Source organism: Puma concolor, chromosome B1, assembly GCF_028749965.1.
Source record: "Puma concolor isolate L17-30 chromosome B1, mPumCon1.1.hap2, whole genome shotgun sequence".
NCBI classification, from domain to species: domain Eukaryota; kingdom Metazoa; phylum Chordata; class Mammalia; order Carnivora; family Felidae; genus Puma; species Puma concolor.
The window spans coordinates 37,948,240-38,020,328 of record NC_141670.1 but is presented as its reverse complement, the minus strand read 5'-3'; the positions used below and the strand labels follow the sequence as shown (position 1 = coordinate 38,020,328).

Genomic DNA, 72,089 nt, shown 5'->3' with positions numbered 1-72,089 from the left:
CCAATATTGCACTGTATGTTAACTAAAATTTAAATTTAAAAATTCTTCCTACTTTATAAATGTGGTAATTTTGTAATAAGCCCAGTCTTTATTATAAATTCTCCTCCACATGTAAGAGTGTATCATTATCAGTACCCCTGACTCTTCTGCACCCTACCTTACCTCACTCCCACTTTTGTACAGGGATCCAGTGGCCATTCACTCAGTGTACATTTTTAGTTACAGCTTACATATTCTGACAAAGGATTTTCTAATTTTACCTTTGGGCTCTTCAAATTCTGAGACAATATCATCTTGACTAAAGGACAATGTAAGCACATCTGGTTTTAAAAATCAGGTAAGTCTAGTTAATACTAACCCTCTAAAAACATATCCATAAATCAGCTATCCATTGTCCAAGTAATAAGGATTCACAGAGGTTCAGCTTGAACTTGTTCCAGTAATTTGGAGTTTGTACTGAGCCCAACAAACTCCTGCAAAGAAATGTAATAATCAAAGCCAGACACCATTAACATTTCAATATGATATCCAAGTACCTCACAGCCTGCACCTGTGGGTCTTTCCTTTTCTACCTCTGCCTCTATCTCTACCATTATTCCCACCCAGACTATGAGCATTTCTGCCTCTTTGTACTTTAACACATTTAACACAGAATGTATACTAACTTGCATTAATGATCATTTTCATACTGTGTATGTCCTATTTGCTAAAATACATGGGAAGCTACTTACAAGTGGGTGCCATGACTCTCATCTCTTTAAAACCCCACATTTAATAAATGTTTGAAAAAGGTAGCAAAATGTCAAAATATTTATAGGACCTATGTATTTGCCCACACATTCTCTTTTGCTATAAAAGAGCATCTAGTTTACTATGTCTGAATTAGCTAATAACTTATTCATTAACAAGTGAGAACAATTCCTCATTATAATATTTGTATTAGGAAATCCGCTGTTTGAAGGGATTTCAGGGGAGTTTCTTTTCACTTCCTCTGATAAAATCTTGGATAAAAAAATGTTTTCTTTTTTCTGCCCTCCTGCTTTTATTTCTAAAAGTGAAAGAAGTTTAGGAAAGGTAGAAACCCAGCCATCCATTCACCGAGGACAAAGTCACTTTAGCAGCTCTAGGTTTAGCCACAGAAAAACTACTCAGCTTCTAAGAACCAGGCAAACAATTTCCCACATTGGCAATTTGGCAGCAGTACAATGTTGAGGAAACTTTCTCAACTCAGCTGAGAAAACTCAGGAAAGACCAAATGGAGGAACAGAGGACAAAGTTTTATGGTCTGTTGGGGATGTGCCAAAGAATATCAGATAATAGATGAAATGCAGTTTGTCATTTACCCCATTGGTTTCAGGGGCACACTGTGCTCAAAGCTGTTTCAATGGAATGAGTCACTCCTTGCAGAATCCACCACAGCTCAAGTTTAATCAGGCTTACAACAGCTTAGGAGAAAGCATAGCTATGTCCTCCCGTAAAAGATGGGCCAGCTGAGGTAGCAAAGCATTAGAGGAAGAGCTATGGGTTACGTTGATAAGGAGAGAACCGGGGAATGGCACTCATGGAAGTCGGGGGTAGGGGGAGGTATACTCAGGGGAGAGGGAAGTAAAGCCTGTTGAGCAGCCCATAGAGATCTCATGATTAGGGAAAGAGGTGGTCACTCTTTGGTCACTGAAGTCCAAGGCTCATGGATCGAACATGTGACAAGGCTCAGAGACCACTTTCTGCTGCTACTGCTTACTGCCAGGCTCCTCGTCACTGTCTTCCCCCAGAGGAAATTCCCTTGTGGGCTTCTGAGTTGCACATATCCGGGTCTCCATGGGGCAGTCCTGGCTCAGAATTGCCTGAAGCAAGAGTCAGGAAGAGAAATTACTGCATATATTTTACCAGTCTCCCAGTTCCCTTCCCTCACTAGCTTACTCAAGTCTAGTATTGTTCAGGAAAGACTCAAGAAATGGGGTAGGATTCTTTTTCTGCTTCGTTTACAGGCACAGGCCTCCCAAGGCACCTAGGTGTAGCAACTCTAGTCAAGAGAAATATCTGGAATGCTTTTAATTGAATCTTAACAGTGGTAATACAAGCTATAGCAGGGAGTCAGCTGAAACTGGAACAATCCCCTATCAGACCCCTCTGTCTTCTTCCATCCCTTTGAGCAGCCCCCATATCCATCACTAAGCACCCTTAGGGTGCTCACGCTGCAATAAAAGGAAAGTATCTTATTAACTAAAATCATATGTTGTGGTTCTCTTCCCTGGGTTTTGTACTTTAAATGATGACCTGGTAAAGATAATGGCAGACAAAAAAAAAATATATATATATATATCTATATATCTATATATCTATCTATATATATATATAGATATATATATATATATAATGGCAGACATGAATGAATGAATTAATGAATGAATTAGCCTGGTGGAATTTTGCCTTCTTTGCGGAAATAATTTGGTAACTCATATTTTGCTAGTAACTAAAGTACAGGATGCTTTTGATGGCCCCCGCACCTAAGCTTCTCATTGTTCTTCTTTACTTAGGACGCTTTTTAACCACCTGATGTAAGAAGCAAAGTGGTTATATAGAAAAGGGAAAATAAGGAAGAAAACAAAGGAAAGATAAAGGTGAAAATTAGATCAGAAAACATGGCAAAGCAGAAAAACATTCAAAGAGGGAGGAAATGGCATAGGATAAAAACAATGTGAGAGAGATATGGAAAAAAAACAACCCAGATTATTATTTTTTTAGCAGCAGTCAGAGCCCCTTACCAGCTTTTCCTCCTTGGCTGGGGGGCTTCTCAGGTAGTAACAGAGAGGAGCATACATGATGTTGATGACCCCAATGATGACCATAAGCCAGGGGAAGCCAATGGCATGCACAATGGCTCCCCCGGTGGATGGGCCTGTGAGGAATAAACCAAATTTACCAGTATTTATTGAGCCTTGATCACATAGAAGACACCATGCAAGGGGCAATAGGTGACCCAGAGGATGTCCTGAAGTCAAATATCTCCAGAACCTTAGGAGAATCAGCCTTCTGACTCTATTTCCAGTTGGTAAACAGTAAACAAGAGAAAATGGGAACCAGGTCCTGGGTGCTCCCTTCTCCCCTGCCAACATACCTATAGCAAAACCCATGCAAAAAGCTACATCAGCTATGGCATAGACACTCCCATACACTGAGGTATGACGCAGGTCCACCAGGTGTCCCATGATGGGCATCACAGAGGAATCCACCATACCTGTAGCCAGAGGAAACAGGACACTGTCAGCTCTACTCACAGTCCCTTCCCTTTTTGTAGCATCTTTCCTTCTTATTCTCCTTTAGTCTTTTTGCCTGCTATCCTCCCACTCAGCACTGACACCTATTTCTGATAGGAGTTAGAAGTCCACATCTTTGCCAGCTGCCCTCCTGATCCTTCTGCCTTTTCATATACCTCCTCTTATCTGACCCAAAGCCAAAATTCAGGAGGTTCTTATCTCCTTTAAAAGTACTCTTACCTATGGAAAAGCCAAGTCCTGCATTGGGGCCAATGAGACCAAAAATATTATAAGCCAGAGGAACCTGCAACAGGGAAGGGAGAAGAGTTCATCAGGAGTCCAGCTGAATCACCACAGAAACAAGGGGTTTTCATATGAAATGCATTTATTAGCCATGTGCTGTGTACCACATGTATTATCTATCTGGATTCTCACATCTCCTTATGAAGAAGAATCTTTACCTCCAATTTAAAGATATGAAAGCTAGATTGGTGCCATTTGGATTAAACATCCTATCCAAAGTTAAGATCTAATAAGAGGCAAGATTAAGTCTAAACCTCAAATTTGACTCCATTATACTATAACAGTGCTTGAGCTTCTGTTGAATGAGCCCTCCCCTACTTTAACCACCGCCCACCCCCCTGCCCCAGACATACATTTCTGTCCTCACTATTCATTGAATAGTGTTTCCTCCCTTTTCTATTAGGAACATTCAAAGGTTTTAGTTAAATTCTAACTTGGTAGCCACTGGAGCAAGACAAAATACACCAACAACGAATTACCCATAATCTAGAGGGGCAGGTGGCATGTTTGGGGTGCTATATCAGCAAGCTTGTGAAACTCATTATTTTGCCTTACCAGTGCTCCACTGAGAGCCTTCCTTTCCTCTTTTGCTGATTCCTTACCTCCCTCTCTCCTTGAGCATCTGTTACCTACACCTGCCCCAAAACATTAACCCCTCAGAGGTTTAAAATACCACTTAGATGTTAGTGGCTAAACACAATTTTAAGGATTATTCCCAAGGGGTATTTATATTTTACCAGCAGTTGTCTTAAGATTTACTGTGGGCTCACTATGTGTCAGACACTGTTGCTATTTATATGGACAGCCCTATGAAATGCTAACAGAATCCTCTCTACACAGATGGGGATACGAGCAAAAAGAGGTGACATAAAAGTCACAAAGAGCAGCAAGTGGAAAATCTGAGAATGAATGTGGAGCTCATGTTCCTGATCAGGACCTCCAGCCTTTCTTGAACACTGTATTCAGTGCTTTACAGCTCTAGTCTCATCTCCCTCAAGCCTAGGAGACAATTGTGCTGATGATTCCCATTATGGAGAGGAGAAAATGAAGGTTTAGAGAGCTTGAAGGGGGCTCTTGAAAATAGGAAAGCTCTTCTTTCTTTCTTTTTATACCAAATATTCTGGCACCAGAGCCTGCAACTCAGATGATGGTTCCCCTAGGGTCCTGTCATGGTGGGATGAATAAATTAAGTCATAAAATTAATCTCTCTGTTGGCCCCAGAAATAGATACCAACTTGGATAGTTTCATGTGCCCATACATAGGACCTCAGACCTCTGGCTACAGCTGCCCCAATTACACTTCCTCCCTCCTTCCCTCCTCCTTTAATGGGATGCCTGATGGCATCTCTCCCAGTTCTCAATTCCTACCTATGCAGAAACAGTCCTGCCAACAGTCATTGCCAAGTTAACCTTCCGTTCATTTTAAAGAAAATGGTCTTTAAATGTCTCTTTCTCTCTCTCTCCTAGGCTTATACTTACACAAAGCAAGCTGGTACCTATAACCATCATCCCAATCATGGAGCAGAGCCACCTGGAAGAAAAAAAGCCATCAGCAAATAGTGCTAAAGGGAAATATTCCTACCACCCCTAATTCCAGGAATCCCTTAGGATGTGAGAAGATGAAGACATCTCTATATGACTTGTTTATAACCAGGTGAGAGATCTTTCCCTGTTTTTTCATTGCCTTCATCTATTCCAGGCTCCATATCTCTTTCCATAGTAGAAGCAGAGGAGGTGCAATGGAACATATTATTTCTTCCTCTAGAAGAGGAATCAACTTACTCAGAATGTACTTGCCCCTTGGTAGTAACCCTCAAACTTAATTCATGCTACTCCCAGTTCACACTATATCTCCCCTATTCATATTTTTTTCTGGTCTTCAAGGTTCATCTCAAAAGCCACAGAAAATACCATACTTCTTTCCTTTTCTGACTTCCTATAGCAGGGGTTTTAAGAACTTATTTTTTAAATCTTTATGCTGAGCTCCAAAGATAAAATTAAAGCTGTTCTCACTGTAGTTGAACAGAATCCATACTCATATTTTTAGCCCTCAACCTTTTCCACTTGATGGCCTCTGAGGTCCCTCTAGAACTCTCTAGGGATCTATGGAACACAATCTGATAACCACTGCCCCCAAAGTACTGAGCTTTCTCATGACTGTTCTCTGTGGGGTTATTTTAGCACTTCAACTAGACAACAAACAACTGGAAATAAAGGTTATCCCTCACAACCAGCTCAGGGCCATCCTTTCTCTATATTGTCCTCACCAACTACCCACCCTCATCCTCCCTGTGGGCAGCTTTTATCTATGTGTACTTGTTCTAAACTTTAAATATCAGAGAAGCTGTTCATTATCCTAAGCTCAGGGACAACCTCAAAAGGCTCTCTCATCCTACATTCTTTTTATTCTCCACAGATTCCCAGGTTACATACCGACCCATCTTGTTTGCCAACACACCAAAGAGGTTGGTGCCAATGAGGTAGGACACACTGGCAGGCAAAAAAGCTAGACCTGTGGAAAGACAAAGGTCCTCATCTTAGGACATTCCCAGTTAACTATTATATAATTTATTTCTTACAAGACAGTTAAGTCCCCCTATTACCTTCAAGGACCCCAAGCCACTTTGTTTTGTGGTTTGGAGATCCTTGTGCAAACCCAGAGAAATTGACATAAGGCTCTCACCTCCATTTTCCTCAGGAGTAGGGCTTTGTTTAGCTTTAATACAATGTGTTCCAAGCTCCCCACTTAAACTTCTTGAAGAATGGCTGTAATGAGCCATTCTCATGTATAAAATCCTTTTGATTATCATCATAAGATCATCAGCATTAGAGAGAGAAATAAATATATCTTGGGACGTGAAATTCCTGCCTTGCTATTCACCTTTCTTTCTATTGCTCTGGTAATGATCTTGGGTATGTTACTAAATCTTTCTGAGCTTTGGTATATACATCTGGCAAAAACAAAGCTATGACTCTATCATACCAATTTACACTGAGAAGTAAATTGTATAATGTATGTAAAAGTATTTTGTAAACTGAAGCACCAGCTACATTGCTTTCTCTCACTGTAGAGCCAGGTGGTTTAGATCATGGGCTTTGGAGCCACACAGTTTGGGGTTCAAACTAGTTTCGCTACTTTTTAGCTCTGTGACTTTGGGCAACTTACCCTCTCTGAGTCTCATTCATTCATTCAGTTTACTTTTAATGAGCTTTTACTATGTCTCGAGTGTTCTAGGATTAGAGGGGGTAAATAAGATAGACAAAATCTTAGCTTTTGGAGAGTTTACATTCCAAGAGAGGGGAGCCAGAAAATAATAAACACACAAACAAATGAATGAAAAAAGATAATTTTGTAAAATGATAAGTTCTGTGAAGAAAATTTAATGTGGTGACATGGAAGTGACCAGGAACAAGGCTAACTTCAGTTTGGGAGTTGAATGCTTTTTTGAGGAGATGACATTTAAACTGAGATTTGCGAATCAAAGCAGAGCATTCAAAGCAGGGGGAAAAAACACATCTAATGCAAATACCTTAAAGAAGAAACTATTCATCTGTTATAGGAAAAAAAAAAAGGAAGTCTGTGTGGCTGAAACACAATGAGCAAAGTGAAGAGTGATAAAAAAAATGTAGGTCTATGGGGGAATGGGTTAAATGGGTAATGGGCATTAAGGAGGGCACTTTTCAGGATGAGCACTGGGTGTCATATGTAAGAGATGAATTACTGGGTTCTACTCCTGAAGCTAAGGCTACACTGTATGTTAACTAACTTGAATTTAAGTAAAAAAAAAGAAAGAAAGAAAGAAAATAGAGGCCTAGAATTTGGGATTTATTCCAAGTGCAATGGGAAACTTTGGAGGGAAACGACATATTTTAATTTACATTTTTAAAAGTCCTCTGGGGGGCGCCTGGGTGGCTCAGTCGGTTGAGCGTCCGACTTCAGCTCAGGTCACGATCTCTCAGTCGGCGTGTTCGAGCCCCGCTTCGGGCTCTGGGCTGATGGCTCGGAGCCTGGAGCCTGCATCCAATTCTGTGTCTCCCTCTCTCTCTGCCCCTCCCCCGTTCATACTGTGTCTCTCTCTGTCTCAAAAATAAATAAACATTAAAAAAAAAAGTCCTCTGGTTGTGGTTAGAAGAATGGGATCACAGGACAAGCATGGAAGTCAGAAGATTATTTGTAGAACCCAAGAGGAAAGTGACAATGCTTCAGCTTAGAGGTCACAATAGAAAGAAGTGAATAAAATCAGAGGTGTTATGGTGGTAGAGTCAGTGGAATTTTCTGTCGGATTAGGCGTGGGCATAGTGGGAGTGAGGGAAAGAAAGAAATCAAGGATCACTCTTTTTTGTCTTAATTTGGTGTACTACTTAATTTTGTCTTACTTAATTTGGTAGAGGAAGAGCTTGGGGGAAAAAACATGAAAGGTTTGAAATGTGTATTAAATATCCAACTGGAGATGTCAGGCTGTGAACATACAAGTTTAGACTTCCAAGGACAGATCCTAAGCACAGATATAAATGTTTGACTCATTGGTTTATACATGGTTCTTAAAGCCATAGGGAGGGCTGGGATCACCTCTGAAATATCAGATAGAGAAGAATAGAAATCCAAGGTCTGAACCTTCAGGGACTCTTAACTTTAAAAGTTAGCAAAAGAAGAGGAGCTAACAAAGGTAATAAAAAGTAGCGAAAGAAGTGGTTGAGAAGGGATGGAATGCAGAAAAAGAAGAAGTAGAAGAAGAAAGAAGAGGAAGAGAAGGAGAAGAAAGAGGAGGAGGAGAAGGAAGAAGATAAAAGAAAAAAAGGAGGTGGAAGAGGGAGTTGAGTGAGGGAGGAGGAGAAGAAAGAGATGGAGATGGGGGGAGGAGGAAGAAGAAGAAAAAGTAGTAATAGTGGTGCTGGGGGCAGGTGGGGGTGAGGGTGGTGATGGTGGTGATAGTGGTGGTGGTAGTAGTAGTAGTATTAGTTGTTGTGGTTGTAGAAATAGCAGCAGTAGAAGTAGCTTGGCCTCTGAAGGAGTTGGGATGCTTCAACCATAAACAGAAGGCAACGAATGTGGGTACAAGTGCAGGGAATAAGTGAGTTCCTATCTCATTGCTTCTATTTTCTCAATGAATAGGAGATGAGAAGGATGAAGGTAAAGGAATCAGGGTACAGAGGAAGTTTGAGTGGATAAGGGTAAAATTATCATTTCAGAAAGTTGGAAGGAGAACAAAACTGGGGACTTAGAAAAATGTTGTTGGGTAATATGAAAACCTACTTCAATTTTTGTAAAGTAGACTCCACAACCAGCAGTGAGCCCAATGCGGGGCTTGAACTCATGACCCTGAGCTGAGATCAAGAGTCAGACACTTAACCAACTGAACAACCCAGGTGCTCCTATGAAAACCTACTTTAGATTTGTAGCCATAAATATAAGGTTAAACTGAGAGCCTAGTTGTGTGTTTTCCTACAGCCCCAATCCACTACTCATGTGCAGACAAGGAGTGGGAAAACAGATTGGCTTAACCAGAATTAATGCTGTGCCAGCTGACAACCCTAGAGGGAGAGAAAGGCAAAGGAATTAGCAATGCTTTCAAAGGTCTAACATCATGATGGAATCCAAGCTGAGTAAATGAATAAGTGAGGATATGAGAAATGATGGAAATAGGAAAAGAATTGAGGCCAATGGATTGGTGAGCTTAGAGTAGCCAAAATTTGTTGATATGGAGATATTAGAATACCTGAGCAGGGAATATGTAAATTGATAACCTGAAAGCTTGGAATTGAAATTTCAAAGGTGATACAATTAAAGGTTTGATTGGTTGAGGTGGAGAGGAGAAAAAAATTGCAAAAGATTATTGTAAGAAAGTAGATTAAGGAATAGGCCAAGATGTTGGTAAAGTTCTCCACCTGGATATTGAAGCCACCAAAAGTGGCTATAGGTGTAAAGGATAAAAGAATATTAACCAGGTATTGACAACTTTAATGAATGAGAATGGGTAAGTAAGGGGTCAATAGGTGATTGCAATGAAGAGAGGTAGAGGAGGGTATAATATGATGACATGATCTTCAAGGGAGTTTGGGTCTTTGAAGGAGAATTAAGAAGAAATGATCCAGCAGCAGCAAAAGTAAGCAAAGTCTAGAGGAATGTGGACTTCCATCAAGAGGGCTGGGAAAGGGTGTTCTCAGGAAACATTAGGGTTTCAGGGCAAGAGAAGATGAAGGAAGTGTTTGGAGAAGAAGATGAAGGCACTGGGACACATGTCAATGACAGGAGGTTCTACAAAGCCAGGGAATTTTTGGAGGGGAAAATAGGAAATTGGGTAAGATTAAGAAATTTCTTTTTTTTTAAATTCAAGTTAGTTAACATACAATGTAGTCTTGGCTTCAGGAGTAGAACCCAGTGATTCATCTCTTATATATGACATCCAGTGCTCATCCCAAAAACTGCCCTCCATACTGCACATATGAAATATGGTGTTAATAATAATTCCTACCAGATGGGCTGGTTGTGAGCTTTGAGATAATGTATGCCAACCATTTTTCACAGTGTCTGGGACACAATAAGTGCCCTCAGAGCACCAGCCTTAACTGTTAACATCATAACCAGTGAGTAGCAGGATCAGGACTTGAACCCAGGCCTTCTCCTTCCGACTTCCTGTGTCTCCACTACCCATACCAGTGGTGTGAGAGCACAGATGGCTCTGGCATAAGGGACTGTAGAGAATGCAGTGTGAGTTTCTTCAAGTCTCACTAGGCTCTCTATGCCTTTCTGTAGCTATATGAAGCAGTGTTGCCTGATGGAAACTGTCATGATGATTACAATGAAACCCAAAGTACTGGTCAATGGCTTGTTTGACTTTAATATTCTCTTCAATGGGGTGAAAGTGAAGCATATCTTAGTGTATTTGTCTATTTGTACAGGGCAGCAAAACTTTACCCAGTTGTTTATTTTTAATTGCTTTTAAAAATTTAAAAGTATACCTACTCCATTTTTTACCTGAGATCTGGAAATGAGCATCTCTAAGAATCCCACTAACCACTTAAATACATCTCCTTAATATTGCTTTGAATGACATGGAATTTTCTAAATGAGATTTTCCTCAACTAACGTGGCTTGTTCTTTAGGATCTGGGTATAGGTTGCATTTCAATAGTATTTTGTGCAAAATAGGTGTTACAAACTATATGTCTACAGACAAACATATATTTTTCACAGCATATCTTCAAAGGAGCAGGAAATTACACATATCTGTGACTGTCTAAATAATTTCTAGAAAAATAATGATGAAAATAATAATTTTTATTTGCTGAGTATAACTATCCTGTATTCTATGTACTATGCTAATCCCTTTAGAATACATAGATCTATTTAATCCTGAAAACAACCCTGAAAACATCTCCCTTTTTACAAATGGAAAAAAAAAAGTGGTGTGAAGTGGTATGAAGAGGTTAAATAACTTATCCAAGGTCACAACCAGTAAGTAATCAGGATTCAAACCCAAGTGGGCCTATCTCCAAAGCCTGCGCTGTTTCCTCCACTTAGAGTGCTGGGTCACTTAAAAAGTGTCCGGTCACAGACTACAAAGCACCCTCAAAACTGCTGTCTCCAACTCCTAACAACCATGAGAGGTTGTCTCCATTTAGTGCAATATTTTTCAGTGTGGTCACTGATACCACATCAACATCACCAGGAAACTTATGAAAATGCAAACTTGATTCTGTCGAATTTCTGGGTGGGGCCCAACACTCAGAATTTTAACAAGCTTTCCAGATGATGTGAGACTTTTTGAAGCTAGACTTACAGACGCAGATAGCATTGAGGAAAGTTGTAAAGGATGGTGGGAGACAAAGCCTTATTGGTGTTTTGACTTACTCTCCAGAGGGCTTTCTGCTGCAGCCTCACCTCCATAAGGGACTATGTGGAATCAGCCCAGTGAATTTCTTTTGGTGTCACTAGCCTCTCTATGCTTTTCTGTACCTAGAGGAAATAGTGGTCCCTAAAAGAAACTGTCATGACAATTACAGTTAAACCCAAAGTCAACAATTCAGCAGTTATTGAAGGCTGGTTCGCTTTTCTCTCCTATAGGGTGAAGAAAGGCTGAAGAGGAGTTGTTCTGAGCTGTATTTGTCCACCTGCACCAAGAGCCTGAGCCAGCAGAGCCTTGGAGCAGAGGATACTTTTCTATTACAAGCACCAATTCAATTAATTGTCATGGTCAGAGGTAGTCGCAGCCCAGAAAAATTCAATTTGAGGCTAGGAGTGCAGCTTGGAGCCTTGCTTAGAATTGTCCCCTAAAAAATTAGATTTAGTGCTTTTTATCGTATACTGAATTTTATCAGATTCATATCAACTTCCCCTCTGGTCCCATAAGCTTCTCCTCTCTACAGTGACTGAATGACATGTAGCCTTCTATGTTCCCTTTTCTTAGGCTTCCTGAACCTAAGCTCATCTAAGCTCAGATGAGTCATGAGTACCTCTCACCATGAATCAGAGGAGGCTAGAGGCCTTTCTCACAGAACAACATACTCCATAAACACCTTGTTAGAGGTAAAAAGATAGCAAAAAGGTAATCTAGAGGAAGGAGAGTTGAAGAGAGAAAAGTGTGGATGTTAATGGTGGTGCATATTAATATTCCACAGGTGCAAAGCATTTCTACAAATTATAACATGTATTCCTCATATTACCCTTTGAACTAGACAGTATTCTGATGCCCTCTTCAGAGATGAAAAAAATTATTCTCAGAAAATTGATGTGGTTTGCATAAGTTTGCATAGCCAATCAATGGAGCTGAAATGAAAACCGAGGTCTTTTGACTAAAAATTATTGATCATTCTATGACTTAGCTGGGCATGTTGACTCCATAGGCCCTCTCAATCCCTCCCACCCCGCCCATCTCAGGATGCTTCTTGGAGGTACTGCCTGGCCACTCAGGCTCAATTTATAAGTATGGAAAGAGAAAATACAAATAAAAAAAAAAAAGAAAAGTGGTGATAAAGGAAGCACATTGTGACCCTGAAGACCTGGACCTGATAATGCTTCTCAATTACCTGAGAAATGGCCATGGCACACACCTCTGGCCAAGCCCAAGTTGGGGAATAAGGTCACTTACCTAACTGCCACTCAGGGGAACACATGGTCTGCATCATCCAGAGGGGCAGTGTGGGCTCCAGCATGGCCACTCCCATGTTAGCAAAGCAGAGGGAGCCTGGAGAGACATTTCTGTGAGCCCCATGGCTACCCTGAAGCCCGGACTCTTCCTATCCCAAAGGGAGGCATTGTCAGCTTACCTGCAGCCACCAGGATATAAGGGTCTTTGAGAAGTGTAAGGAGTGGAGTCCCCTTGGCACTCTGAGAACATGCACAACAAAAAAACATCCATTTGTACAGTGTACATCTCTCCTATTTTCATAGAATCTGAGAATATGCAGACAGGACCTTAGAGACCATCTATGTCAGCTCCTTTACTGAAGAGAGCAGACGCACAAGTTAAAGGAGATAAAGTGACTTGCCCAATGTCACAGAGTCACCTGGCAGTTTACCTCCTGTGTGTAAGACAGACAATGTAGTAGTCATAAAGAGTAGGACAACATATTCCATACATGATTCCTGCCTTCAAATGATCATCAACCATATGAGAGTGGATTGTCAGCAAGACCAGCTTTGGACAATGGATGTCTGGACTTCTGGTCTTGGGCCTTACCACTAGATCTCACTGGCATTAATGTTTGCCCTGGGAGAACCACAGGCAAAGTACTGAATCCCAAAGGTGAACACAGAGGTGATAACTTAGAAAGCTTCTCAAGCATTCTGAATGCTTTATTCTAACCATTTTGAGCCATACTAGACAAGTGTAGCAGAAAGTGTTTGAATATCTAGATTAAAATGTGAGCCTATGGGCACCTGGGTGGCTCAGCCTGTTAAGCGTCCAACTCTTTGCTTTAGCTCAGGTCATGGTTTTGTGGTTCTTGAGTTTGAGCCCTGCGTTAGACTCCACACTGATGTGCAGAGCCTGCTTGGGATTCTCTCTCCCCCTCTCTCTCTGCCCCTCCTCTGCTCATGCTCTCTCTATATACCAAAATAAACTTTAAAAAATAAAAATAAAAATAAAATAGAGTTTTAAATATTCAGTTCTAACTTCTGTCTACCCCCAGCAAATTTTTATTCCAGCTAAACTCAGTCATTCCATCTTCTTCCCATTCATTCAGTGGGTTATTTTTGCCTAACTAACTTCGTGGTTATTTTTGCCTAAACTATCTTCTTTCTCTCTACAGGTCCAAATCATCCAAATTCTACCCTTCTTCATAGTCAATCTTAAATAGCTCCTTCTTTTCCACAGTATTCCATGACTCAGTAGCTGGAGCTTCTCCCACTTTCAAACTTCCTGAATTCTGTGCCTTAATCCATGGTGCTAACTACATCTTATCTTGTAATAGAATGAATAGTTTTGGTATGATAATCATCTGTGCATACACACAGGGGTGGATTGAAATATTCAGAGATATTAAAACTAAATATATAATTCAAATTAAAGAGACAAACCTAAATCATAAAATACACATAAAGAAGTCCAATAAGCCCTTTGGCCCAAAAATTCCACCTCTAGAAATTTATTCTATAGATTACTTCCAATGTAATAAAAATGCATATACATAAAGTTATTAATTGTAGCACTATTTATAATTGAAAAGTACTAGAAACTACCTAAATGTTCAAATCTATGAGATTGAATAAAATATGGTACATGCACAATGGGGTTTCATACAGCCAGAAAAATAATAATTGAATTTTTTTCATATCTGTAACATTACCATCTAAGTCAAAATTATTGAAAAAGATATTAAAGGAAAATAATTTCTCCTCTCACAACACTTTTGACACTGAATGTGGGAACTTTCACCAAGCAACTCTTCAGTTCTTTGTGGGCACCAATTGGTTGTCCTAGAATGTAATTCAGTTCTGACACTAAGTACTTGGAGTTAGCACAGACCCCACAGATTAACAACTTGGTCCCACAAGACTGCCCCCACTTCAGATCCCAATTGCAAGTAGTGTGTTCCCATATTACCCACACTTCTGTCTGATGTGGCTATAAAATCAAGGTTTTTAGATCAAACTTTCCCACATTTTTTGTATTTACTTGTCTTTTATTGTATGTGGTTTGATATGAATTTCTCAGAGCCGTCTTTGGCTTGGGATCAGACAAATACCAACTCTGATATTTAATCATGATAGGATGATAGTGTGCAAAGATGCTCTTGGTGGAGAGATTGAGCAGCATCTAAAGTCTTCTCTAGCTCTGAGGTGTTATAACCATGAATTCACAGGCCCCAATGTCATTGCCTCTTGTTCTGAGTTCATATATATAAATTCTGTAATGTTTCTTTCATTTTTCATAAGGTCCTTCCTCCATCTTTGTCCAACATCAAACCAGACTCCCTCACCATCCCCAACATCACCCTAAATATGGAAATATCTTGGAATCCAGATATAGTTCTCACTTTCCATCACTCCACTCTTCTTCACCTTTCTTCTTATGGTTTGACAGGGATGATCTAGGGGAGACTGGGTCTCAGCACTTAACCACTCTATATATCCCTTGGCAATGGAGCTTGGTGCCCTCTTACCTCAGGAGAGACTTTGGAAGGCTGTAGAATACACAGCTGGAGTGCTAAGAAAGAAAGAGGCAGAGAAAGAGATAGTTTAGTTTGTCCACTGATTATTTGGAAACTCCAGTAACAGCCATACTGCTATTATCACCCTATCATGTAGAGATCTAACTCTCTGAATTTCTTCCTTCTTTCCAAGAATGGGGCAGTCCTTGATTTTTCAAGTATGTCAAGACTGACACCATAGCAGAGTACATTGCCAACCTGATTTAAGCTATCATCTGTCTGGTGATCTCTTATGGTGACTTACCTCCATTTAGTAGTGCCAGAAAGGCCAATATAAGGAAGGGTGAAGACCGCCCAACAAACACATACATCACACTTCCAAAAGGAGCTCCCACTGGAAAGGAAAAACAGATTTCAGAGGTAAGGGTCAATTCCTAGTTGGTGTGATTTGTCCACATATATCCAATGAGATTTACCAAAGCTCTCCTAGGCACTGAGCTCCACATGAGGTTCTGGGGATTCAGAGATGAAGAAGACCTGGTTCCCAGGGGCTTACTTTCAAATAGAGAAAATGCATGTGATTGGGGTGGGGTGGGATGACCCAAATAATTAGAACATGGTGAAAAGTAAAGTTCAACAGGAAAGTTTCAATCTACAAAGTGCTGTGTAAACACAGTGCAGTGAGTTCAGGTGGCCACAAGGGCTTTGTCAAGTGGATAATACAGGTGGGGAAGAAGCATAAGTGAAGAACATTGAGGTGTCATAAAAGAGACTGTAGTTGGAGAAGAAATAGAATGAAGTCAGTTCAGTGTTCAGTCACTAGAATGTGAGTATTTGGGAGAGAAAGAGTAGAGGTGGGGAATGTTGATGCCAAATAGTCAAGTGCCCCATATATCCAGATAAAGCATGTATTTGGCCTTGTGAGCTATGGAGAAACATGTTTTTTAGCAGGGAAGAAATGCCACCAGCTCTGGGCATAGGACATTTTTTCTGGTGGCAACTTGGGGGAAGAAAAGAAGGTGAACGAAATCAGGCAGTAGGCTGGTTCCAACTGAGATGTGATGAGGAACCAACCTTGAGGAAGTGGCTATACAGAATATACTGGGCTTATCCATTTGAGAGTGAGAAGTGATAAAGGAGACCAAGATGAACCAAAATTTTAGCTTGGGTGGGAAAATGGATATTAACAAAGAACAGGGTTTTTGTTCCCTCTTCTCCCATGGTTGTGGTGGGAGGTGGGGTATGGACCAGGGAACAGACCTTTGGTGTTTTTCCCTCGATTAGATTGCAAGGAGGGGAGAAACAATGTGTGAGGCTTCTTACCCATATCCCCTCTGTCCTAACATTGTGCTTGGCATGAAATAAGTGCTCCGTAAAATATTTGACTTGTTGGACTAGTCAAATGAATCATATGAGAGATGAACCTCAAAGGAAGTATGTTACAGCTTGGGTTTTTAGGCCAGAAAATGTGAGTCTATATCCTGGCTCTGGCATTTTCTGTATGTGTAATCTTGGATGGTTGCTTAAACTTTTTAGTTCTCATCTGTATAATGAAGACAATAATTCCTCCTTTATAGTGGTGTGATGACTAAGAGAGATTATGTCTGCAATATATTTAGCACAAAATCTGTCAAGGAGCTCCTTTCATTTTGAGAGCACTAGCCACGTGTGGAAATGGAGGTGAGACAGTGGCTGCTAACATGGGTATACTTGCTCAACTTGAATAGACTAGGTTTCTGGACCATTCCCAGGCCCTCATGGGCTATTAAGCTTCTTAAGGGGAAAGAGACTTTGCCTTTTTTGGGAAACATTTCAGAAGGACTCCACATGTAATTGGACAGAAAAGGGAAAAAAAAATACCGTCTTCCTTGAACTTAGAAACACCTGCCTCCTGGAGCCATCTTCAAAGAGTATGCACTACCCTACCCTCTGAACCTAGATTTGGGTCCAGGTTACGCTTACTCAGCACTCCCAAAGCCAGGCCCCCCAAGGCAATTCCCATGGCATGCCCTCTCTCATAGTCATCAGTGTAGACACTTGCCAGCATCCCAAGACCTGAAAGAAGAGTTACATAATGGAGTTAGCATACAGGAGCCCTCTGTCTGCCTCTTTCACTGAATTCTTGGTCTATTAGTTCTTAGTCTTCTATCCCTATTATATCTTCAGGGATCATCTTACCTAGAGTTCCAGTTTGAGGGTTTTTATAAAACTTAATTCATTGTACTTTATAAATACTGTCCTCACTGGTCCCCCAAACTCTCACATTGCTGTCTCCTTCTGCTCACAATATTGTTGGAAGTGTAAAAGTCTCTGGGAAGGGTAATACAGAATACCACTGTCCATTGATTCTGCATTTCATTGCATTTTATCATTCCCTACCTTATTTTCCTGAAGGAATGTATATGAAGTAGGTCAAAAAAGGAAAAAATCTATAAACACAGAACACTATTCTATTCAATGGAGGTGCTCAAGGAAGACATAAACAGAGTATCTGGAAGACAGCATGGGTTGGGCTTTCAGGTCAGTTATTCATGTGAAAAATGGCATAAAATATCTACTTCATAGGATTACATTAAATGTTGTATTTGATGATACTTTGCAAAGTGTGATAGGGTTACTGGTAGTATTCACATTATTCTTTCTATAAAATGTTAAGAGGGGGACAGAGAAAAGACCATAGAGTAGCATTAAATACAAACCTGGCCTACTGCATGGTCTTACTGAGCTTACTTGGACCTAAGATGGCTATATCCAAATATTATCAGAGGAAGTTATGTCAGGCTTAGGTATTTATAACACTGCCAATAACTACAATTATATTGTTTTTGTTTATTCTTTTAATGTTTATTTATTTTATTTTTGAGAGGAGGGGGAGGTGGGGGGGGTTGGGAATAGAGAATCCCAAGAAGGCTCCACGTTGTCAGCATGGAACCTGATGCAGGGCTTGATACTACAACTGTGAGATCATGACCTGAGCCAGAATCAAGAGTTGGACACTTAACTACTTGAGTCACCCAGGTGACCCAATTGTCTTGTTTTTGAATCATAATTTCTTCCTACTAGGATAGTTTCTTATCTATTCATATAAATCTTATAGGGTCTGAAGATGGTAAGAGATGTATGGGGGTGTGTGTTGTGTGTGTGTGCGTGTGTGTGTGTGTCTGTGTGTGTGTGCATAAGATGTCAGTATTACCTGCAACAGAAGAAAATGAGGATCCAATGCCTTGAAGGGTTCGAGCCACAAAAAGTAGGGTATAGGTACCAGAAAAAGCAAACACTGAGTAAAGAGAACAGCAAGAATGCTCCAGTTAGCAAATTGTCTTTATCCCTGGCCACCAGAAAATATGCCCATGATATTATAGATATAAGCCACTAAATATATGTTTTAATAAAGCATGATCACTGCTCTCTGTTTTTGGAGTTGTCTTTCTAATCTCCTATGCCTTATTTAGGATTTAATTTTCATTGACATGAAAACTGAGAAACCACAGAGACATAAACCAATTCACCACACAGTGGATGGAAGGCTGGATTTCCACATTTCCTGTCCAAAGCTCAACATCCTGTCCATTGGAATCATGGCTGTCCAAAAACTTTAATGCCTTTAGATCCTACTTCTCAATCCTTTATATTCAACACCCACATTTGACCTTTGCCATTGTTGGGCTCCATTGGGTCATCTAAAGTGAGGGGACAAAAGCTATGTGTAATTGAAGGACCATTGGCATTGGGTAGAAAATAATATCTTGTGATCCAATCAGGTATTTCCTCTTATTTTACCTGGAAGATCTTTTAACCAAATCAAACCAGTGAGTATGTGTTAAGTAATACCAAACACACATCTATCATATACATACTCTGTAGCAGATGTGAAATAAAGAAAACATCCAGTTCATGCCCTTTAAGAGGTTCAGCCTACTCAAGACTAGCATACAAAAAACTGAGTACCAAATAGAAATACATTATCAAAAAATAAATTACAGGGTGTTGGTGGTAAGCTTGGTAAATCTAGACATGTCTCACCTCCATTTCAGGACAATGTCCCTGAAAGAAAGAAGACTCTCTCCCAAATTATTTGAATCAGCAGAATTTGAATCCATTTACCCTTTCATTACAGATGTGTTTGGTTGTTTGCTGTCTTATAATTTTCTCCCATTACTTCCTGACGTGATCACAGTCTCTCAAACATGCATGGACTTGGTTTCTCTTTGCTGGCTTTCTAATGCCTTCTCCTAAGCTTTCTGATTTTCAGTCTGTTCAAGGTTGGCTATTCCTATTTTCTTTGAGAATGGAGTTACCAACTTGTTACAGTTTGCCAAAGAGTTTGCATTCTAGAAGGCCCCTGAATCTCAGGCAAAATAGAATGGTTGGTAACCCTATGTAGGAAAACCAAAACAATTTCTTTCTCACTTTGCCCCCAAACATGGTCTGCCATTTCACTCCTAATTACATTAAGCATAGGTCTAAGCTGGAGGACCTTAAGGGTAATAATGGGCATCAGCAACCTCTTTTCAGTATTTAAAAAACCCTAAAGAGATGCCACATAAAATTCTGTAAAGACCAAACATTTGCTAGAATTAGGCCAATTCAGTATAGCAACACTGGTTATAACATGGAAACAATAATTATTATTTAATTGCAGAGAATCAAGCAAGGACCTTATACTAAAGAGTTTGGGATACTATAGCATTATCTTATTTTGCAGGGTGCTTGTTTTATCTCCCCAGACACACATCATAAACCTCTGGACTGGAACCATGTCATTTCATTCTTTAACTCCCCTCAATGGCTTTTGCCATCAAGACATAATATGTATGCTCTACAAATTTTTTTTGGTGAGAATTATGGTCTCATTTGATAAAACAGAATCCTATTCATTTTTAGTCTATTATGTGGCATGGACTGAGATTCTACAAGTTCAATAAACATTTCTAACTTGAATTTCCTCATTTTCTTTTATTTAGCTAGAATTTTCACAAGTAAGCTGCAGTTCTCAGAACTTCACACATCAAGCTTCTGCTCTTTGCAGCTTTCCAACCCTGAATGCAACAAATTCCCATTAAGCATTGGTTGATAAGAGTTAAGCCCTATGCTGAAAGGGAAGAAAACTTGAAGAGGGGCAATAGAAAAAGCAGAAAAGTAACAAAAAGGTGATAAGAAAAACAGGAGAGAGAAGGAAATAATGTTACTGGAAGCAGAGTAAGCAGAGGCAAGCTACCTTCTCCTGTATTAACCTCCCACCCCCCTTCATTCCTTCTTATTTTAATTCTCATGGTCAATTTCCAGACATATTTTGTTCACTTACTGTTTTTATTCCATCTCTATTTTATTAGAACATTTATATTACACTGGATAGACTGTTTTTCTTTTTCTTGTTTTTTTTTTAAACAAAATTATTTCTCTAAGCTATAACCTTTAATGTCTTTACTTGAAGGCAGTAGACTCTTTGGTATTATCCAGTTGCTATTGTCCAATTTAGATTCTTTGCTGGTGGCCCTTTACCTTTGTGTATCAAAATAATACAACCTTTCCCCAAATATGGGAGGTTTGTACTAAACTCATTCAAGGGACTACTGATACACACACACACACACACACACACACACACACACACACACACACTATAGCCCACCTATTTAAAAAGTATTTACAATTTTCCCCAGCTGATGGAAGCAAAGTGTCTTTTCTTCTATAGCAGAATATACAAATTCCAAGTAGAATGATTTGCCACTACTGCTCTAGTCCCCATATCAAAAGCAGCAAAATATTTAAATCAGTGTCAGGCTATTTAGATACTACCTAGCTAGCTTGACCCTACTCTCTTTATTGTAGTGCATGTGATAAAATCAAAGGTAATCAATGAATGAAATAAAAGATGAAGCAAATTACTTACTAACTGTGGAGAGAAACAGGATAACAAAGCCAACAAACATGGGGATGTGATATCCAATCCTAAAAGAGAATTAAAAAGAAAAAGATACAGTCCCAATAGGCATCCATATACTTGGACTATATATTTTTTCTTATAATTGGGAATAGAAATGCAGTTATTGAGTACATGGAAAACATGTCTCTGAATGCAAGTTTAGAGATGAATATGACATATGAATGTGTATAAGCAAATAAACAAATATGCAAATTTACCCAGAGACCAGGGCGAAAATCTTTTTTTCCAGGAAGGATGCCCTAGTCAGAGTATATATCCCTTTGAAACATCAGGGTAATCCCAAACACTTCTAACAAACCAGTGTTCTAGATTGCAGTAGTCCTGCCTTTGAGATATGTTCCAGAGCACTGAAATAACATCAACAGTATACTTCTGACCACTGGTTCTTTTCTTGGTACTCAATAGTCATTACATCATTAAGAAAATTTGAGCTCCATGGCATTTCATCAATACCATGTTGTCCTTTGGGTAAACAGCTGACTCCCCAGAGATAGACAAGTGAGTTCTTTTCTTCCTCTAACTACCTTTATGATACCACAGCCCATCCTCTTACTTCTGAGCCAGTGAGTACCATGTAGAGCACTGAACTTATTGAGATACCTGTTGATGAAAGGTCCCACGAATGGGTTGACCAGAAGTTGCATCAGAGCCTTTGAAGCAAACAGAACCCCAACCCGTATGTTCTCTTCCTCCAAAAACTCTGTGCCTTGCAAGCAGTTGTTTTGTTGTGCTGGGATGGCTTCAGTGACTAGAGGAGGGATGGTACCAGAAGTGCGATCTGTCCATGCTGTGCCACTGGGTGCACTTTCTTTAATAGCCATGGTGTCATTTCCAAAGAAGGAGAAGATTGTGGAAAAGGCACGAGGAGTAAGGACATGCTGGGAAACTGTGGTGGTGCCAAGGTGCAGAGGAGTGTTGATTTCTTTGAACTCTGTGGCATATAGGAAGTTGGGTACAATGGGCACTGAAAGTCAAGAAGGACAAGTGATGAGGGCTAAGGATACTTTTTAATGCTAATTGGTTTAAAGACATTACTATAGGCTCTATATCATGCTCCATGTGACATGATTTGAAGCCTACTAAAAGACTGCCATCCAAATTATCCTTTTAGATTAAGTAAATTCCAACTAACATAAAATTGGTCACATTACTCCTGGATTCTGTATGGGCCAATCACCTACTCACTAACATTTATTTTTAATCACAAAATCATTATTTATGGAGTTTTCACAATTTTTCTCAAACATACATACAGAGAATGGGGAAATTTTCAACTTACCGGATGCTCATTTTCACAGCTGAGGTTGAACAAGGCAAGCTTTGTCTTACTGTTTCAGCTTTCATACAGAGATGGCAAAGAATGGAGATGGTAGGGTCAGGGAGGTATAGTGCAAGAAGGTCTAGCTCTGGGATCAGTTGGACAGAGCTGAGTTGGGGTTCAAACCCCAACTTAGCATCTATTAGTAGGGAAGTCACAGAACACTTCTGAACCTCATTTACCTTTTGTGTTTTTCAAGTCCACTCACTGCTAAATTTTAGCAGGGTGTGTGCTCCCTGCTGGAGCCCAGAGCAAATTAACCCCCAGGGCAGAGACATCCAAACATACCCACTACCGTAAGTAGCATGTTGTCCAGGAGCAGAGCAACAAACACCACCACCAGTACCAGCTTCCGGGACTCTCTCCTCTCCTTTAGCAACTGCTGAGGAGCATCCCAAACTATCCTGAGCATGGTGAGAGCTGGGCTGAAGGTGTCTTCTCCAGTTTCTTATGGAAGGTCCTCTTACAGCTATAGGTCTTCTGCAGCCTTTACAGAAGAGGGGAGAAATCCTGCCCAGACAAGTGGAACTCACGATTAAAATAAAAAAGTGCAAATAGTTGCAGATACTAGAATGGTATTTGAACCATTTCCATGCCTGTGTCTCTGTTCACTTATACATCTCAACAATTCTACTGGGTTCCTGGAATGCCTTATAAGAAAGCACTGCTTACCACCTTTTTATATCTGGAATTCTACCTAGCATATTTTTTTTCTTTTTTTCAAATTTTAATTTAAATTTTTATTTGAATTTTTTATATATATACATATATACATATTTAAATATATAATATATTAAAATATAAATATTATTTTATTTAAATTCTACTTAGTTGCACTAAATACAGTACAATGTTGGTTTCAGGAGTACAATCCAGTGGTTCATCACTTACATACAACACCTAGTGCTCATCATAACAAGTGCCCTTCTTAATACCCATCATCCTTCTAGCTCATCCCCCACCCACCTCCTTCCATCAACTCTCAGTTTGTTCTCTATGAGAAAGAATCTGTTATGGTTCATTCCCCCTCCCTTTTTCTCCTTTCCCATATGTTCATCTTTTTGTTTCTTAAATTCCATGGATGAGTGAAATCACGGTATTTGTCTTTCTCTGACTGACTTATTTCACTTAGCATAATACTTTCTAGCCCCATCCATGCTGTTGCAAATGGCAAGATTTAATTCTTTTAAAAAAATTTTTTAGGTTTATTTATTTATTTTGAGAGAGAGACCACAAGCAGAGGAGAGACAGAGAGAGATGGAGAGAGAGAATCCCCAGCAGTCTCTGCACTACCAGTGCAACACCAGGGCAGAGCCTGATGCAGGGCTCAAACTTACAAACTGTGAGATCATGACCTGAGCCAAAGTCAAACGCTTAACCAAATGTCAAACTGAGCCACCCAGGTGCCCCAAGATTTCATTCTTTTTGAATTCTGTGTAATAATCCAGTGTGTGTGTGTGTGTGTGTGTGTGTGTGTGTGTGAGCGTGTGTGTATCACATCTTCTTTATCCATTTATCAGTTTATGGACATTTGGGCTCTTTCCATAGTTTGGCTACTGTTGATAATGCTGCTATAAACATCAGGGTGCATGTGCCCCCTTTGAATCTGTATTTTTATATCCTTTGGATAAATACCTAGTACTGCAATTGCTGGATCATAGGGTAGTTCTGTTTTTAAATTTTGAGGAACTTCCATACTGTTTTCCAGAATGGCTGCACCAGTTTGCATTCCTGCCAAAAATGCAAGAGGGTTCCTCTTTCCCGATAGCCTCACAAACACCTATTGCTTCTTGTGTTATTAACTTTAGGCATTCTGATAGGTGTGAGGTGGTATCTCATCATGGTTTTGATTTGCATTTCCCTGATGATGAGTGACATTGAACATCTTTTCATGTGTCTGTTAGCTATCTGGATATCTTCTTTGGAAAAATGTCTATTCATGTCTCTGCCCAATTTCAAATTGGATTTTTGTTTTTTGGGTGTTGAGTTTGAGAAGTTCTTTATAGATTTTGGATACTAACCCTTTATCACATATGTCATTTGCAAATATCCTCTCTCATTCCATAGGCTACCTTTTAGTTTTGTTGATTATTTCTTTTTGCTTTGCAGAAGCTTTTTATCTTAAGTTCCAGCAATTCATTTTTGCTTTTGTTTCCCTTGTCTCTGGAGACATGTCTAGTAAGCAGTTGCCATGGCTGAGGTCAGAGAGGTTGCTGCCTCTACTCTTCTCTAGGATTTTGATGGTTTCCTGTCTCACATTTAGGTCGTTCATCCATTTTGAATTTACTTTTGTGTATGCTGTAAGAAAGTGGTCTAGTGTCATTCTTCTTCACTTCACCGTCCAGTTTTTCCAACATCATTTGTCGAAGAGACTGACTTTTTTCCATTGGATATTCTTTCCTACCTGTTGAATATTAGTTGACCATGTGGTTGTGGGTCTATTTCTGGGTTTTCTTATGTTGCATTGATCTATGTGTTTTTGTGTCAGTACTATGTTGTCTTGATGACTACAGCTTTGTAACATAACTAGAAATCCAGAATCATGATGCCTCCAGCTTTGCTTTTTTTTTCAGGATTGCTTTGGCTAGTCAGAGTCTTTTGTGTTTCCACATAAATTTTAGGATAGGGATTGCATTAAATAGATTACTTGGAGTAGTATATACATTTTAACATGTTTGTCCTTCCAATCCATGAGCTCAGAATTTGTTCCATTTCTTTGTATCCTCTTCAACTTCTTTCATAAGTGTTCTATAGTTTTCAGAGTACAAATCTTTTCCTTCTTCAGGTAGGTTTATTCCTAGGTATCTTATGGTTTGGGGTGCAATTGTTAATGGTATCAATTACTTGATTTCTTTTTTTTGTTGTTGCTTCATTTGTTTGGAATTCTACCTAGCACATTAAGCAGACTCTAGCTCTATTCACCTAACTCTCTTTGTCACATGTCAGACATTTGCCTATCACTTCAATGGTTTATGTTAATATCTGAGGACTACTTGTATTATCACTTGTTTAATCTTTTTCTCTAAATCAACTCTTTTTAAAAATCAAAATACTGTTGTTTTAAGAAATAAATATGCCATACAAAAGAAAAGAAAAAAGTATGGTGGGGTTCCTGGGTGGCTCAGTCAGTTAAGCATCAGACTTCGACTCAGGTCATGATCTCACTGTTTGTGGGTTTGAGCTCCACATAGGGCTTTCTGCTGACAGGACAGAGCCCACTTTGGATCCTCTATCCTTCTCTCTCTCTCTCTTTCTCTCTCAAAAATAAACATTTGAAAAAAAATATGGTTTATGCCTATGTACCAACCCAAAATTATAGCCTATGGTCTGTACCACCCCAAAATATCTCATGTGCCTCAACCTGACCTAGACCAACACTGTCATCTCACAGATGAGAAATCTGAGACTCAGGAAGTTAGGACATCTGTCTCAGGTGACACAATTAGTATTAAACTGTAATAATGCTCCAAGCTTTTTAACTTGCAGGATTATATTCCACCATCTTCCCTTGCTCTGTGGTACTTGAAACACTTCTATTTTGTCTGAGCTATAAATCCCTGCTCAGAAAGGTGTGTTACTATGTGTAAATAAAATACTGTCATGGCTAGTTCTTTCCTTAAGATTTCATATCATTAATCAGCATTAAGTCACAGTATTTTTTTTAAACTTCAGGTAATAACAGTTTCTGGGAATACTTTTATTTTTGTGTGTGTGGCTTCTGTTGTGGTATCAACAATGACAATTATATAAATTTTAAAATATATTACTGTCATGAAATATATCAGGCTCTAAAATTATGTAACCTTTGATTTGGTAACCTCACTTCTAAGAGCCTATCGTAAAGAAAAGATCAAAAGTGCACCCAAAGATTTATGTTTAAAATTATTAATTGCCAAATTATTGATATCAGTGAAAAAATAAAACATTTTAATGGTGGAATATAAACAGCTCTTAAAATCATTTTTTTCAAATGATTTTAATGACTTAGAAATACAGTTAAAAAACAAACTGTATTTGCAGCTTGATCTTAAGTACATAAAAAATAAAAAATGTGCATATTTTGAAAGATTAGAAAGATACACACCCAGTGTCAGCTATTATAATCACTGCTTAAATTATTTTCTTTTTGCTTTTCTATAATTTCTAAATATTTTAAACTATTTTCATAATATAAGAAGTAAATAATTTAAATGATTATCACTGGAGTTCAACAGTGGGCCTCAAATGTTGGGAGTATCCTAAGTACTGAGCTACTCTGTTCTGTTCTAAGACCAGAGCTGAGAGAAAAACATCATCCATATGACAGTTCTAATTGACCAAGAGGTTCCCCCACTGAACCAAATTCTCAGATAAGTTTTAACCAGAAAATGCATGCAATCATTTAAGATCCTTCATTTCTCTATATAAATAAGGTATTTCTAAATACAAATTTAACCTGGGATACATAAGGAAAAAAATAAGAGACTAAGAAAAAAAAGCAATAGAAAACTACATGTAAAATGGAATAAGTACTATATGGACAGATCAAAAAATATATAACGAAACCAACAAAACCAAATCAAGAATTTGCCAACCAATCGTAGTAAACTTAGTTTACTAGAGAATTTTAGTCAAAATTCTTTGTTGAGGATGCAAATTATAAGGAAGGATTAAATGTGTTCAGGAAGAGAAACATCTTACCTTAAAGCCCATCTTTTGTGAGGTACTCAAGGAGTTATTGGCAGCTGTTAGCTGTTCAGCAGGGACTCTGTTCTCTGAGTAGATGTGCTGATGTATTTATTGCCACCTGTTATCTGAGGATGTCATGTGAGCCCTTTGTCCACAAAGATTTAATTGGAACCTCCAACAGGTTTCATTCAGACCCTTTGTTCCCTGCAGTCAGAAGCAGGAAGGCAGGACTAGAGAGGATAAAGTGAAGGGGAAATTATCCTATGCGAAAATGGACTGGGCTGTGTTGTTTTTCCTCTGTGCTTATCTATCATTGAACTAATTAACTCTTGCCTGGATCTGAATGTAAATTGGAAGATAGAATGAAGCCACAGTACAGCTCCTGTCCCTTGCTACCTAGTCAAAGAGACTCCATATACCCCAATTGCTTTCTGGAAAGAAACAAATCCTGGAACACCCACAGGATCAAAACAAAACAAAACAAAACAAAACAAACAAACAAAAAAAACTATGCAAGTTGTTCTCAAATCATAAAAATCCAACCTCTATGGCTTCTGTAAAGACATAGTTCATGCTGCCATTTTTTGCATAAAGGTGCTAGCTGATTGCCAGGCACATATTGGCCCTCAGTAAATATTTCTTGGATGGATGACTGAATGAATGGCTACATGAGAGAGTTTGACTCACTGTGGGGTCTTGGAGTGGCACTACAGATTTATATTTTTCTGACACTAAGAGTCATCAGTGGGTCAAAGAACATTAACAGTTTACAAAAGAGCAAGAGTAGCAACAGTAGTTTCCACCTATGGTTTCTCCTAATTGTTTTAACTAACTTGAAGACTTTCAATTTAGGGGCAAAAAATAAGGAAAGAGCTTTAAAGGAAATCTAGAAAGAGAAATAAGGTGAACAGGCAAGGATATTTAAGGGAGCATATGAGTTTCCTGTTGCTGCTATAACAACCACAAATTTAATGACTTAAAACAACACATATTTATTATCTTAGAGATATAAAGGTCAAAACTTCAAAACAGGCTTTATTGGGCTAAAAATCGAGGTGTTGGCAGAAATGCAGTTCTTCTTGAAGCTTTAGGAGAAGCTCTGTTCCTTTGACTTTTTTAGCTTCTAGAGATGGCCTGAGTTTCTTGGCTTGCAGCTCCTTTCCACCTTCAAAGTCAGCAACAAGGCACTAACTCATTTAACTCTCTCTCTCTCTCTCTCTCTCTCTCTCTCTCTCTCTCTCCTCAATTCTTAGCTTCTGTCTATTCCCTTAACTTTTAAGAACTCATGTAATTGCACTAAGCCCATCCAGATAATCCAAAATAATTTCCTCCATCTCAAGATCCTGAATTTAATCACATCCATAAAGGCTCTTTACCATGTAAGGTAACATATTCACAAGTTCCAGGATTAGAATGTGGACATCTCCAGAGGCATTATTCTGCCTACTGCAGGGAGCATGATGTACTTCCCCCCTTACATACCCTGTGGCCTGAGCCTTTGTGAAAAGAGGGGGTTGGGGCCAAAAGATGGAGGAGCCTTATTAATATAGACACTCATAAGGTGATGTCCTATTTGAAGCCCATGTGACACTTCTGTCATCATGCTGTCTACCCTTAGTGTGGTTCTGGAACTCTGGGAGCTTAGGGAAACCACCAGCAAAGCAAAGCTATGACTAGTAGTGAGCACCAACAGCAGAGGGCTCAGATGAAGCATCTTTGCAGGAAGAAAAAGCTGTTCTGAGATACTTTAGAACTGGGAATGCCCCACATAACCAGAAAACTATGGTTTACAGGAGCTGAGGGCCTGAGAGACCAGATACAGACTGAAAATCATCATACTTGGGGCATTAATAGAAACAACAGCGACAATAATTATAGCTACCATTTATTGAGGACCCATTATGTAAGTCATGTTTCTAATACATATATATGTTTATATTTATATGGATTGACTGTGACCATATTAGCATTTATAGGCTAGCCAAATCTGGGGTATTCTCACAAAGACTCATCATTGTCTCATCATTTGTCTAGTAAATAGGAATGAGCTTTTATCTTCCTCCTGTTTAACTTTATTCATTTTAATTCCAATGTAGATAACATACAGTGTTATATTAGTTTCATGTGTACAATATAGTGATTCAAAAATTCCATACATTACTCAAGACAATATACTCTTAATCCCCTTTAACTTATTTCACCCATTCCCCACCCATCTGCCCTTTGGTAACCATCATTTTGTTCTCTATACTTAAGAGTCTATTTTTCTTTTCTTTTTCTTTCTTTTTTTTTTTTGGTTTGTATCATTTTTTTTCTTTGTTCATTTTTTTGTTTCTTAAATTCCCCACTTAACTGAAATCATGTGGTGTTTGTCTGTCTCTGACTTGCAAATATTTTCACCCATCCAGTAGGTTCCCTTTTAATTTTAGTGATTGTTTTCTTCACTGTGCAAAAGTTTTTTATTTTAATGTAGTCCCAATAGTGTGTTTTTGCTTTTGTTTCCCCTGCCTCAAGAGACATATCTAGAAGGATGTTGCTACAACCAATGTCAGAGAATTTACTGCCTATGCTCTCTTCTAGAATTTTTGTGGTTTCAGGTCTCACATTTTAGGTCCTCAACCCATTTTGAGTTCATTTTTGTGTATGGAATAAAAAGTGGTCCAAGTTCACTCTTTTACATGTAGCTGTCCAGTTTTCCACTACCATTTGTTGAAGAGACTGTCTTTTTCTTATTGCATATTCTTGCCTCCTTTGTCAAAGATTAATTGACCTTATAATTGTAGGTTTATTTTTGGGTTTTCTATTTTGTTCTATTTATCTAGGTCTCTGTTTTTGTGATTGTACCATACTGTTTTGATCACTATAGCTTTGTAATGTAACTTGAAGTCTGGAATTGTTTTACCTCTAGGTTTTATTTGTTTTGTTTTGTTTTGTTTTCAAGATGGCTTTGACTATTCAGAGTCTTTTGTGGTTCCATACAAATTTTAGGATTGTTTATTTTAGTACTGCGTAAAAAGCTGTTGGTAATTTGATAAGAATTGCATTAAGTGTGTAGATTGCTTTGGGTAGTATAGACATTTTAACAATACTTGTTTTTCTGATCCATGAGCATGGAATGTCTTTCTTTTTCTTTGTGTCATCTTCAATTTCTTTCACCAGTGTTTCATAGTTTTCAAATACAGGTCTTTCACCTCTTTGGTTAAGTTTATTCTTAGATATATTATTTTTGGTGCAATTGTAAATGGAATTATTCAGTTAATTTCTCTTTCTGCTGCTTCATTATTAGTGTATAGAAATTAAATGGATTTCTGTACATTGATTTTGTATCCTGTGACTTTACTGAATTCATTTATCACTTCTAGTATTTTTTTTCATTCTCCTGTTTAATTTCTTAATGTAAAAAAAATAAAGCTGATGTGTGTATAATGAAATAGAAATTCATATATATTATTAGAAGCTATGCAAACAGATAACAATTCTTTAGAAAGCAATGTGGGTTTCTAACTTTTGTCATTTAAGTCATAAAATATTCATATCTTTTGACCCAAAATTTCACTTCTAAGAAATCTATTCTAAAAAACATAAGCTAAAATATGGAAAGAACATGAAAACTACAAAACTTTTACCATAGCATTTAGGGGAAAATTGGACATGTCAAACATCAAATATTCAACTATAAAAAATGCTTAAGGGCCATCTGGGTAGCTTAGTTGGTTAAACATCCAGCTTTGGCTCAGGTCATGATCTCACAGCTGGTGGGTTTGAGCCCCGTTTTGGGCTCTGGGCTGGCTGGAGCTGGCTTCAGGGTCTGTGTCTCCCTCCCTCTCTCTCTGCCTGTACCCCACTAGCACTCTGTCTCTGTCTCTCAAAAATAAATAAATGTTAAAAAAATTTTTAGATGTTTAAGTACATGGGATTGAAGAACTATCATGTTGCTATTAAAACAGAGAAGAAAAGATTATTATGAAAACTATATATATCAATCTAGAAAAATTTATCTATGTTTATGCCTAGATATAATGGGAAGTGAAAGGTAGGACATAACACTTTATGTAAATTCATGACAGAATTATGCACAATTTCCAAAAGGTAGGCGTAACCCCAATATTCATTGATGTGTGAATGGATAAACATATATGGTATATCCATATAGTGGGCTATTATTCACCCTTTAAAAGGAAGGCAATTCTGACACATGCTAATCTTAAGGGTGAATCTTGAGGACCTTATGCTAACAAGTAAAATAAGCCAGTCACAAAAAGACATATACTGTATGACTCCACTTATAGGAGGTATCTAGAGTGTCAAAATTCATAAAAACAGAAAGTAGAATGGTAGTTTCCAGGGTCTGGGGAAGAGGAGGAAATGAGGAATTGGTGTTTAATTTATATAGAGTTTCAGTTTTACAAGATGAAGAATAAGATTGGTTGCACAATAATGTGAGTATACTTAATACTACTGAACTTCATGTCCAAAAAATGTTAAGATAATGAATTTTATGCATATTTTGCCATGACCAAAAAGTGTTCAAAATTTTATGTATATTGTAATTATATACCTATAAAAACTCCATATCATAGGATAAATATATTTAAATTATATTAGTGGTTATGCTAAGTGGCAAATTATGGGTGATTATTTATTATCTAAATTAATAGAAAATGTAAAGATAAAAAGTCACCAGTCTATATGCATTTGAGCTGGTGAACTCTGAATCCTTGATACAAACTAATGATTTTTAGCCAGAGCAGGTTATTGAGAGCAATTTGGGATGGAGATGAACGTTTGAGGCTCTTTGAGAGTGGTTATCACTCCAGTTAAAGTGGCTAGCACACAGCATCATCAGAAAAGACAGCTCTTTCTCCAGACAAATAACATGCATAACCTAATTATACTTACCTTTAATTGTGCCTGACATGGCCTGCCAGAGCAGATAGTCCTCTAGCTCAGACCTAGAGGGTGCTTTTGTTTTTCATTGCTTCCTGTTTTTCTTGCTGTTGAAATACTTAACAAACAGTTCAGACTTCCTCTTATACCAAGTATATGTCAGAGTTCCAGCCTCAGACTAGAAGCTTTTGGTTTCGGTCATAGGCTTCTGAAAAGAAGGCCAGGAAGATGTTACTTTATGGCTATGATCTACATGGCATTGTAGACCCTGTAGGGGTGGATTTGTGTCCAAAACTGTAGGGAATTGCTATGCTTGGTAAAGTGAGGAAAGAGTTTGTTTCAGATCAAGGGACACAAGGTGGTTTAAAACCAAACCTAAAACAAGCTGGAACTTCATTGAGTAACTGTATTGTAGGGACCCTGGTGACAAACTGGATAGTAAATAAATAAGTACACTGGAGCTAGGGAAATTCAGCACTCCCCCACTCCCAACCAACATCTCTTGATCCCTAGTGCTCTTGAGAAGATAGCCTTGCCTATAGAGACAGCAGACTTAGAAATGTTTAAGACCAAAGAAGGTATAAAATCTGCCTCTGTGAAACCAGCTTTCTCATCTTTAGAGCCAGGTGCCTTCAAACTCAGTCTGGATTTCCTTTAGCCAGGGCTACCAGGAGAAGCCTGCATCTGTCCCATTACAAGGCAAAACTAAGTGGTAGATTGTCTTTGCAGAATTTGCCCTTAAGAGGCTTTTCTGGCTGTTGCTTCTCACCTGCTACCTCAGTCCTTTGTTTCCTTGGTAGAGACCTAAGCCTCTTTTCTCTACATGACTGTCTATCTTATACTTTCTACATTCTTCTAACTTAACCTGGTGAAGTCCCTCCCTTCTTTCTAGTTTTTTATTGCCTCTCAGTATGTCACTTCAAAAATCCTCCCTTGTTATCAAGTTTCAGCCTGGGTGTTTCCCCCAAATTATCAGTGTGTATCATCTCTGCCCAGTGTGACTCAAGCCCAGTGTGACCCAAGCCCAGTGTGACCCACCATGCTTAGGAAATGAAGCCCCAGTACAGTTACCAGTGAGCACTTTTCCATCTCCTTTTCTTTAGTGCCCACTGCCATGCAGGAATTGGTTAAGAACAAGACTGGCCAAAAGCCAGAAGCAGAGATATAATACTTTATTCCACTTGTGGCATTTTTCTTTGCATTGCAATTATCTGCTCCTAGAACGTATACTACTTAAGGGCAGGGGTTTATCTTCCTTATCTTTGCATTCTACATAGCATCTGGCATCTTCCCCAGTTGAAGTACTCAATATAACTATTTGTTGTTGCTGTTGGTGATAATGATGATGAGATGCTGATGAAGTTTTTTGCTTCACTGAGCATCACATAAGACTGGCAAGGTATTAGATACCCTGAAGGACACTTGCACTTTCCAGAGCCTCGTTGCTTAAGAATGGGAATAAGGAGGGGTGCCTGGGTGTCTCTGTTGGTTAAGCTGTTAAGCATCTGACTCTTGGTTTCCACTCCAGTCATGATCTCAAGGTTCATGAGTTCAATCTCCATGTGTGATTCTGTGCTGGCAGCCCAGAGCCTGCTGGGGATTTCTCTTTTCCTTTCTGCCTCTCCCCAGCTTTCTCTCAAAAAAAAAAAAAAAAAAAAAAAAAAAAAAAAAAAAAAAAAAAAAAAAAAAAAGAAATATATATGTGTGTGTGTGTGTGTGTGTGTGTGTGTAAACATAAGAAAATTCCACTTTCTATATGGAATTCAGCTCCCACCCATCTTGACTGTGTGAGCAGAATTCAGCAAGCAGAGGTGAGAGTTTTGAAATCCACCATTGACCCTTGGGATCTTGGCCTTAGCATTGGTTCCTTATTAACTTTAATTCATAGACCAGAGATGAAAAATCTATTATCTCATGCACCATTGCACTGGATCAAAGAGTCTGTAGAAATATCCATGACTTCAGAAGGGTATGAAAGGCCAATGGTACTATCTTAAAAACAAGGGCCATATTTTCTGTAAATATCTTTCTATAAACACCAGGAAGTCTAAAAGAAGCACCTGTGGGGCACCTGGGTGGCTTACTCAGTTAAGCATCTGACTTTAGCTCAGGTTATGATCTCACGGTTTGTGAGTTCGACCCCCACATCTGAGCTGTCAGCTCAGAGCCTGGAACCTGCTTCAGATTCTGTGTCTCCCTCTCTCTGCCCCCTCTCCAGTTTGTGCTCTGTCTGTCCTTCTCTCTCTCAAAAATAAGTAAAAACATTAAAAAAAATAAAAATAAAAAAAAGAAAAGAAAAGAAGCACCTGAATTAGCAAGGTTTGGGTCCTGGTTCTGCTATTCACTAGCTATGAGACTTTGCACAAACTACCTGTTTTTTGTTTTTTGTTTTTTGTTTTTGTGCATTGGTTTGCCAACTTATAGAGTTTGTGGTGGAGGTTCAATGAGTAGATTAGCAATAAGTGCCTGTAAGAGTGCCTGTCACATAGTAGACACATAATATTAGATTCCATGAATTTATTTATCAAAGAAACAGTAAAACATTGACTTTGCTCCAACTAAACTCTGTTTTGGGATGGAATTTACAAACACTAAGTTCCCTAAAATAAATTTCTGTTCTAAATTGAATATCTACCAGGAACTGCTTCAGAGCTATTACTTCTTGCTTACCATGAGAATTTATGTGCCTTGCTCAAGACTCACATCAGACACCTGACTAACATTCTTCTAATACAAATACTCCCAAAGATCTGCCTTTCTGTGGAGACCACCCTAACCTAAGCAAATCTTAGCTGACTTTTCTCTTACCAGTTAGACAATCAGCATGACATTTCATGCTGTTTTGCATGTTGTTTTTGTTGGATCAAGTGTGCTAATCTTGTCTCCACAATTTAACCTTTAGATTCTTATAAATAACATTTTACAAATATGTCACCTTTGCTTTAACAATTTGTTACAGGCTTAAAGAAACTGTTTGGCTAAAAGCACAAAGCTCAGTCCAATGCACTTACCACTTGGGAGCAGAAACATGTCCTTCAGTGTTTCCAAGGTTTTCCAGTGCCTAGAACCATGCTGAGTTCATTATCAGTATTCACTTATGCACTTGTTGATAGAAAATATCATTCAAGTTTTAACCGTACTTCTCTAATAAGTATGTTGTAAGTAAGCTGGGACATAAGGCCTTCCTAGTGATGGTCAGATTCAGACATTGAGATAGTACAGGCACACTGCCATGACAACTATTGGTAAATTAGAGTTGATCCAGAGCAGAATAAGTCCCTAGGTTTTTTCCTGAGAATCCCAGATGTTCTAAGTGTAGCTTGTCCCCAGGTCATCTTTGCAACCAGAGTAGAGGTTTCAGACAGACACCAGGTCAGTGTCTGGGCCTTGGATTCTTATTTCAAAGAATCAGAAACCCCCACCTCTCTTAGAATTAATTTGGTCTTCCAAAAGTCTCCTAAATAGGGATAGAACAGACCCTATATTTGCCCTGCATCAGAAGGAATCTACCAGACTTAAAAGAAATGTATACACGGGTGATAGAGCCAGAACTGGGCAGCTATGGAAGCTATGGAGCAAAAACAAACAAACAAACAAACAAACCAAAAAGGATGACCTAAGGTCTAGGAAGTTCTAAGATCTAAAGTCTAGTGAAGTAGAAGGTCTTAGCCCTTCTACAACCTTGCTTCCGGAACTTGGAAAAATCACTTTACTTCCCTGAGTTTCTTAGCCTGTAAATTAGAGAGTTAAGTCTAGTTGATTTGTAAGGTCTATCCCAAGACCTCTAGTCTTTGAGGTAAAACAATGAGTTCTCATCAAATGCTGACTCTGTGTCATCTGTCACTACTTTCTTTGACCCAGCTTCCTCTCAAATCTCTATAATATAAAACTTTTCATTTGCCTGATTGTATGCTTATTTACCACTAGTCAAATCTGCCCGTTAAAACAAAAACTGTACCATTTTAAACAGAAGCATCTTAACATTCTTAATTTTATTGCAGATTAAAAAATGCAATGGAGGCTCATGCTATATATATATATATATATATATATATATATATATATACTGTATATATATGTATATATGTGTGTATATATATACATGTATAGATGTGTATATATAGTATATATATAGTATATATAGTATATACATATAGTGTATATATAGTATATATAGTATATACATATAGTATATATATGTATATATATACCGTATATTGACAGAATACAAAACCTTCCATAACTCAGAGATTGTCACTGTTAATATGTGTATGTATTCCTTTCCAATATTTTCTCTGAGGGTATGTATTCACATACAGATAATAGACATTATACTGTATATGCCATTCCATATAGAATTTTGACTTAATACTGTATTGTGAAAAATTTCCCATGCTTAAAATATTTTTCTATCTGCCTTGGTGTCTGAATAATACTCCATCAAATAGACACATCAGCATTTATCCAACTGATGGATAAACGGATGGATACGTTTGGGATGAGAAAAGGCCGTTTTGATCTGGCAACAAAAGAAAGGCTTTGACAAAAGTTACCTAGAGTTCCAAACCTCTTCCCATTTCACACTGCTAAGCAATGATACAAGCAGCACCTGATAAAGGAACTTCCAACCATTGTCTTTGTCTCGGATTTGTAAGTTTAAATATTTGCACCATTTGCTCAGTAGTCATTATTCTGATTGTAGGGGGCCCTCTATTGTTCCCTCTCTTTCCACAACACATCAGTGATCTTAGTGACAATGAAAATAATATAGAATAGAACCAGAGATCTGTTTTCAGGAAGTCAATACAGTTTTCAGCCTATAAAGCTCACTTTGAATCTGACGGTCAGAATTACAAAATAACCAACATTAACAACAAGAAAGAGAAAATACACACACCTATGCAGGAATTAATTTCCCATCTGATGCCCAAAATTCTATATTGATGATCTCATGCTAGTTTTTGCCTTGTTGCCTGGAAATGTACAGCTCTGTTTTATACTCTGTTGTGGTTTGTCTTTATAATGCTTTCCTTGATCAAAATTTTCCAGCAAATGAAAAGAGACACACCTTCTATGGGGAAAATTAGGTCACTAGCATGAGCTTTTTTTTTTTTTTTTTACTTCCCTTCTCTGATTTTCTTCCACAATAATCTTTTGTAATAAAAGAATAAGCTTTTGCCTTTTTTTCTGAGATGTTGATTTCTAAAAGCCCTCTTTTTAAATCCTTGAGAACTATCACATAAAATCTTCCCAACTGACATATGGAGACTCAGAGACAAAAGGAATTGAGGATCAGCCCACAGTTACACTGTGCGTTAGGAGATAGTCCACACTGAATCTGGGGCTGGTGACTCTGAGTCTCATGTTCTGACCACATTCCCTACTGCTAGGGCCAGCTGGTCTTGCATTCCTTGTGGGTAAAGTCAGGACAGGATTTCAACGAATAAGAAAAGGACAATAACCAGCATAAGGGTGACTATTTATTAGGAAGGTAGTATTATGATTCTCAGTTTGCAAATGAGACCTAGAAAGAATAAATAAACAAATTTTTGTTCAAGGTTATAGAACTAATAAAATCAGGATTTAAATTAAATCTGTCTAGCTCCAGAGCCTCTTAACCCTAATACTGAATTTCACCCCTTTCCTCAGGTCAAGCTGTCTGTGTGAGTGTATGTGAGTTTGGATTATTAATGTCCATTTAAAAAGAAAATAATGATACCTCCTAAAAATTGCAATATCAATTATTTATATCACTGCACAATGTCTCCTGATTTTTATCAACGTACAAAGGTGTTTTATGTTATTACAATTGGTCTATATCTGTGTTTAGCTCATTTTACTCACTATTATTTTGTACAAATAGTTCCATATACTTAAAATCCACTAGCTAGGGGCCCCTGGATAACTCAGTTGGTTAAGTATCAGACTGTTGATTTTGGCTCAGATCCTGATCTCATAGCTTGTGAGATTGAACCCTGTGTCACGCTCCACATTGACAGCATTGGAACCTTACTTGGGATTCTCTCCCTCTCTTTCAACCCCTACCTTACTCTCTCTCTCTCTCTCTAAAAATAAATAAATAAACTTTAAAAAAAGTCTACTAGCTATATATTATATGCATACCAATATCCATTAAATGTAGAATCCTTCTACCAAAAATCTATTAGAAGTAATAAATGGATTCACTAAATTTAGAACATAAAATTAGTATATAGAAATCTGTTGCATTTCTATATACTAATAATGAAGTAGCAGAAAGAGAAATTAAGAAAACAATTCTGTTTACAACTGTACCCAGGAATAAACTTAGCCACAGAGGTCAAAGACCTGTACTTTAAAAACTATAAGACACTGATGAAAGAAATTGAAAATAACACAAACAAATGAAAAGATATCCTATGCTCATAGATTGGAAGAATTAATGTTGTTAAAATGTCCATACCACCCAAAGCAATCTACAGATTCAATGCAATCCTATAAAAATACCAATAACATTTTTCACAGAACTAGAACAAATAATACTAAAATTTGTAGGGAGGTACAAAGACCCAAATAACCAAAGCAGTCTTGAGAAAGAAGAACAAAGATGGCAGTATCACCATCCCAGATTTCAAGATATACTACAACACTATAGTAATCAAAATAGTATGGTGCTGACATAAAAATAGACACATAGATCAATAGAACAAAATAGAGAGTGCAAAAACAAACCCACACTTATGAGATCAATTAATCTACAACAAGGAAAGCAAGAATATCCAATGGGGGAAAGACAGTGTTTTCAATAAATGGTGCTGGGAAAACTGAACAGCTATATGCAAAAGAATGAAACTGGATCACTTTCTTACACCATGCAGAAAAATAAACTTGAAAGGATTAAAGATCTAAATGTGAAAGTTGGAACCATTAAATTCCTAGAAGAAAACATAGGCCGTCATCTCTTTGACAGCAGCTTTAGAAGCATATTCATGGATCTGTCTCTTGAGGTAAGGGAAACAAAAGCAAAAATAAACTATTAGGACTACACGAAAACAAAAAGCTTTTGCACAGCAAAGGAAGCCATCAACAAAACAAAAGACAACCTACTAACTTGGGAGAAGATATTTGCAAATGGTATATCCAACAAAGGGTTAATATCCAAACTATACAAAGAAATTATACAACTCAACACCAAAAAACCCCCAAATAATCCAATTAAAAATAGGCAGAGGACCTGAATACTTTCTCAAAGAATGCATACAGATGGTCAACAGACACATGAAAAGATACTCAACATTACTAATCATCAGGGAAATGCAAATCAAAGCCATAATGAGGTATCACCTCACACCAGTCAGAATAGCTAGTATCAAGAAGAAAAGAAATAACAAAGTGTTGGTAAGGATATGGAGAAAAACTAAACCCTATGCATTCTTGGTAGGAATATAAATGGTACAGCTACTGTGGAAAACAATATGTAAGTTCTTAAAAAAATTAAAACTAGAAATACCATACAATCTGGTAATTCTACTACTGGCTATTTTATTTACCCAAAGAAAACAAAACCACTAATTCAAAAAGATACATGCATCTCTATGGTTATTGCAGCATTGTATACGATAGCCAAGATATGGAAGCAGGCTAAGTGTCCATTTGTAATGAATGGATATAGAGACGTGATGTGATGTGATGTGATGTGATGTGATGTGATGTGATGTGATGTGATGTGATATGATGTGATGTGATGTGATGTGGTATGTGTGTGATGGAATATTACTCGACCATAAAAAAGAATGAGATCCACTTGCAACATGGGTGGACCTAGAGGGTATTATGCTAAGTGAACTAAGTCAGGCTGAGAAAACAAATATCATATGATTTCATTTATATGTGGAATCTAAAACAAAACAAGACAAAACAGACAAACAAAAAAACCAGAAACCCCTCTGGTGGTTGCCAGAGGCAAAGGGGGTTCAAGGATGATCAAAATGGGTGAAAGGGAGTGAGAGGTACAGGTTTCCAGTTATGGGAAGAATAAATGATGGTGATGAAAGCTACAGCATAGAGAATATAGTCAATGGTACTGTAATAGCATTGTATGGTGACAGATGGTAGCTACACTTGTGGTGAACATAGCATAATGTACAAAATTGTCAAATCTCAATGTTGTACACCTGAAACTAATGTAACACTGTGTGTCAACTATACTTCAGTTTTTAAAAATTAAGTTAAAAATAAAATTGTTAAAAGCCATATATAGATACAGATACAAACTCCTTGTCCAGTTCACTACTATTATTTAGGTTATTACTTCATTTTTGCTATGATGAATAGTAGTATTGTTATAACAAGCTATAAACATATTCCTTTGGTTCATAATCCTGTTCTTGAGATTACCAAGACAACTTATTGGATCACACACTATGAACAGTTTTGTGATCCCTAACCCATAGGACTGGTAAATTTACAAAGCTGGGAGAAATGTTTTGGTGCACTTCTTAGTCCCTAATCCTGCCAATACTTAAAAAAAAAAAATCATTTGGTTAGTTTTCTTAATTTTAACAGATGCAATAGAACTTTATGGTTTTCTCAGTTTGAATTTTTTCATTATTAGGAAAACTAAAATTTTTCCATAATTTCCTACTTTCATTTTTCTATACATAAAATATTTGTTTTAACCTTTGTCTTTTTATATATTAAAAAAATATTCTGCTCCTGAAACCAATACTACACTGTGTGTTAACTAACTTGAGTTTAAAGAAATAAATTTTTAAAAAGAAAATATTTTAAAAATATTTTTAAAACATGTTTAAAGTGTTTAAATATTAATGCTCTAAGCAACTGAGAAACTCTCATGTTCAATTTCAATCGAGTCATATTTTGAGATATCATCATAAAACCCTAATAAATTATAAAATAAAAATAATTATAATTGTCCAAGACATTAGAGAAGATGCCAAGTAATACTATCTGACACTACCATATGGAAATTTGATTTAACACCTATGATTCTATAAATGGATATACCACTTATCCAATTACTCAGTTATGCGTACTTATTTCTTTTCTTTAAGAGTTTTGGTTCTGGAGTTCCTGGGTAGTTCAGTCCATTGAGGGCCCAACTTCTGATTTTGGTTCAGGTCATGATCTCACAGTTTGTAAGATCAAGCACCTCATCAGGCTCTGCACTGACAGCATGGAGTGTGCTTAGAATTCTCTCTCCTCTCTCTCTGCTCCTTCCCCTGCTCATGCTCTTTCTCTCTCTCTCAAAATAAATAAATAAACAAATAATTATAAACAAGAGTTTTAGTTTTCTTTAAGAATCGGATAAAACTCTATTGGTCATCTCCCTGGAAAATGCCCATATGCATAATATTCTTTTTGCATAAGGATTCACCGATTTTCATGTATTCCCAGATAATGACACCTGTTTTACAGTAGTCTTAGACTTATCTCTATCATTTTTCCCTTCAAAATATTCCTAACTATGCTCTTATCTACATCCTCCTACCAATCCCCTTGTTCTGTATGAGGTTACAGAGAGGAACGGTAGAGGAGAAAAATATAAATGGACACTTGTCAGTGTTGTCATTACAGCACTGAGTTCTGTGACAAAGATAAGGCCAGAGAACTGTGGAGGTATTGGAGGAGAGTCACAAGCTATCATTGCTCACCCAATTACAACAGCACCCTAACTGATCTCTCAATTTCTCTCTTGCTTTCTGTCTCAGTTCATTTTTTGCTCTTGCCTTCTGTTTCAGTTCATTTTTTGCCTGGTAGAACAAGATGTCTTTTTAAAGCATAACCAGATCACATTATTCCTTCAAAAACCTCTCTATTCACACTAATAAAATTCAAACCCCCTATTCATATCTTCAAGGCTCTATCTGATCTGGCCCAGCCCTTTCTCCTACTGCTGTCTGCTTAGCTTAATTCATTCTAGCTCCACTTTAATTCTGCCTCAGGACTTTCCACTTAACTTTTGTCTCTGCCTGTATCACACATCTTCTGACCATGACTATCTTTCTCTCTTTATTTAGGCCTCAGGTGGCTGAGATCCTGACCACACTACTTCAAATTTGTCCTTCACTCTGTTTTGCTATTTTTCATCACACTTGTTACTAAGCACTTCATTAATGTGTTGTTTGTTTTCTGATTTTCTCACTCTTATAAGTGCCATGAAGACAGAGACTTTGCTTATTCACTGGTGTATCTCTAGGGCTTAGAACAGTATCCAGTACAGATGATAAATTGTTCAAATATTTGTTAAATAAGTGTTGAGGTTAATACTTTGTTCATGCACTGTAGACCATAATTGAGTCTTGCACATAAACAATAAAAGAAAACTTTTTAAAAAGTAAAAATTTGAGGAGTGCCTGGGTGGCTCAGTCGGTTAAGTATCCAACTCTTGATCTCAGCTCAGGTCATATCTCACGGTTTGTGAGTTTGAGCCCCATGTCAGGTTCTGCACTGACAGCACAGAGCCTGTTTGGGATTCTCTCTCCCTTTTCTCTCTGCCCCTACTCTACTTGCACTGTCTCTCTCTCGAAATAAATGAATAAACTGGAAAAAAAAGTAAAAATTTTAAACTACTTCTAAGATAAAAAGAAAAAAAAGTGTAATTATATTAATTCACATGTATTTTTTTTTGTTATTCAAAATGTAGAGTCAGCCTAAATGTCCATTAATAGGAGATGCTAAATCAACTACTGTAGATTCTACTATGGAAATATTGTGTAAAGTTTCAAAACAATGAAATAAACTTTTATTTATTGATATAGAATGATGCCCAGGATTTATTATTAAATGAAAAGAGCAAGTTACAGAACACAGAATGGTGTGCACAACATGATCTTATTCATATTAAATACACACACACTTGCCCCAAATCTAGATAGATACCTATCAAATTAACAAAAGTGGCTCCCCCTGGGTGGAACTGGGTGGGAATCAAGAGGAACTTTTGACATATTTGTATTGTGCACATTAAAAAACCAAAACAGGAAAAAACATGAAACAAGAATAAATTACTGTATTACTTGTTTGATTGAAAATAAATTTTAGAAAACAAGAAAAACAGGTATGGCAATAGCTAATAGTCTGATATTCATATTTGAAACATACCTACTATTGTGAAAAATTAGCATGAGAAGACCTAATTGTAATTTTTATTAAAAAAAGAAGCTGTCATACATTGTATTTTGAAAAAAAAAATCAGTGCAAACACCTAATAAAGGATTGAAATCACACAGAAAGATTATTAAATTAAAAGTAGAATTTTCTTGGGGTGCCTGGGTGGCTCAGTCGGTTAAGCGTCTGACTTCGGCTCAGGTCATGATCTCACAGCCTGTGAGTTTGAGCCCCGCGTCGGGCTCTGTGCTGACAGCTTGGAGCCTGGAGCCTGCTTCAGATTCTTTGTCTCCCTCTCTCTCTGTACCTTCCCCGCTCGTGCTCCGTCTCTCTCTCTCTCACTCTTTCAAGAATAAATCAACATTGGGGCGCCTGGGTGGCGCAGTCGGTTAAGCGTCCGACTTCAGCCAGGTCATGATCTCGCGGTCCGTGAGTTCGAGCCCCGCGTCAGGCTCTGGGCTGATGGCTCGGAGCCTGGAGCCTGTGTCCGATTCTGTGTCTCCCTCTCTCTCTGCTCCTCCCCCGTTCATGCTCTGTCTCTCTCTGTCCCAAAAATAAAAAATAAAAAAGAATAAATCAACATTAAAAAAAATTAAAAAAAAAAGGAGAATTTTCTCACATATATGTGCATACATTTTATATATGTATTTATGCATATATATGGAGATATATGCATATATACATACATCTATACTTATATAAATATATACATATATACTTAAAATACTATATATTTGTATACTTAAAATGTATACAAATTAATCCACTCTACCTACCATTTGGTAATTGCTTTTAAAAATCTTATAATTTATTTTGAAGGATTTCTTAACACTTAAGGCTATACTGAATTCTTCAAAGGTTAAGGAATACCTTTGGCTGGGTAGGCTGTAATTTAGGAATGGGCATCTAGATTATTTCTAGATTTTTCCTATTTCAAAATGTTTCAATGAATATGTCTGTATATATCCATGTACATGCATATAGATCAACATAGATTACATATCATATAATAATATACATGATGTATATATGCAATTTAAAATATTTATCACATATACTGAGATAGATAGATGATAGATAGATAGATATACAGAAAGATAAATAGATGAGTCTGACACCACCAAATTGCTTTTCTAGATATCATACCAATTATGCTTTTAGCAATAGAATATGAAAATTCTTGTTTCCTTATGCTCTTACCAACTTTGGACATTAGTTCAAAATTGCTGTCATTCTCACAAATTAAAACAAAATGGTGTCTCATATTGTTTTCCCTTTCTTTTCTTTAATTATTAAGACATACTAAATGATACTCAATCTCACTCAAAATTAAGGAATGCTTGCTTCAGTGTTATAGTTCGAAAGAGCTGTGGGTATTTATACCAAAGGCATGGAAATGAGATTCACCTAAAATAGACTAAATAACCAAGTAATGTTCACTTAATTTGTAATATATGATCAGGTATGTAGTTCAAACTCTAAAATTTTCACATATGTGAAAAAGTTTATTGTTCTCCGTTAAGTATCTATCTCTCATTATATCACAATGGTTTTCTAGAGGCTACATACAATGTATATTTGTAGTACTTCTATCCTTTGCCTTCTCTTCAGTTTTTGGTATTATACAATAATCCTTCCTAAAGATTTTCTCTTCCTTTTCCTTCTAAGACATGTGCTTTATGTTTTCTCCAACTCTAATATCATTCCAAATTTGATTGCAAGATATTCTTTGTTTGTTCATCCCCTAATCTTAGTGAACCCTTAAAGTTGGTCTTTAGCATTTCCCCACAGTACACACACTGACTTACTTCTTTTATTTCCATATTACCTACATGGTGATGCCACAAATTTTTATCTCAATTCAGCCTGTATATATTCTTGTGGGATATTTACCTATACAATTCAATAGAAATCTCATTCAGAATATTCCACTGGAAACAACTAAACAGATCCCCAATTAGCTTTTATCTTTTCCTTCACCACCATCTGCAAAGTTCCACACTTTCTTCTTTATTCTCTGCACTATAAACAGCACCACAATCAATTCAATCGCTCAGACCCTAAGCCTGGACGGTCACCTCCCACAACTAGCTAGTCGTTCTTGTATCAGTTCTATCTTTTAATTTTTTTTTTTAAATTTTTTTTTCAACGTTTTATTTATTTTTGGGACAGAGAGAGACAGAGCATGAACGGGGGAGGGGCAGAGAGAGAGGGAGACACAGAATCGGACACAGGCTCCAGGCTCCGAGCCATCAGCCCAGAGCCTGACGCGGGGCTCGAACTCACGGACCGCGAGATCGTGACCTGGCTGAAGTCGGACGCTTAACCGACTGCGCCACCCAGGCGCCCCTATCTTTTAATTTTTAAAAAATGTTTACTGATTTTTGAGAGAGAGATGGGGGTGGGGGTGGGGGGCGGAGAGAGAGAGAGAGGGAGACACAAAATTCAAAGCAGGCTCCAGGCTCTGAGGTCTCAGCACAGAGCTAGACACAGGACTGGAACTCAGGAATTGTGAGATCATGACCCAAGCCAAAGTCTAACTTTTAACCAACTGAGTCAGGTGACCTTCTATTTCTGAAATAGTACTGGAATATGTTACACGTGTCTTACACTGCTATCACCACCCTAAACATTCTACCAAATGTTTTTTTAAATAGATACACGAGGGAATAAATCGGACAGGAAGACAGTAAAGTGCAATAAATAATGGCACATAGTGCCCTATGTTAATCACGGAATAGGTTTAATATCTTTTCCGTTTTTCAAAGTGCTTTTTCAGAACTTGAGTTTTCCTCATTCAGTGTCATGAAAATGGGTGACCTTTTCTTGTACATGCTCGCCTTTCTTCCCCCTCCTTCCCTTCATGTGGATCCCTTTCGTGTTCATTTCTTCTCTCTTAAATCTAGCCTTTCTTTCTGGGACCCACTTCCGCTTCTCCTTCCCTCTCCCTGGCCCGGCGCCTTCCCTCACAGCACGCTGGTCAGCTCCTCTCGCTGGTAGGCGGACTCACACCCGCCCACACGGAGCCGGAGTCACGAGTCTGCGGGCGGTGAGCTACGAAGCAGGCGGCTTAGCGGGCGGGGCGAGGCCGGGGCGAGGCCCGGGCGAGGCCCCGGCTCCGCAGCGCGCGTGGGCGGAGCCAGGCACACCGTCCGCCCTTGCTATATCTGCGCCTGCGCTGGGCAGCTGCGGGGCCAGTCGGGACGGAGGAGACAAGATGGCGCTGCGGGCGATGCGGGGAATCGTGAACGGGGCCGCACCCGAGCTACCCATGCCCACCAGCGGGCCGGTGGTGGGAGCCCGGGAGCAAGCGCTGGCAGTTAGCCGGAACTACCTTTCCCAGCCTCGCCTCAGTGAGTATCAGAGAACAAGACGAATCTTGTTTTTGCTCCTTACCCAGTCCCGTGCTCTCATTCACCTGCTTAGCGGGGGAGGGGGGATTTATTTTTCCCTCTCTCACCGCCCCTACACTGACCCAAAAGTCTGTTCTTAGAAGGAGATATGAGTGTACCTAACGTTTTCGTAACATAGGTAGGCCAAGGGCAAGAGAACCGCCAGGAACTTTTTCCTGGGGGTGGTGGGCTCCAGGCTATTTGCCCCGCCCTCTCCAACTTCCCTAGACTGGAGCTTTATCAGGCACTTGCTTCCTGTCTCTGAGGCAAGGCCGCTTCTTGTGACTTCAGTCTTCAGCTGCCCCCGCCCCATATCATTTGGATATGTACCCTCTCCTCCCTCTGGTATAGACCTTTAGGGGTAGTCTGGAGTTCCTGCCTAGGGAGACTCTGTAATGCCATCGCTGACGTGGTCTGGCCTTTACTTGATGGAGGTCAGGCTCACAGCCAGAGGGAGATGTTTTGTGGAAGGGCTGCTCCACGGGAGGACACCTTAGATCAGAGAATGCTACAGCTGAAAAGTGTTCTGCAGGTCATCTAGTCTAACGCTCTCATTTTACAGTGTGAAGCTTACTACAGTCTGGGTAGTACACGACTTCCAGACTTTAAACGCTTAAATGATTGGCAGAGCAGGAATTAAAATTCCGTTTCTTAATTTTCTCTGGGCCCTTTTCTACCATTGTCTCTTCATTTACTGATGAGTTAAACCTAACACGATTGAGTGCAAGGATATCCTGGGGAAGCCAAGCAGCTTTGCCCGTATTATATAGTCTATGTGCAAAGCATATCATACATATGCATGTTTAAGTGTTGTTGTGACTGTAAAAAAAAAAAAAACCTGCCTTAATAAACCATGTTTTAAGTGGACTACCAAAAGAAATGTTTACTTATTTATTTTTATTACTAAACAGTACAGTTGTGTAGCATCAGATGTCTTCACAGCTTCCTTAGGAATTAGGGATCAGCCCTGGAAATTGACTCTTTTTAAAACCTGGGGAAGCACCTGATGTTTCCCCAGGTGGTGAGACAATATTTGCACTGGTTAATTGCCAGAATGCCTGTTTGTGGGCGGCTCATTGGTTAAAAAAAATTTCAAATGAAGGGTTCCATTCTAGGGCTCTCCAGTCTGACTAATCCTATCCTGATCTATCACTAGGTCATATGACAGCACTGCAGTGAGAGGAAGAGGGAAAACACAGTTGATTCCATGGTTTACTAAAATGTGCTTTTTACATTGAATTATCTGAATTAGAAAATGCCTCTTGGAGGTTTATATAAATGAATGTTTCAAGAAATTGACAGATATTGGATTCTTATATAGATTTTGACAAATTTATACCCAACAATTACACATTTTATTTTATGAATTGCATTTGCATGCTTTGCTTTTCTGGGTAGAGCAGGTAAACATTAGTGACTTGTAGGAAAAGATTATAAGGGTGCAATAGTTTCCATATAATCTTTCTTTCAGTGTTAATTCAGAGAGTATCAACTGAAATAATAAAATTGTTTAAAACATGGTTGTTAATCCTTAAGAGAGGAGTGTGGTTTTTCACTATTCTTTGTGTGCTTAGCCAGCGGCAAAAGAACTCCAGAGGAGATGCCTCCTGACAGAATTGTTACAATATAATGCTTAAAACTGAACCTCACGAATCCTTTTTGTGTCCTCTGTAGCAAGGTGCTTGACACATAGAAGGTGTCTTGTAATTGTTTGATAACCTGCATTTAAACCCCTTGTTTTAATAGTTTAGGAGATTCTTACTGTGGGTGGAATCAGAGTAGGGAGTTGGGACACTTATTTGAGTTGCCCTTCTGTGTCTGGGTTATTCTGAAAAGCATAAATGATACTGAATTTAGGCTAACAGTTAACTATATTTGAATATCATCCTTTTCTTATATTGCCATATTCTTGATTCTAGTCCCACAGTTTTAATTGCTTCTGAATAAATATTAACTTCTTAATTTTTCTAAAGATTGATTATACCACCTTAGGTGATATGTTATTATAGTAATTTAATGTGTGCTTTTTGAATAAAGGAGTGGAACTAATTTGGCAGTTCCACTGTAAAAATTCGATCCTGTTTTAAAACAGCATCACAATTATGGGTCTGTTAACGAGAAATGGAAAATGAGATATACAGCCTTGAAGTAATCATGAGCATTTTAGTTGAATTTCTAATCACAAGGAAAGAAAACTTAATTTTCTTTTAAATTGTGAGCAAAATTCAGTAATACATATAGAACTTTTATATATTGAACATTTTGAATTAGATGATCTCTGTTGTTCTTAAGACCTTACTTAGATCAGAGCTAACCTTAAGTTTCTTATTTCATAGTGCAGAGTTAGCCTCAGAACTAACCTTATGTTTCCTATTTCATAGAGCAGAGTTAGCGTCAGTGAAAAGTCAAGTAAAGGAATTATCAGTTTGCCTTTTTTTAGAACCTCTCAGTACCCACCTGTCAGGGTGTGGGTCTCTACTATTCTTGCATAATTGAAGATGATTGCTTGGGGTTTTTGTTTTGCTAATAAGGTGGAGGCTAGAGCACTGGATCTGGTATTATGCAATGACTGTCTAATTTTCTCTGAAAATTTCACAATCATTAAGTGGCGTTACTAGTGTTGAACAATATCGTATCCTGCAGGAGGAAGAGGATGTCATCTGACAAAATAAGTGCTTCTTAAAACCTTTGTAAATTTAGATTTTAAAATATACTCCATAAATATTACTTGATAGTACTTGCTTGATAGTTAAGGATCAAAGATGTAATGTGTTCAACATGTAATGTAAACATGTATCTATGTTGTCAGAAGTTCTGAATATCCCCTTCAGACTCAACTTACTCATCTGGGAATTTTCATAAGAAGAGTGGTCATTATTTTGGTAAATACAAACGTTTATATAATTTGTGAATAGGTTTTGACTTTTCATAGAGCAGCTTAATGTCTTTGGCAGCCTTACTCTAAACTTTTCTCTCTGCTTTGGGCTGTTAATAGTAATTGTGAGGAAGGCTGGGTAAACACTGTTGAGAGGTAAAAAGTAGTGTTTGGTATCATTTTCTCTGCTTGTATTTTTTTTTAAATAGTTTTATTATGGAAAAGAGCTATAGTTGGTATATATAAACTGTCTTACAGTACCTGTTTGTAGTCAAAATGCTAGGAACTGTGTCACCTCTATATTTATTAAATTATATAGGAGACTAAGTTAAGAAATACAGGGTCATAGAATACCAACCTTAGAATTAGGGGGAGAAAAAGCCAAACAAACCAAAAATCCAATTCTAAGTCCAGTTCTTACATTTAGTAACAAATTTGTCAGAGCCTTAGTTTAAGTGTAGAGTGGCTTTATCAGCCTTGCTGATCTCCCAGCATTTTGTGAATCTGAAATGAGGTAACTTCTCTGACGACACACTGTATAGTGTGAAACACTCTCTAAATGTAAAGTTTGGTAATATTTTTATTTAGTTTGGGTTATAGCTTTTATTTGTTCGGTTTGTATATGTCAGTTTAATTTAAATCAAGATGTTGCTTAAGCTCTGATTTGTATCTGAAGTAGTCTCCTTGAATTTTTTAAGCTTTCCAGTGAGGGGAAAGAAGTAAGCATCTCCATTAGATTCTCCCACTCTGCCAGTGGCTATATGCCATTGTAGAAAGACTGTGTAGCAGTAGTGACAAAATTTAGACACAAGAGAAGTATTGTCCAGTGCATTAAATAGCAACAATAACTTACTTTTTCATAGCTAAAGTTGCAGACTTGTGAAATTGTTTTGAGTGGTATAGCTACTTAAGTCTTACTAATAATTACAAGAGTGTACCAGACCACGGAAAACAACCAGTTCAGTTTTGGAATTTGAGCTGCAGTACAGAGTTAAAAGAACAAGTGGCTCTGGGTCCAGGCTATATATAAGTTCAGATTCTTGGGGCACCTGGGTGGCTCAGTCGGTTAAGAATCCAACTCTTGATTTCGTTTCAGCTCATGATCTCAGGGATCCTGGGTTCGAGCTCTGAACTGTTGGCACAGAGCCTGCTTAGGATTCAATCTCTCTCTCTCCCCCTCTCTCAAACTAAATAAACTTAAAAAAAAAAAAAAGTTCAGATCCTTGTCAAGTTACTTGACTACTTATCTGAGAGTCCTTTTTCTCTTCTAAAACTTGGAATAATATTAGTTAACTCTGATCTGTTAATGGAGATTGAGAATTCCTGACAATTACTTATTAACTGTATATTGGTGGTGTTGGTAGTAAACAATTAATTTGAATGGTTATTTATAGACTTTTTAAAGTATGTACATTGTTGCAAATTTAGAGACTGCTTTTGATGAAATAGAATTTTCTGTAATAGAAGTCAACTTGATTCATTGTTTCCAGCAAAAACAATGACTAGTGTTTCTTTTTCTTGGTCAGGCTTTTGCTTGTGACTGGCAAAACTTCATAATTTGAAATGAGCTTGAATTTAAACGTGAGATTCTAAAGGATCTGGTTGCAGAGGCTAAAAGTTCAGAGAAGATGCCAATCTTGGTGAAAAAGTAGAGAGAATTTTCAGAATCTGAAGAATTTTGTTGGTTACATTTTATTCAAAACAGTTGCCTCTAGGAGCACCTGGATGGCCCAGTTAGTTAAGCTTCTTTCTGACTTTGGCTCAGGTCATGATCTCACAGTTGGTGGGTTCTAGCCTTGCGTTGGGGCTCTGCACTGACAGCACGGAGCCTGGAGCCTGCTTTGGATTCTGTGTCTCCGACTCTCTGCCCCTGCCCTGCTTGTGTGCTCACTTGCTCTCTCTCTCTCTCTCTCTCTCTCTCTCTCTAAAATAAACATTAAAAAAATAAAGTTAAAACATAGTTGCCTATAAATCTCAAAACTAGATCCTCACCCCCACCCCACCAGCTGACACCCTCCTCTTATCCCTGACTAAGTGAAGGTTTTCAAAATGTGTTGTTCCTATATTTTTTTTTAATTTTTTTTTTAACGTTTATTTATTTTTGAGACAGAGAGAGACAGAGCATGAATGGGGGAGGGTCAGAGAGAGAGAGGGAGACACAGAATCTGAAACAGGCTCCAGGCTCCGAGCTGTCAGCACAGAGCCTGATGCGGGGCTCGAACTCACGGACCGCGAGATCATGACCTGAGCCGAAGTCGGCCACTTAACCGACTGGGCCACCCAGGCGCCCCTGTTCCTATATTTTTAAAAGCTGTGTTCTAGGAAAACATGTTTCAGATGTAGCTCCCTTTGCATTTCTACATAGCAGTTTTAGAAAGTCATTGAAAAACTGAATGTTCAAATTCACTCAAAATGAGAAAAATTAATTTTTTTTAGGAGTAGGAATTATTTTTAAGAGTATCAGATTATTTTCATATAGTGGGGAGGATTCATAAAAAGCCTCTGTTTTTTTCTGTTTCTGTAATTTAAAGAGAATTGGATTAATTGTTTTACATTACCATCCATTCAAGTAACTTAGCTTTTTAAATTTGTGACTTGGTTTTTATTATCCAAGGTTAAAAAAGTCATTTGGGGCCCTCTGTTGAGATAATTACAATTACAGATATTCAAGCAAATATCTGGTATCAGGTTTAAATGTCCTATGAGCATGAAAGACAAATGCCCCTGATAGTGCTTTCCTGCTTCCGGCATTTGTCCCAGGGTGCTTGCTTTCTGGTTGAAGAAATTGTTTTCAAGTTTTTAAGCCCCTTGAGTGGACAGACTAGTTATATTAAATGGTTTCCTCATTCTTGGAAGTCTATATTTGTGCCAAAAATCTCTATCCCAAGACCTCACAAGAAATGAAGCAAATGAAAAATTCTCAGATGACAATTTCTTAAAATGTATTTAAAGCCTTGTATTAAGTTTTCTTCATTTATTTCATTTTTTCAGCTGTTCTGATTATGAAATTTAGTTAATTCTGAGATTAGAATTATTGTCTCCTGAGTGTTCTGTTTTATACCTAAATAGCGTTACATTTGACATGTTTGTCGGTGTAGGATAGCTGGCTCCTTTCTGAAATGAAGGATTTGGGTAGTACCTTATTGGCTGGTAGTTTATTCCTAGAGAATAATTTGCAGTGGAAAAATACAAGCCTCTAAACTGACAGTAACATTTTACTTTTTCTAAGGAAAAAAAACAAAAAAAGGTCTTATTTGACCTCTTCCATTGCCTACTCCCCACTTCCTAAAGTTCTTTTCCCTGTAATTTTTATGACATCATTTAATTATGGCTTTTTACCTCACAGATTACATTTTCTCAGATTTCCTTTGTGAGTTTTGTCATTTGTGTTTAAAGTTGTTGAGGCCTTCCTTTCCCTTCCTTATCTACTTTGCTAAGTGCCACCTCTTATTTAAAGCATTATCTTTTCTCTTTGAAGTAAGAACTACTGCTAGGTTTTTCCTGTGCTCCCACAAACCCTCTATGTCTGTTATAGCCCTTAACTCTCCCCCCTTCTCCATATAAAACTGGGAACTTGTGAAAGAGCTCTGCCCCTCTATGCCATCTTTGTTTTTGTGTCCTGGGTCCATAAAATAAAGTGACTTACAGTAAGAACACAAAATGTTTTTGGTTGGATGAGGATGGATTATGAAAAGTTGTACAGGCACAGGCATATTTCACAAATTCAATGAAAAGTTTTTAACTATTTCACTGCTCCATATTATAATAGGTGCAGTAGAGAGAGTAGCTTTTTGGTAATACTACAAAGACAATTGTAGGTTGTTGTCCTCTTTGACTAAAGCTGACTCTTCTGTGTTTCTTTCCAGCGTACAAGACAGTATCAGGAGTCAATGGTCCACTAGTGATCTTAGATCATGTTAAGGTAATACCACTATGATTATCATTTAAACATTTATGTAATTAAAGACATGGCATTAAGTCCTGTTCAGCACACTTTAAATTTTGTGTTACTGTTTTTAAGCCATTCTTTGGTCTGAATGTCAGTGCTATCTAGGAGACTAGTTTTAAAATCAAAAGACAGAATATTGGATTCCAGTAGTGGATCTACTGTGGATTCTGTTTATGGCCTAGAATTCCTCATTTGCAAAATTAAAAAAAAAAGAAGAAAGAAAATTGGGGAGCAGTGTCAATCCTACCTCATAGGTTTATTGAGGAAAAACAACAGTAATCTATGAATGTGTTTTATAACCTATAGATTATTATAAGCTATGTGATATCTTTTGGCTGTTGTCATAGACTGCCATGTGTTATACTTATTTGTTAATAGTATTTGTCTTCTTTGCTAAATTTTAAGGTCTTTGAGTGAATAAACAAAGTTACTTTTATCTTTGAGGGCCTGACACTGGTTTTCAAGTAATAATAAACAAGAACAGGTTATCTCAGCAGTGACTGAAACTCTAAAGAACAGTTTTTACTTAGTCTATTGTAAGGATCTTTGGTTACATATTGGTTATTTAGCTACACCTATGCTTAAGAATTAAAAACACTATTACTGTTATTATAGAAAAAGAGGCATAGGATATAGACTGTAATTGAATATCCTAGGGAAAGCCTCCTACCTGAGCTCTATGATCAAAATATTTTCCAAGAAAATAATTTATATAGTATACTCTCTAGAACAATAATTCTGTATTGGTTGGTGTTGGGGTGGATTAGGGGAGAAGCACACAATTATTAGTTTGTTGGGAGAAGTAATGGTGGAAATATGTTTGACATGTGACCTCTCTGGAAGCAGAAAATAAATCGAAAAACGTTTCCTCAAAGAAAGGGCAAAGTGCATTGTCTCTTCAGCTTTATCACTAAGATTATATTTTTATGCATGACAAGGTTCCTTTACAAATTTTAACCTTAAGATTAAGCATAACAAATGCATCTTCTGGCCACAGTCTCATGCTAGTCTGCAATTTGATATAAAGCCTTAATTTATTGCACTCAGTTTGTGCAGGGTGTAGGCAGGTGCCCATTAATATTTTGTGAAGTGGAGCCTACACTTTTATTTTTGAGGAAAAGATTGGATGCTTTCTTTTTTTTTTTTAATCCTTTATTTCTCCTTTTTTTTCTATGTTAGATAACATTTTTGACTCATTATAAATATGTTATTGAAAACAATTAAAAATATTCACATTTCAATTATGTTAAGCGCTGAGCTCAGAACAGAAGATATGATGGTGAACAATGGGCCCTCCCCCGTGGAGCATCATGTAGTGGAGAAGCAAATATAATACATATATATATAAATATGTAGTTAGTATTGCTATGAAGGCTAAGTGTGGGATGCTATAAGAGTCAGTAACAAAAAGGATTTTTATTTTTAAGTGTATTTATTTTGAGAGAGAGCACATGTACGTACACAAGCTGAGGAGAGGCAGAGACAGATGGAGAGAGAAAATCCCAAGCAGACTCCACTGTCAGCATAGAGCCTGACTTGGGATTCGATCTCACGAACTGTGAGATAGGACCTGAGTCGAAATTGAGTCAGATGCTTAAGTGACTGAGCCACCCAGGTGCCCTGAGAAGGACTTTAGAAAATATCTTTCAGGAAGTAATTTTAAGAGTGATCAAAAAGTTTCATTGATGTTTGCTCCAGCTGAGGAAAAACTGGTGAATATATGTAGTTGTAGAAATGGCTTTATAACACCACATTTAGAGTAGCTTTTAGAATTTAAAGGTTAAGGAACAGATAATTTTATGCAAATTGTGTCAGAAAAGAAGAAGATGGAGACTGCTCAATTCATTTTATGAAATTGGCACATCTTTGGTTTCCATAGCAGACAAAGGGTAGTAGTGGAAAAAAAAAAAGACAACTATCCTCGCTTATAAATACGGATTCCAAAATTTTTAATAGTCATGTATTGGAGATTAGCAAAAATGAGTATGTAAAAAATCAATAGAATTGTGACAAAGTAGAGTTTGTCCCATTAATACAAAGATAATTTAATGTTAGGAAATCTATCAGTCATTTAGCTTAATTCCGCTCATTTATGGATTAAACTAGAAAGTGCTTGTGCTCCTCTAAATTAATAAAGAAAAGGTGATAAAGTTACTCATTTCTACAAAAACAAAAGGTTTTAACCTCTTAAAGGATATTTACCATAACCTACAGCAAACAACATACTTAAGGAGAGACTCGAATAACATTCCCATTTAAATCAGGAAAAAGCTGAGGATGCCTGGTTGTCACCACCATTATCTATCTTTGTACTTGGAACCTGACCAGTGCTGTGGCTAAAAGAAAGAAGAGTATAAAGGTATTAGGGGAAAGGCACAGGTGTCATTATTTCTTGGTAATACCATTAACTAAAACCCAAGTCATTCAGTAGGCAAACTACTAGAAACAATGGTGTAACACAGAGTTGCTGGATACAAGAATCAGTCTATAGAAATCAGGAGTGTTGTATGTGGCAGAACTCCTTATTTACAGAAAACCTTAAAACTTTGTTGGAAGACAAAAAGGAAGACTTAAAATAAGTGGAGATTCCATGTTCATTAATGAAAAGACTCAGAATAGGCAAGATACTGATTCTTCTCAGGCAACAGAATCAGAGAGAGAGTAATTACAAATAAAGATTTGGTGTAGGCATAAGCAATTGTTATCAGTGGAGCAAAATTAAGCTCCCTCAAACCAACTCTTGTCACAGTGCAGATTGTGACTTGGTAAATGATAAAAGCAGCATTGCAAGTCAATGGGGGACATTTTGTGCTGCGTAAATATTTTTGGGGTAATTGGCTTTCTATGTGAAAAAAGAATAAAAATGAGAAAAAAAATGGATACCACAAAGGCAATTGGATTAAAGTTAGCCTAAACCTGAAAAACTTACTAGAAGACAAAATTGAAGACTATTTGTGCGACTTAGATTAGATGGTTTTCTTTCCTAAACCAGACACAAAAGGCACCAACATAAAAGAAGACAAGTCATTTTCTTACATAAAAAGTTTTGATATGATACCATAAAGAAAATTAAAAGACAAGAAACAGTAGAACCACATACTTACAGAAGGATTAATATCCAGTACCTATAAGAGAAAGAAAAAACAGATCCATTTGAAAAGTGAAGAAGAGATATAAGCCAATCATAGGTAATGAAGTCTTAATTGTCAATGGAAATGAAAAGCTGTTCTATATTAGGAGAATCTGGAAAATCCATATTGAAAAGATGCTATTTTTTACTTCATTAAAATGGCAAAAATTAAAGTTCAAATAATAAAAGATTGGCACAAATATAGGGAAAAGATAGCTTTGTATACTGCTAGGGAGATCTTAAAAAAATACAGTTCCTTTGTAGAGTAGTATGAAAATTTAGAGAAAATGGGCACAGCCTCTAGCCCATCACTTGGTAACCAAATACCTTATGGAAAACCCACTTGCATGAGGAGCTGCATGCAAGAATGCTCTTGTAGCATATTTGTAATAGTGTAAATTTGGAATAACCTTGAATAAAATGTGGTGTCATTTGATTTTAACTACATTTGTTTTGTTTTAACATTAATTTTGGGATGCCCATTTATTCACATGTCAGCATCCCCAGGTGACTGTGTGGCTCAGTCAGTTAAGTGTCTAAGTTGGGCTCAGGTCATAATCTCATGGGTTGTGAGTTCAAGCCCCACATCAGGCTCTGCTCTCAGCACAGAGCTCGCTTCAGATCCTCTGCCTCCCTCTCTCTCTCTGTCCCCCCACTCGCATGTGCTCTCTCTTCTCTCTCAAAAATAAAAACATTAAAATAAATAAAATTTTTAAAAGAGTGTTTTAAAATCAGTGATGCACCATTGTTTAATGGAGAGATGTTTTCCTTCACATCACACAGGGAGCGATGCACTTTGCAATAGATTGTGTTGATAAAAGAGGTAAGTATTACCATGACAGATCTAAAACATAAGATCAAGTGAAGAAAAAGAAAAGCTTCAGGATGATATATATAATATGTTGCCATTTATGTAAATAAAACACTAAAATATATTTCTGGGAAATCTGCATTTTAAAATATTAAAAGTGGTGGGGGGTGCCTGGGTGACTCAGTTGGTTAAGCATCTGACTCTTCGTTTTGGCTCAGGTTATGATCTCAGTTCATGAGTTGGAGTCCTTCAGCAGGCTCTGTGGCTCTATGCTGACAATGCGGAGCCTGCTTGGGATTGTCTCTCTCCCTCTCTCTGTGCCCCCTACTCATGCATGCATTCTTTCTATCTCTCAAAAATAAATTAACTTAAAAAAAATAAAATATTAAAAACGGAAGAGGCATACATACTTGGTTAGGAGAGTTTGAGGGGGAACATTTATCTTCTTATTTTCAGTTGACATTTTTGTCCCCTCCCCACAAAGTATAAGGGTGAGTACACACACAACCCAGAAATAAACGTCAGTTCTGAGTACTGGGAATGTGGTCATTTGTAAGTTTTGTGCCTTTCTTTAGTTTCAAAGTTTAAGACATATACACAGAGAAGAAAAATTTAATTGCTGCGTTTTTATGGATTTAAGACCTTTCTCTGTACCTTATGCTGTGTTTATCAGTATATGTACCAGGTGCTAAGTGTTTAAAGAATGTAAACTACCTGACGATGTTATAAACTCTCAGTATATACCTTTGGGGGAGATTTTACATGCATACATGCTATGATGGAGATAGAGCATACAGAGGAACTTGGGGAGCTTTTAAAAGTTGGTTATTGATCTTTTATTTTTTCTTATACAGTTTCCCAGATACGCTGAGATTGTCCACTTGACATTACCGGATGGCACGAAGAGAAGTGGGCAAGTTCTAGAAGTTAGTGGTTCCAAAGCAGTGGTTCAGGTAAGCATCATTTTCAAAACCTGGCCAGTTGAACAAAAACATTAGGGGACACTTCTTGTCTTTTCTAGCAATTATTGAGTAAGTATATCTTGATTACTGGCTATTGGTAGAAAAAATTTTTTCTTGTTGTCTTGCCAAATGTCAGCATCTATATTCATTCTAGCCCAATAGCTCCACTGATAAATGGCTTTTTTTTTTTTTAATAAAACAAAGCAGATAATCACATGGAAAGAGAAAGATGAAAAGACAGAATTTATAGCTTATGGGATGAAACCAAAACAAGATCTGAGTTTGTTTCATTGTCTTGTATAATACCTAGTTTTTAATGTTACCAATTATGAGAAATGCCAGTTTTCTCAAATAACATGTTCCTCTAAAAAGTACTATAGAGCAAGGATCAGCAAAATTTCTGTAAAGGACTACATAGTAAATTTTTAGGCTTTGTGGGGCCACCTAAGGTCTGTGATGCATATTCTTTTCCTTTCTTTTCCTTTTTTTTGTTTTTAAACACTTTAAAAATGTAAACAACATGCTTAGCTTGATGGAGTTGGCCTAGAGGCACAATCCTTGGTTTAGAGGTTGGCAGTTTGGTTCATCACCAGGGACATTTCTCTGTTTATTATGAAAATAGTATGCATTGATGTATTTTACTTTATATAGGCTGTTTAACAGACAAAAATAATATTTAAGTACTTATGATCTAAATCCCTTTTACTCTTCTGATTACTTTTTCTTTCTCAATAGGTATTTGAAGGGACTTCAGGTATAGATGCCAAAAAAACATCTTGTGAGTTTACTGGGGATATTCTCCGAACACCAGTGTCCGAGGATATGCTTGGTAAATGGATGCTATGCGTTGTGAGCAGAGATCTGTTTTCTTTTAAACATATTTCCATGGAGTCTTTCTTAAAAATTATGACTGTTTGAGTCATAGTCCACTCTGTACTGTCTTGTTACTGTTTTACAGGTAGGGTATTCAATGGATCAGGAAAACCTATCGATAGAGGTCCTGTTGTACTGGCTGAAGACTTCCTTGACATCATGGGTAGGAGCAATAAATGGATTTCTGTGTTTTGAAGAAAATAGCCTCTATTTTATAATATCTTTGTCAGAGAGTGATTTTTTTTTGATAGTTTAAGTAGACAAACAATGTGGTACATATTAATTGTATTATTTAATTTTTTTCTAGAAATCTTAAAATTTTATATAAAATATTTTAAGATTATAAAATATCATTAGGGTATATCTGAAATATAAATAGCTTTGAAATGTAAAGGATTTTGAAATTAGGATTTCTCTCTTATTTATTTTGTTTTAGGAACTTGAGTTCTGCTACCATGTATTTTGTGTCTACAAAAGACTGGAAATATTACTTAATGGAAAAGTTACTTAAACAATTTCAGATTTTTAAAAATAACTGATTCTATAAGAGTAGAAAGAAATTATTTATATGGCTATAGTCTTAATGTATTAAATGTTATCTTTTGGAACTACTTTAGGCCAGCCTATCAATCCTCAGTGTCGAATCTACCCAGAGGAGATGATTCAAACTGGCATTTCAGCCATAGATGGCATGAACAGTATTGCTAGGGGGCAGAAAATTCCAATCTTCTCTGCTGCTGGCTTACCACACAATGAGGTGAGAACTAGGATCTGTTTTGTGTGAAATTTAACAAGGGAGATTTTTTTTTTTTTAATGTTTTATTTATTTTGAGAGCTTGTTATTGTGAGTGGGGGGAACAGCAGAGGGGAAGAAATAGAATCGCAAACAGGATCTATCCACACTGTCAGTGCAGAGCCCAATGCGGGGCTTGATCCTACAAACTATAAGATCATGACCCGAACCGAACGTTCAACCAACTGAGCTACCCAGGCGCTTCATCACAAGGGAGAATTTTCAAATGCTTCACTGTTAGTAGGAAACCAAATAAAGGGTTTTCAGCAACACTCACTTGTACCCATTGCCCATTTCAACAGTATTGTGCTTTTCATGCATGAGGTTTATCTTGCTTACTCTTACAAATCTTTGGAAAAAGTACAAAAACTTTTTTGGGTAAAGTCCTTTAGAACATCGTTTCATTTATAATTCCAATTTCAAAAAGTTTAGGATAAAAACGATTTTGTTGTGAAAATTTTAGATTTCAACTCAGTTCGTTTATACTTGTCATCAGATTGCAGCTCAAATCTGTCGCCAGGCTGGTTTAGTAAAGAAATCCAAAGATGTAGTGGACTACAGTGAGGAAAATTTTGCAATTGTATTTGCTGCTATGGGTGTAAGTATAATTTTTTTTGTTTTAATATGACATATAAAATTAATTGTTTATGTTATTAAAACAGTGCAGAAACAACACATACATTGTTGGGTTTATTTCTAGGTAGAGAAGTTGCAATTTGGCATTTTGGGGTAAACTCAGGATTAAAATTTAGCACTTGACTGCAAAATTTAAGAATAATTTTCTCTATGCCCAAAGCAGGCTGTTTTTACTCTGTTGGCTTTTGTGAAATTTTGGGGAGTACTTGAAACTTTAAAAGAAGGAACAGTGTAGATCCATAGCTACTTTATATAGGCTGTTTAACAGACAATATAGCCTTCATCAGAAATAAATACTGAGAATTTTTCTTCTCCCTGCACTGATGAAGTCATTGTTATTTAGGTAAACATGGAAACTGCACGGTTCTTCAAATCTGACTTTGAAGAAAATGGCTCAATGGACAATGTCTGCCTCTTTTTGAACTTGGCTAATGACCCAACGTAAGTAAATAGAGCTATTTCTTTCTGCTCATTCAGGCTTTAGATCAAAAATGTTACTAAGCCAAGGGAAGTAAAACGTTACAGTGAAAGCAACATGGGGATAGGAATGGCAGAGCTGTGTTTAATTAAATTCAGCTCTTCTTGCTGGCTAATTGGCTTTGGGCTAATCACCTTGGCTCTGAAGTTCAGTTGTCTCTCTCATAAAATATGACCAATAATACTTGTCTCATACTGTTGTGCATTTTAAGTGAGATAATACATATAAATTACCTAGTACCTAGTAAATGATCTTTTCCTCTTACTTGAGAAACCTAGCCCCTTGCCTATTCTTCCCTCCCTGTTTCTCTCTCTCTGTTTTGAGAACAATGTAGTTCTGAGAAATTAGGGGCCCGTTTCTAAAATGATCTAACTTTGTAGCATTAAGTAATTCTTACTATAAAAATATATAAAATAACTGCTTACTTAAGAACTTTTAAAGTAATAATTGCTTTATCCTCTGCAATCTATTTAAAACTTTGAAGGGAAACTGTACTGTTATTTCCAGAATCATGTTGTTTAGTCTTTGGCCTTTTAATTTGAGTAACAAAGGACTTAATGTTCCATTTCAGTATTGAGCGAATTATCACTCCTCGCTTGGCTCTAACCACAGCCGAATTTCTGGCCTATCAATGTGAAAAACATGTATTGGTTATCCTAACAGATATGAGTTCTTATGCTGAAGCACTTCGAGAGGTAACTTTTTTCTAAAAATGGATTATTTTTCAGAGTTATCTTGTCTCTTTACAAGTTTTTATTTTTCTTTAATCATTTTTTTTAAGCTTCATCACTCATATATTAGTAAAATACCTTAATTGGAAAGGAAAACACAACTTTTTTTTTGTTAACCTAGTTGAAATTATTATAGGATAAGATTTAAATTATTAGCCTAGTTATCATACTGTCACCAGCTCCATGCATTTAAGACTTGATCCTAAAAGAGAGCAAATGATGCAAGTTGTTTATTCACTTACTCTCCTAGGATGTTCTTTGTCCAGATTGTCAATTTTTAACCCTTTTCAGAATTTCATTCTTAATAATGTTAGTATTTAAATAAAACAGCAGACTCTGATAGCACCCTCTTTAGAACTTTTTCCTTCAGAAAACTCAGTGTTTTTTTAGGAACAATGTTAAGATTTTCGTAGTTACCACCCAGAAGTTTGGGGTGTTTGTTCTAATACAAGTTACTGAAATTTTGAGTAAGTTACTCTTTTAAACATATAAAAAGGGAAAAAGGACTTCTGAAGAGACATGCTGTATAAATACCCAGCTTCTTAAAACTCCCTATGATCCATCACCATATCTCATTCTATTGCAGTGCTTTTTCAGCATAGGAGTTTTTTTTTTTCCACCCATCACAGACCAGTACTTTTTAAAAGTACAGTTAAAATGAGTTATTAGCAAATTTTAAAGAAGGTATAAACTTACAAGCCTGGAATTTTACTTTTACTAGATTCAACAGATGTCAGATTGCCATCAGTTTTTTAAATACTTATTCTACTTTCTGTGTTCTCTCATTACACATTGATAAAAGCTGGTCTGCAGACCATGCTTTGAGTACCACTACTGTAGCACACTCTTTTGGAGGTGCCAAAGTAACACCTAAAAGTTGGGCTTAATACTTTAGAATTCTTGGTGGTTGTAGGTTAATATATATGCCTATATTGTAGTGTGCATGTCTCTAAGGGAAAGACTATAACTATTCTTATTTTGTGTAATGAATGGACTCCTGGCTCTGTTATCTTGGGAAATTATTTAGCCAACCCTTGATTCCAACTGTAAGTTGGAGTTAACAGCATTACCTTCCTCACAGGATTGTTGTGAGGATTAAATTAAATATGTAAGCTGCATCAAATGATCCCTGGTATGTATTTCCTTTCCTTTTGACCTTTTCAGCATTAGTTAGCTTACATAAATATGGCAAGATCCGTGGCATGAAATAAATCTTGTGAACTAAGAATGTTCTCTTAGTTTTAAAATAACTTCCTTTGATTTATAGAATTACAAGCAGATTTTTTTTCTAGCAACATATTTGAAGATTTGCATTATAGTGATATGATTGTAGCAAAAGAAAAAAGAAAAACTTCTGCCCCCCCACCCCTTCAACATTTTTGTTACAGAATAATCTGAACTTGTGTTGCTAGGTTTTTAAGTCATCTTCTAGAGACTATTTAAAATTAAAAGAGGATACTTCCCACATTGTAATTGGGCATGTTTAAGAAAACATGTTCTAACTAAGCTTACTTTTCATATTCTGGTATGTGATATTCTCCTTCTTGACTTACTGTCAGGTTTCAGCAGCCAGGGAAGAGGTTCCTGGTCGAAGAGGTTTCCCAGGTTACATGTACACCGATTTAGCCACAATATATGAACGTGCTGGTCGAGTGGAAGGTAGAAATGGCTCCATTACTCAAATCCCTATTCTCACCATGCCTAATGATGGTAAGTTTTGGTCTTTGGATTATAGCACACCTAATCACTGTAAGGACTTGATTCTAAGACAGAAGAACATTTACCTTTTTGAGTTGAAATTCTGCCCCCCCCCAAAAGTTTTTATTTAAATTCCAGCTAGTTAACATACAGTGCAATGTTACTTTCAGGTGTAGAATTTACCCATTTCCCCCCACTCCCCACCTCCCCTCCCATAACCATCAGTTTGTTTTCTATAGTTAAGAGTTTGTTTCTTGGTTAGCCTTTTTCCCCTGTGTTCATTTGTTTTGGAGTTGAAATCCTTTTGAGAGTTTATCCTTCAAGAGTTTAGTGATTTGTATCTAAATAAAATTTTTCATTTGATAACTGCCTATAATAATCATCCTTTTGTGGAAGAAGAAAAACAATTTTCTTTATAATTAAAATCTTCAATTTTCATTTATTAAATTACTACTGGGTGACTGCTATTATTGGGGACACAGATCTAGATATAAGGAATTCCTTTTGTGTTTTTAATTCAGTCTCTCTTTAATATAAGTTACTTGATCTAGTTGGATATTTTTTATGTATGTGTACTAGTAAGGTAGCTTAAGTGCCAAATGAAGAGCACAAATAAGAAATGCCACACGACTTTAGAGACAGAGTGATCACCAAAGGCTGCTTAAAAATGACTCTGTTTTAGAGGGGGAGGCAAACCATAGGAGACTCTTAATGGAAGGGGGGTGGGTGAGGGGACAGAGTAGATGGGTGATGGACATTAAGGAGGGCACTTGGTGGAATGAACACTGGGTGTTATATGTAAGTGATAAATCACTAAATTCTACTCCTGAAACCAATACCACACTATATGTTAACTAACTAGAATTTAAATATTAAAAAAAGGACTCTTATTTTGTGAAAGTACACAGTGCAATGCCTGTGTGAGTGTATGCTCGGGAGTGAAACCATTCAGTAGTCCTCTTCTGTTACTGCCTTTTTGTCCTTACCTCTGTGCTTAAAAAGCACTTTTACAAAGTATTTTCAGAATCAGTAATAACTCACCGTAAGCACTGTTTTCAGTGTTTTATAAATATTACCTCATTTGATCCTCATAGCAGTTTTGAGGTAAATGTTCTACTCTGAGGCATAGGGAGGTAAAGTAACCTATTAAAGTTAAGAAGTGATAGCTTTAGAACCCAGACAGTCTGAATTTATAATTCACACTATACTGCCTCTCACATGAAAATACTTGTTCCAAGAAAGTACCTACAAAATTACTTTATTCATTTAACCAACTTAAAAACGTCTTGCTTTGTGGAACTTTATTGGTGCTGCCTGCATAGTGGTGGTTTGCTTGTCTAACATTCCTATACTTTCTGTGTTGAAATGGTGTGTATCCACTTGAAATAGCTTATGAACGAAGCATGTTCTCTCAGTATATATTAAATTGGTAAACCTCTGCCAGGGAACTTTGTGTTTAAAATGGAATTTTATTTATATTTTGGAGAGAAATAACTAGGAGACATGGTACTTTTTCTGAATGCAGCTAATTGACCTTAAATGCCCAATACATGTCTAACTATGCTGCAACTCTAAATAACGCCAACCAATATGATAACCTCTAGCTACATTTGGCTGCTTAAACTCTAAAGTTAATTAAAATTAGGTAAAATTTGAAATCAAGTTTTTTGCTTACATTAGCCACAGTTCAAGTGCTCAATAGCCACATTAGGCTGGTGACTACCATATTGGACAGCACAGATACAGAACTTTTCTATCACAGAAAATTATTCTAAAGAGCACCATTTTATGTAATGCTATAGGTAATGTACTCTCACTTCTTGTGGGTTTGTTCATATGATATGGACACTTTAATGTCAGATGTTTTCCTCTGGTAGATATCACTCACCCCATCCCTGACTTGACTGGATATATTACAGAGGGACAGATCTACGTGGACAGACAGCTGCACAATAGACAGGTATTTGACATTTGAGCAGTGCTGTAAATCTTACAAATCTATTCTTCAGTTTCTCTTTACTGACTTTGACTTTGCTTTTAGGAATTATTTTGTCAGAAAATGTCAACTTGAATTGTTTATAATACAGCTGTAAAATTGTCATTTCTGTATACTTAAATCCTATTGTGGACAAGAATGCCAATACTAAGAATGAAGTTTTCACTTTTCTTAAAATGGAGTCAGAGGTCTCAAAGAACTTTCTTGGGTATTCTATTCCATAATAGCATAATCTACCAGTCTTATTATTAATACAAAAAATATTTTTTTCTATTTTTTATTGCAGTATCAGTGACAGTACATTTTATTAGTTTTAGGTGTGCCAAGTAATGACTTGATATTTATATGTATTGCAAGGTGATGACAGTAAATCCAGTTACCATCCATCAATACATATAGTTACAAAACACTTTTTCTTTATGATGAGAACTTTCAAATCCACCCACCTGGCTACTTTCAAATATGCAATGCAGTATTATACACACTGTAGTCACCACGCTCTGGATTACATCTTTATGACTTACTCGTTTTATAACTGGAAATTTGTACCTTTTGACTCCCTTCACCCAGTGCCCATCTTAGGCAGCCACCAGTCTCCTTTCTATATCTGTAAGCTCACAGTTTTTTGGGTTTGGATTTTTTAGGTTCCACATATAAGTGAGAACATAAAAGTATTTATCTTTTTCTGCCTGACTTATTTCACTTAGCATAACCCCTTCAAGGCCCATCCATGTTGTAAATGGCAAGATTTTTTTTTAATGGCTGAATAATCAAAAAAAGATTGATGGTTTTGTAATAGATGTGGCTTCTAATACCAGCTTTTGGGTGGAATTACTTACTGTTAATCTTTTTATTTCATATGTGATTATATGAATCACATAGAGCTCAGAAGGCTATTTACATTTGATACTGTAGGCAGATGTTGAAAATTCTAGTTTTTCAATATGCTCTTGTACTTTTTTTTGTAGGTTTCATTTTGAGTTTGATTCTCAAAAGAAATACTATGCCATAAAGTCTCACTTCCTTTTCTTGCTAGGAAAAGATATTAGAACTTAACTAGGAAACAAATAATGCAGTTTTATATAATTTAAGGGATAATAATGAGTTTCAAAATGCTTCTTTACTACCAGTAAATCTTGAATTTTGTATTTAAATGTACTTTTTTTCCTCATGTTCTGTGCAAGATTTACCCGCCTATTAATGTGCTGCCCTCTTTATCACGGTTAATGAAGTCTGCTATTGGAGAAGGTATGACCAGAAAGGATCATGCTGATGTATCTAACCAGCTGGTATGTATGTCATCTTAAGGATGGTGTTTAAAGAAACGAATACCTTTCTTAGTCCATTTGCTGTCTTACGCCTCTTGTCTTTCTCCCATATCACTGTACTTATCTCCCAATCCAAGTAGAACTTTAATAAAGGTTGCATGTGTAGAATATATAATCATTCATTAGAACCAAGTCTTTTTTTTTCCCCCATTAAGGACAGATGCTGATAGCCAAGTTTAAAACTCATATGCTTGATACCCATGTCTAATGCTATACAAGATAGTTCTAAATTAAAACAACAACAACAATATAAGTCCATTTTCAGTTATTATTAGTAACCTTAGTAATAATTAGAGTATTCCTGAATGATACTGTAATTTCTTACTTAAGATCTTAAGCAATCACCAGAACACTAAGGGATACAGCTTTGTATATTCTGTGAAGTCCGTGGTTTTTGTAGTTGTATGAGATTGTACACCAAGCACCATAAAGAAAAATACTTTTGACCTTAAAGTAGAAATGGTAAGCCTAGGAGCACCTGGGTGACTCAGCCAGTTGAGCATCTGATTCTTGATTTTGGCTTAGGTCATGATCTCATGGTTTGTGGGTTCGGGCCCCACATTGGGCTCTGCGCTGACAGCATGGAGCCTGCTTGGACTTCTCTCTCTCTTCCTTTCCTCTGATCACACTTTCTCTCTCAAAATAAATAAGTGAACTTTAAAAAAAAAAAGCAAACCTCATACCGCAAATAGTTTTTCTGAACTTTGAGATGGATTTCTTTGTGGTATGAGTTCTGACTTCACATGCTATTAAAATGTAAGCTCATTGAATGTTGAGGAAGTGTATGTTTTAGAGAATATTAGTAGTGCCTATGGACTGCATGCCAGAAGACTCCTTTCTCAGACTATAATAAAATTTTTCTTATACTTTCATATGAACTTTGTGTGAATTATGTTTGTAAATAATGTGAAATTCCTTCTGTGGTCTCTTACATGAAGATAGGTATAGAAATACTCCTAAATATATAGCCCAGATTACTGTTAACATTTATAAAATCTTATCCCTATTCATATAAGCGTTTCTTCTCTTTAGTATGCATGTTATGCTATTGGTAAGGATGTACAAGCCATGAAAGCCGTAGTTGGAGAAGAAGCCCTTACCTCAGATGATCTTCTTTACTTGGAATTTCTGCAGAAGTTTGAGAAGAACTTTATTGCTCAGGGTAAGATGACTGTTTTCTCACAAATATAAAAACCTCATATATAGTTTTGAAGACTTCTTTCCCAGTCTGGACAATTTACATTGGTCTCTACATGATTTTCCTTCTGAGTAGAGAAGAGGTTCTTCCAATTATCTATCATGTCTTTTTGCACTTAGCCCTCAAGCTCCTTCCCCTTTGCCTTCAACTCCATTATCCATTCAGCTCCCATCTGAATTTTTCCTTCTCTTTCACCTGGCTTTCTGCTCTGCTGCCTCCACTGCTGGTTCTCCTTCCTCTTAACCCCTCTGCAATGATCTCCTCTTGCTTTGGGGGTTTGGGGCTTTTCTGATTCACTTATTTTCATCTCCTTTTCTGATATCTTATCTTCCTCTTCCTTCTCAGAGGCTTAGCTTCCTGTTCTTTCTGAGCTGTTTTTTCCCTCTAGATTTAACTTTTTTCTTATGCTGTTGACTAAATTGCTATGTAGGATCCTCATCCTCTTTCTAAAGCTCTAATCCCACATCACCAACTAGGATACTTTTGTTTATGCTGCCATCTCCTCAGGCTTAGCATGGTCAGAACCCAGAGTTTTTTGGGGTTTTTTGTTTTTTTGCTGAACACCTGCCTAGCAGTTCTCTTTTCAGTTTATCTATCTCTTGCATGAGCATTGTCTTACTGAGCCCAAGCTTAGTGGGCATTATTCTTCACTTTTATTCATTTATTCTCCAGTGACCAAATATTTATTAATTTGTGGTGTTCTTATTTAAAATATCCTAAGCACGGAGCCTGCTTGGAGTTCTCTCTCTCCCTTTCTCTCTGCCCCTCCCCTGCTTGTGCATGTTCTTTCAAAATAAATGGAAATAAACAATAAATAAGATATCCTATTCTGGTTTCATTTCCATTACAGTACATTAGTCCAATGTTTCTCAAATTTTAATACACTTTTGAATCAACTGGGATCTTGTTAAATTAGACATTCTGATTCAGTAGTTCTGGATGGAGCTAGAGATTCTGTATCTGGACAACTTCTTGGGTAATGTGGATGCTACTGATCTCTGACCACACTTTGCATCTTAAGGCCTAGTCCATACCCATTTCCCATCATCCTAGTCATCAGTGCTAGCTTTTTCATCACTTTTCCTGACTCTCTACGTCTCATTGCTAGAATAAATTTATTACTAATTTTATTGATTGTCCCTCTAGTAAAAAAACCATTATTGATAATGGTTTTCATCAAATAGCACATGTAGGGTTTTCAAGCTGTTTTGATTGGTCTCTCCTTTGCCACCTGCTAATGCTGCTAATACTCTACATTTGACCTCAGTGGTACTTACAACAAATGTGTTTTCTTTGGAATAATGCATCACGCTATACACTTAGGACCCGTGCACTCTTCTATGTATGTGATGGATTTTTTATTAACATTAAACCCAAAAAATGGATAATTTTTTAATGCAGAATCATAATACCTTAAAAAGATTAAAATGAAGTTCTTTTAGTAGAGAAAAGAACCCAGAATTTCAGCCACTCTGATTCTTCAGGCAAGAAATGAAATTTATTTGAGGATAAGAGTGATTCTGCTATTAAAATAATTAGTAACAACTTTGAAAATGACTGACCTATTCAGGGTATTTAGTTGACATTTAAGGTTTCTCAGTGTGTACAACCCTCCCTCAAATTCATCCTCTGTTTCTAGAAAAGTGCCTTTCTTGTAATCTCTGGACAGAATACTGGGTCTAGTTTCCATTGCTCCAGGTATTTAGGATCCTACCCAGTTATCCAAAAAGATGTCCCCCCACACACCAGACTGCCCTCTCTGGCCTGCAGGCCTCTCTCCCTTTTCTCTGATTCCTGATGGTACTTAACTGTATCCTTATTTACACATTCGGTTGCTTTCAGTCTTAGGAGACCTAACTGCTTTGTTTCTGTTTTTTTTTTTTCTTTTTTTTATACTCGATGCTCACAGCCCTACTGTGGCATAAATAATGAATAACACTGATAAGTGGTAAGTAGTTTACCGTTACTCATTCAATCTCATTTTTTTCTAAGGACCTTATGAAAACCGCACTGTCTATGAGACTTTGGACATTGGCTGGCAACTGCTCCGAATCTTCCCCAAAGAAATGCTGAAGAGAATCCCTCAGAGCACCCTGAGTGAATTTTATCCTCGAGACTCTGCAAAGCATTAGCTGCTATTTTATCGCTGGCTCGATACACTTGTGAAATAGTGTTCTGTTTTCTTTATTCCTTTTGCACTCCCTAATCCCCCATCTCTGTGTTGGAGTTTGCCTTGTTACCCTGTAATTAAAAACAAAGAATAGGTAACATGCTGTGCCAGTGTTGCAATGTTTTAAACTTCTAACAGACTTTAAAATATCCCCTGTTGAGAAAACCCAGGTCATCAGTGCTCTTTTTAAAGTAGCTTCAGGGATGGAGGTGAATTTTTCTTACTGATGTGTGTTTGTACATAGTGGTGCAGTTAGTTGCCTAATAATGTCTTCATTATTTGGGTCACCTCTACTTTATCTCTCAGCCCCCTCAAGAGTATCACTGTCTGAAATTATAATGCTTTGATCTCCAACTTAGGGCCAGGATCAGGTCTAAAAGAAGCCTCCTGTCTGAAGAGCCAAGAGCCTTTTCCCTGAGTATTTGTTTTTGGATTGTTGCTGTGCTCGTAGGTATGTGCTGCTGCTCTAAGCAGATGGTTTTAACTGTCCACCTGCTTTTTCCTACTTAATGACTAGATTAGAAAAGGAGTTTCCTTTTTCTCTTTAGTCCATATGAGTTGGGAATCCTGTGTTTTACTGTTCTCCCTCCCTCTGAGTGACACAGAATCCTGCAGCTTTTGCACAGCTGGCATCAGTCTGATAGTAGTGAGATGCCTTGTCTTAATGATCCTTACTGGGTTTCCCTGCAGAGGAATCATAATTAAAATAACTAATAGAACTGTTGCTTGGAAAGAGTTGGGGTATAATAAAAGAAGAAGGAAAAACCCATATCCATTCTACATTCTGACATGCTGACAGTGGCTTAAGTTTCTAAAGTGTTTACCAGATGCTGAGGGCAAGGTGGGGAAGAGAAAGCTTTTCTGTGTATGGATATTTTAAACTCTGTTGACAGCAGCCTTTGGAAGACCCCCTATTTGGTCCTGTTTTCTGACCCATCTCTGCCTTTTCAGGTTAATCTTGTGATACAAGTGATAGCATTTAAAAGCTTTCGCCTTTTAATTCTCGCTCCTTCCTATTGTAAGCCCTGAGCTGTCTTCTATGCACTTTTGCCATGTCTACTGTTTAGTCTCTTTGTGTTCTTTGTTACTTGGGTGCAATAGCAACTTCTCTGTGCATTCCATCTTTCAAGTTGTGTAAAGTTCTTTTTTCTCTGAGGGTGTAGGGGTGGGGGGAGTCCGCATGATTATATTTTAATGTAGAAAATGTGACATCTGGATATAAAATGAAAATAAATGTTAAATTAAATGGAAGTTACCTAGAGTGACTCTGTATCTTCTAATCAGAAAAACAATAATAACAAGTGGATATGTAATATATAATCACCTCTTTGATTTAGTTTTGAACATCATAACTAGTGTTGTACACCAGCCCCCTGTGTTATAGGGATATGGCCCATGTTTTATATCCTTCTGTCTTCAGGCTGACCTTTCTACCTTCCCAGCTCTTTCCACAGTAATATATCTTCCAACATACTGTGTTTTGATTCAAGCTTGAGAGTTACTACAAGTGTTTTACAGCATTGTTAAAACATTTTTCAAGACCTCTGGAACCTATCTGCAATGGATGAAAGAGGATGATAAATAGAAAATGAAACACATTGAAGCATGCCAAAACTTGCTTCAAATAATACCTTAAATAGACATCCAGAATATAAAGAAAACATGGTGGTTAAGGACAAAGGTGTGGCATCATGGAGGCTTCCATTTCTCTCCCTTCTTCAAAGCAGTTGTTAGGAGATATAGAGGAGGAAGGGACCCAATCATGCAAGAACTAGGTAGACCTGTGTTCTAATTCTGGTTCTGCCAGTATTCATGGGACCTTGTTTAGTCTTTAAAAAATTTGACTCTGCCTGTGTTCCTTTTAGGGTTGTTAAAAGGACTATGGCCAGTGCCCGGTCCCTGGTAGGCACTCGTTGTAGACCACTTTTATTAACAAACTCTTACTGAGGCAGATTTGACTGAGTATTCTTACATAATACTTAGGAAACA

At 37.3% G+C, this 72,089-nt stretch overlaps 2 protein-coding genes across 6 annotated transcripts; one reads left to right on the top strand and one right to left on the bottom strand.

The window, feature by feature from the left end:
• Nucleotides 1-1,493: 1,493 nt before the first annotated feature.
• SLC18A1 (solute carrier family 18 member A1) lies at nt 1,494-22,828 on the bottom strand. Of its 5 annotated transcripts, XM_025933030.2 has the most exons (15): nt 22,705-22,828; nt 21,699-22,062; nt 21,045-21,103; nt 18,345-18,428; nt 17,114-17,206; nt 15,456-15,545; nt 15,164-15,207; nt 12,827-12,887; nt 12,649-12,744; nt 5,994-6,072; nt 5,040-5,091; nt 3,498-3,561; nt 3,119-3,238; nt 2,766-2,899; nt 1,494-1,844 (listed from the first exon to the last, which is right to left on the bottom strand). In XM_025933030.2, the coding sequence occupies exons 1-15, from the start codon at nt 22,826-22,828 to the stop codon at nt 1,731-1,733; spliced, it is 1,578 nt and encodes a 525-aa protein (XP_025788815.1). In that variant the 3' UTR covers nt 1,494-1,730. The 5 variants fall into 5 exon arrangements, with proteins under 5 accessions (XP_025788815.1, XP_025788817.1, XP_025788816.1 ...); XM_025933032.2 differs by lacking the exon at nt 2,766-2,899; XM_025933031.2 differs by lacking the exon at nt 12,649-12,744.
• A 23,417-nt stretch (nt 22,829-46,245) lies between these two features.
• ATP6V1B2 (ATPase H+ transporting V1 subunit B2) lies at nt 46,246-71,351 on the top strand. The gene is made up of 14 exons (XM_025933037.2): nt 46,246-46,433; nt 53,214-53,269; nt 58,092-58,190; nt 58,935-59,028; nt 59,158-59,235; nt 59,690-59,829; nt 60,362-60,463; nt 60,845-60,942; nt 61,551-61,674; nt 63,270-63,420; nt 65,286-65,368; nt 66,589-66,693; nt 67,765-67,894; nt 69,923-71,351. Exons 1-14 carry the CDS (start codon nt 46,298-46,300, stop codon nt 70,060-70,062), a joined length of 1,536 nt encoding a protein of 511 aa, XP_025788822.1. The 5' UTR covers nt 46,246-46,297; the 3' UTR covers nt 70,063-71,351.
• The last annotated feature ends 738 nt before the right edge of the window (nt 71,352-72,089 follow it).

What these genes read in the sequence shown, in the direction of transcription:
- SLC18A1 (XM_025933030.2), bottom strand. Translation starts at nt 22,828, where the DNA reads ATGCTCAGGATAGTTTGGGATGCTCCTCAGCAGTTGCTAAAGGAGAGG. An exon ending in TTATATCCTGGTGGCTGCAG is followed by an intron (nt 12,745 to 12,826) that starts GTAAGCTGACAA and finishes ATGTCTCTCCAG; the next exon opens with GCTCCCTCTGCTTTGCTAAC. An exon ending in TAGGTACCAGCTTGCTTTGT is followed by an intron (nt 3,562 to 5,039) that starts GTAAGTATAAGC and finishes TCCCTGTTGCAG; the next exon opens with GTTCCTCTGGCTTATAATAT.
- ATP6V1B2 (XM_025933037.2), top strand. Translation starts at nt 46,298, where the DNA reads ATGGCGCTGCGGGCGATGCGGGGAATCGTGAACGGGGCCGCACCCGAG. An exon ending in TCTCACCATGCCTAATGATG is followed by an intron (nt 63,421 to 65,285) that starts GTAAGTTTTGGT and finishes TTCCTCTGGTAG; the next exon opens with ATATCACTCACCCCATCCCT. An exon ending in GACAGCTGCACAATAGACAG is followed by an intron (nt 65,369 to 66,588) that starts GTATTTGACATT and finishes GTTCTGTGCAAG; the next exon opens with ATTTACCCGCCTATTAATGT.